Consider the following 72,089-nt stretch of genomic DNA (forward strand, 5'->3'; position numbering starts at 1 on the left):
AGGACCTTAGACCCCTTTGAACTCTGAGGTCCTGCTTACAAGAGCACTTGAGCATTTGCAGGAGCTAGGCTCCAGTTCCTCCTATTTTTATTTCATCTGTAAAGCCAGTAATTACAAACAAAAAGCCTCAGATTCAAAAAGGCCACCTGACCATAAAATCACACTACTAGAAACCCATTTCCAAACCAGCAACAAAGTAAAAGCTTCTTTTAATTTTTTTTTTTTTTTTTTTAATGTAGGCCTTTAATGCCCCATGTATTGACCTAGCCATATTGCTTTTTTAATGTTGCTTTTTCATCTGCCTCCATGTTGAGGGTGTAAATCATTAAACTGTGTCCCAGGGACACATTCCCAGCTGGGTTAATGGCATATGAACCCCATGACCAGTAAAACTCTGGTAATTTACATCAGCAGATGCTCTGGCCCTTGCCACATCCTCTGTTTTTCCAGTGAAAAAGGAAAATTAGCGGCTCCTTTTGCCACACTGAACAGTGATTTAATTTTGTTTATTCTCAGCCTTCCTCACAGGGCTCTGTCTTTGAAAAGAGGTGTCCCAGAGAAGTGGATTTTCCAAGGCTCACTGCATTTGTTTCAGTGCCTCCTGAACCTGCCCTCCTTCTCCTTAAAGCCATTCCTCCTTCTCCTGTCCCTCCATGCCCTTGAGGAAAGTCCCTTCCCAGCCCTTCCTTTAAGGGAAACCTGAATTTTTTATTTTTTTTTTTTTAATTACAAATCTTAAAAATCTGAAATGTAATTCTGTAACATAAAAAAAAATGTAATGTAATTATGTAATGTAAAAATGTAATGTAATTCAGTACAAATTATTCCCTGCTTTGGCATGAAGGTCACAGTGTCTTTAAAATTGAAAAAATAATAAAGGCCCGCTTGGAAAGGCAGTTGGGAAAACTGCAGCAGCTGAGATATCCATCAGCAAATAAAAGAACAGTTCAGTAATGTCTATTAATCTAAATGTTGGATGGGCTCAGGCCCATCAGTGTGGAGGAAGGTGTCCAAAATAACACACAGGGAACAGATCCCACTGAGCATTTAGAGCTTGGTCCCAAGGGTTTGAGGGTTTCCATCAGGTTTTTGAAGAGAACTTGGTTTCCTAAGGAGTTGCACCAATGGCACTGATAAATTGAGGTGTGTTGTGATCGCACAGTGTGACCGTATTCACAGGGGTCTGATGATGGGCGAAGAGATGAGGATCTGAATCCATGTTTCAGAAGGGTTGATTTATTATTTTATGATATATATTATATTAAAACTATACTAAAAGAATAGAAGAAAGGATTTCATCAGAAGGCTGGCTAAGCTAAGAATAGAATAGCAAAGAATGGTAACAAAGGTTTGTGCTCAGCTCTCTGTCCGAGCCAGCTGACTGTGATTGGCCATTAATTAGAAACAACCACACGAGCCCAATCACAGATGCACCTGTTGCATTCCACAGCAGCAGATAACCATTGTTTTTCTTTTCCTCTGAGGCCTCTCAGCTTCTCAGGAGAAAAAAAATCTTAGCAAATGTATTTTTCATAAAATGTGTCTGTGACAAAGCCCCACTTTGGGCAGGGTCACACAGGTGGTGGTTCCTCTTTCAGGTGGAAGAACAGATTGTTCCTCATGTGAGCAAAATTTGCATTATGATCACAGGAGACTTGCAGGGATGGGAGGACAACGTGACAGTGTCCTTTACACTGCTCTGGACCAGCTGATGTGACTCACACCCCCATTTTTACTCTCTTTTTCACAAGGCTAGACCACGGTGAGGTGATCTGGGGGGCACCTGGGTTATTTTGAGCAGGGGCTTTGAGAAAAACATCCTTCTTTCCTCACTGCATCACTTACACCTGGCAAGTCACCATGGAGACTCCATTTATTACCAGAGTGACTGCTTCAGAGGTGATCTTCAGTACTGGGTCTGGGATGGAAGAGAAGAAAGCAGATCCAAGGTTTTTAATTTGCTAACACAAATCAGGGAGCCGTGCAGAAAACAGGCACCATGGAAACCGGCCGCTGCATGACAGCGTAAAAAAGTCTAAAAAGCAGGCGAGTTAATTTTCAGCCTCTCAGGTTATTTTCAGGCATCAAATGGATTGTTTTCAGTCTGCTCAGGCTCAGGTTTGGACAGAGAGCGGGCAAGCAGGCACTCGAAACGCAGGGCCTCCACTCAGGAGCACAGTAAATTACCCTCTTGGACAGAATATTTCTTTCCACACCCACTGCAGTAAGACCTGTTCAATTTGGGTTTGCCAGGACCCTTTTAGCACGCTGAAATGAGCCCAGCCTGTGCCATTAGAAGGGATTCAGGACTGAGAAACTCGTGCTGCTTTCTACCCCTCAGTTTTCTCTCAGATTAAAAGGTGCTGATGGTGATGCTGATGGTATATGTACATGATCTATTGATTTTTGGGGAACAGAAAGAAGTACAAACAACATCTGTTAATTTACTGAACTTCCTAGGGGAAAGGGGGTTAAAATTATCTAAAAGGAAATTACAATTTGTTGTACCACAAGTAAAGTGTCTAGGCCATATAATTGGGAAAGGATGTAAGAGATTAGATGCTGTCCGAATTCAGGGAATACTATCATTGCCAGAACCAAAAACAAAAACAGATGTGAGAAAATTACTAGGATTAATTGGGTATTGTAAATTATGGATAGATGGACACACTATATGATAAGTTAGTTGAAAATGAGCCCATAAGTTGGGATGAAAATGGTGAAAAAAAGTTAGAAGACCTAAAAGTTGGCAAATGCTCCAGTACTAAGTTTACCAGATTTAAATAGACTGCTCGAACTATTTGTCAATGTAGAAGAGGGAATAGCTTCTGGAGTTATTGTACAAGAATGGTGTGGGGGTTCTTTGAAGTGAAACAGAGTTTTGGGTACCTCCCTTGGTGCTGTCCCATTCCAGAATGGAAATTCCTCCTCCCACCCCCAACTTGCTCTTAAAAGTCCAGAGGAATCCTCAGAGAAGCTTCCATGTGGAGGTTCCTTTTCACATTGCCATTTATCAGTGAAAAAAGCGCTTTAGTGGCATGGAGAAAGCAGCTCTGCCTTGAAAGATCGGGGGATATTTCAGCAAGCATGTCCCAAGAAGCTAAATGCAATATTTTCATGGTAGCTGTGCTGGTTTGACCTTCTGGCTCCTAAAAGTCTTGATAAACATGACTGATTTACACCTTGCGGTGTGACAGACTGGTTCAGGATAGTGAGATCCTCATCTGCCTTTTCAGACAGCTGGAATAAGCAAGTTATAAAGCATAAAATCCCCACAAGATGCAACAGAGTCACTGCACGTTTTTTTAGTGGCACAAGACTAATTTTGTTGCAAAATTTTCAGTCCCAGCTGTTAAAAGTAGTGGGAGAGATTTCCACCTCTTGCTACCTTCCAGCCAAAGATGAAACTTCATAAAAAAGAAAATTAGTTCTGTTTAGAAATGCCAGGGTGCTACTTCCCTCTGAATCACCAGGTGTTAATAGCTGAACCCAACAAATTTATCCCAATAAAGTAAATCCTACAGATCCATCACAGCTGTCCCAGAGTGGAAGGAAAGAGCAGAGAGCAGGAAACCATCCCCAAGCAGAAGGCAGGAAGAGAAAGCAAGGATGGATTTGTGCGTCTGCTTTATTCCACACTCACCAGAATGGCTGGGAAAGCCCAACAAACCCTGAAAAATGAGATTTCCCCGCTTCTCCCAGCAGGATGATTTCAGCAGACGATTTTCAGGTGCTCCCTGAGCTCACTGGGAAGTTTTTCTCACCCAAGGAACTCCACAGGTTTTCTCTTCAAGGCAAGCCTGGGAGTCCAGGTCACTGAAATCTGTTTGGTATTTGAAATATATTGAAATCTGTTTGGTATTTTTGATTTATTCTACTCACTTCTTCCCAGCCCTGGAAGGTTGATCCCTGAGCTGTATGAAAAATAAGAGCTTTCCAGTCACATTTTCTATTCACTTTTAAAAACTGGGCAATATTTAAACAAAAAAAGCCATGCAATTAAAGGTTTTTTTGGAGGGGAATTTTGCCTCTTGAAAAATTCTCACAAGTACTAATAGATGCTTTTAGCTGGAGGAGGTGAGGTGGGGAAGTGAGCCCACTGTGGAAGCAATGTTTTTGAAATAAACAAATGGGCAGCTGCTTCCACAACAATAAAGGACGTCAGAAAATTTCACAGTAAATAATCCAGGGCATCTATTTTACATGCCAGCTCAGAAAATCGTTCTGTCCAATTCATCATTGGAAAAGTCACCTAACTCTTTCTGATTCTGCAAATTCTTTTCTTTCCCTATCAGAATCTAAGAAAGAAATAAATTTAGGTCTAATTTAATTTGTCATGACAGCGCTGATGGATTTTTAAAGAAGTAACAACATCAGACAAGCTTGGTTTGTTAATTTCTATAGGTCTGCTTAAAAAATGAAGAGAAGGTGGCAGAATTCAGTATTCAAATGGTGTTTAGGCAGCTTCCACACTTCAAAAAAAGTAAAAAAAAAAAAACCAAAAAGAAAGGGCAGGATATGGAAATTGAGGCTAAGCTTTCACAGAAGATAAATCCCCACTGGAATGGTAAGGCTGCATGACAAAAATAATTAATTTTGAGGACCTGAATCAGCCAGAGACCTCTGGAGATCTTAATTCCCGCTGGGTGAGCCACAGGATTAAATCAGAGCACTCAGGGCTTCAGCCAGGCTGGACCTGGAATCCTCCAAAGGTGGGGACAGCACAACCTGCTCCAATATGTGACTCAAATCTTATTCCATTCTATTAATAACAATCTCAGAAAAGCTGAGACACCACTGAAACCTGGAAAAAAAAATTCTTTGTGAGAACAGTGCATTCCCCTGCCAAGCTGACCATGAAGTTGAGAAAGAAAAAAATCAGATTTAATCAGGTTCCGCCCTTTTGTGGTTCACAGATGATGGTCAGAGCCACACAGCCTCTGCACTGCAGCTAATAGCTCTGGCAGGATTTTGTCCTTCAGGCAGAAGAGAGACAGACAGGGTGACACAAACCCTGTCAGGAGCCCTCGCAGGCACTTTCTGTCAGCAGAGGACGTGGTGCTCCATTTTCTGAGGATCTGTTTCCACATGAGGGTTCAATGTGCCACAGCCTGGTGATTCACACCCTGTGATCTGCACAGGCAGCACCACGAGGTGGGACAAACTGAATTAGGTCATCCCCCAAAAAAAAAAAAAAAAAAAAAAAAAAAAAATTAGCATCAGCCAAAAGTGAGGAAAAAAATGAAATTATTGACAATGACATTGATGGAGAGCCAAAGTTTTACAAATTTGTAAATGGAACACAACAGAGTTTCAGCTGCCTTTATTTTGACTCCAAGTGCCTCAAAAACTGCCTTTTTGACCAAAGCCTGATGCAATATCTGCTCCCCTCCTTCCCAGTGGTCCAACCTCCAAGCCTACAGATTCCACAGGCTCTAAGCTGTCACAGCAGTCAAGAACCAGCAGCTCTCCATGCCTACAATAAACCTGAGCATGAACAGCAAAACCAGGATATCCAGAACAGTTCAGATAAATGTTTGTGCACAAGGGATACAGCCGAGACTTTCAGACTTTCAGCATCACAGAAACTCTGCCTGGGCACTTGGCACTGGAAACCAAAGAGAGAAAAAAATAAATATCAACCCTCATAATTTTTCATCTTCCTGGCCCCATGAACAAATGTGGGGGGAAACAGCAACCATATTCAATAACATTGAGATACCCAGTGCCTCTGCTCAGTGAAAGAAAACTGAAATTTCAAAAAGTAATGTATTCTCCTTGCCTCCCATTCTATTTTCCCCAAAACATTAAAATTGGTTATTGACTGAACATTAAAAACAACCAATCAAGGCCTCCCCCAACCTCCCCCCCCAAAAAAAAACCCAAGGAAAAAAAAACCAAAAAAAAAAAAAAAACAAAAAACCCAACAACCCACAACCACCAAAAAAAAAAAAAAACAAACCAAACCAAAAAACCACCCAAATACCTCCAAACCAAAACAAAACCACAGGCAGACACCAAACATGGGAAGTTTTCTTCCAGCTCCTTTAAAGCTGCAAAGTTAGAACAGATCAGAAAATCTTAGAATACAGGATGTAAATAAGGTTGTGTTTAGTTCAGCAAAATATTAGAATGGGAAATATTTCCAAAACCTTCATCCTACCACCTTCACAATCTCTGTGACTTTTTCCAGGTGAAATTACTGCTCCTTAGCACTGTTTAAGCTGTTCATATCTGATGAACAGACCAGTGATTAAGCACAGATGTCACTGACATATTTTATGAAAAATCCCTTGGCCAAGATTTTTTCTCCTGAGAAGCTGGGAAGCTTCAGCTTCTCCATGTTGTGCTTCTCTGGAATGTGATTTGGAGAATTGTTTACCCAGCATGTGAATTGGTTTTTATTAATGGCCAATCACATCACAGCCAGCTGTGTCAATCACTCTGGTCAGTCACAAATTTTATTATTCATTCCTTTCTTTGCTCGCCCTCTGATGTCTCCTTTCTCGTTCTTTAGTATAGTATAATAATAATAATAATAATAATAATAATAATAATAATAATAATAATAATAATAATAATAATAATAATAATAATAATAATAATGGAATGCTAATATAATATTTTATTATATTAATATTATAGTATATTGTTAGTATAGTTATATATTATTATATATTATTATATTATATTATATTATATTATATTATATTTATAATATAATATAATAAATATAAAATATAATATTAATATATAGTGTATAATATAATATAATATAATATAATATAATATAATATAATATAATATAATATAATTTATATAGTATATAATAAAATATCTAATATCTACTATATCATCATTAATAAAATAAAATATATATTTTATTTTAATATAATATATACCATTATTACATATTTATTTTAATAAATGTATTTATTATATATTTATTATTATATATACCATTTTCTTTTAATATAATATATACCATTATATATATGGTGTATATACACAATATATACCATAAAATAATAAATCAGCCTTCTGAAACATGGAGTCAAGATTCTGATATCTTCCCTTGTCCTAGGGACCCTCAAACATCGCCACACACAGGTCCAAACTCACAGGGCTGCCTTTCCCAGTCCTGCACCAGCTCTCTGAGGTATTTCTTGCCCTCAGATTTGCATATTCAGATTTGGGCTAGCAATCTCCATCGAGATTGTGGCACACTCAAAGTCTGCCTGGCAGGAGTGACACAGCTTTGAGTCAAAATTGCTAAAGCCCAACCCTAATATTGTCAGCTACACATATTTTTGGTATATTTATAAACCCCTCAGGGTTTCTTCAGGCATCTCCCTTGTCCAGGCACCTCACTGGTGTGTTGCTCTCAAACCTGGGGTTTCAGCACTACAGCCTCCACAGAAGCCCCCAGATTGCCAAGCATTTCCCCTTCTCTTTCCCCAAATGCAGAATTAACCACTTTCCCCCCTTTTTCCCCTCTTTTTTTTTCCCAGTTTCCTTGCCAGCCCACCATGCAAGGTGCCTGGTCAGCTCCGTGTGGCCTCTGCCTACATTTCTCTAAATGCTAATTTAATTTGACGACTGAGCTGCTCATTCTCCATCTCCCCAGCGTGGCTCAACTCCTGATTACAAAACCTGAGTGTTGAACAGGAGGACAACCAACACTGTGGCTGGGGTCAGAGGTGAAGGGAGAGCAGGGTTAAAAATAATAAACCTGTATTTCCACCTGTGTAAAATGGTGACCCTGCTTCTGTTCCCAGCAAACAAAAAAATCCCAGAGCACAGGGGTGCCCACAAACACACAGAGAGCTGGGAATTAGCAGAATCCAGGGAAAACTGAGTGTACACAAAACTTAAAAAGTGTACAAAAAACTTAAATTTGTCTCAGTGTTCTAATTGGCTTTTGTTTTCCTCACTTCCAGAGCTCAGCTCCAGTCAGCAACTTGCTCACTCCCCTGAGCAGGGGAATGGGGGACTGAATCAGAAGGGTAAGAAGCTGCAAAATTCCTGGGTTGGGATAAAAACTGCCTCAGAGGGGCAGCAAAATCCATGCACACAAACAAAACAAATCAAGGAATTCCTTCACCACCTCCCATGGGCAGGCAGGTGTTCAGGCATTCCCAGGAAAGCTGGGCTCCATCACTTGGAAAGACAAAACCCTTGAATGTGAGTCTCCCTTGCCCTTCCTTTGTGTCCTCACCACCTCCTAAGCTGGCCATGATGTCACACAGTCTGGAATGCCCCTCAGATCCATTGGGATCAGCTGTCCTGGCTGTGTCCCCTCCCAAATCCTTGAGCACCCTCAGCCCCTCACTGCCAGGGTGGTGAGAGGAGCAGAGAAAGGACTCGTTGTGCAGACACTGCTCAGCAATTAAAAAAAAAAAAAAAAAAAAAAAAAAAATCCCTGTATTATCAACACTGCTTACAGCACAAATCTAAGCTACATCTTCCCACTGTCATCTCTGTCCCAGACAAAACCAGCACACTCACCATAAAGCAAAAAAACAGGGAGAAGGGACAGAATTCCAGTCCCTTGCAAAATAACACTAATTGCTCCATGCAAGCTATGACGATGATGATGTGACAGCCACACAGAGCAAGTTTTTTTTTTTTTCAGCTGGAACAAGTAATTTGATGACAGGCTTGCAGCTTCTCCACCTACAGACCACAATCATGCAAATAACATCTTACCACTGAGGCACCTATTTGTGTAAGCACAGGCCTAATCACTCACATCCAAGGCATTCAGAAGGTATTATTAAGGCATGATAAGGCTTATTAGGGAATAACACGGCGTTCTAAAGGCACCACAACCTTCAGCTGTGCAGCAAGGAAACAGAACTGCAGTATCAGTTGCTTCACTTTCAAAGTCCAAATATAAAAACGGCAGAATTCTGCATTAGAAGCAGCCACAGCAGACAAACCTATTTTTCTTGCCACCCTACCTTCCAACAGGGTGTTTGTCTCCTCTAAAAACACCAGTTTGTATCTGACACCTGGTAGCATGAACACCACCATGGCTTCAACTCCCAGCCTCATTAGGCATCATAATGGTTAAATAACAGGTTAAATAACAGGTGCTGATTTTGTTCTTAAATTCATTATCCAGCACCCCATGTTCTATCTGGTGTTGGGTGAATTTTGTGATAAGGGTGCTTAGATAAAGCGCATTCCAATATTTAAATATTTACAAATAAGATTAATAGATTAGCAACCAGCTTTAACCATTTTTTTTTAGTATGGGAAGATTATCAACCCTATTTTTTCTTTATGCTATGGAATTTTGTATCAGTGTTGTTAGTAAAGACACTTTACATGTTCCTGTCCTCTTGGGAAGAAAGATACATGCTTAGAAGGAAAGCAATTTGTAGTCTATGAATTTTTGTTTTATATGGACACCATTTTCTTAGTTCCACTTCTTGGATGGAAATAAATGCCTTAACCACAAGTTTCATTTATTTTTATTGCACCCAGTGCAATGTGACTTTTGATATAATAAAGACATTTGGTAAATATCTAAATCATGCCAGGGGTTTAGAAAATACTTGGCCTAATAGAAGAAAGAATCAAGACACAATGATGGCCTGAAATGATTGCCAGAATTATTTTTAGTTTTTGTGACTCTTCCCAAGAAATGCTTTACACCTTCATCAGGGATCCTGCACTCTCAGCTCCCAGCTACCTTCCCCTTTGAGCAGGGACTCTCAAGTGACAAAGGCCACACTTTGGTAAGTCTGGAAAGCAACAGGTCATTTCCAAAAAATCCTGGAGCAAAGGGAATTCTGACTGGGATCACAAAGCTCCCCCCTCTTGCCAAGAGCAGTGGGTGAATTTACAAGCCTCTCCCACAGCAAAGAGTTAAATTCAGCAGTGACAGCTCTCTATCCTGCTGCCACTGCCTGGGAGCAAAATCTCCCTTGTTCATGGCAAAATTGAGTGCTTTAGGAATGACCCTTTGCCACAGGTTTTGAGGGAAACACAGGCACCCTTCAACTAGATTTAGAAAATGGCTTTTTGTGTATTCTGCCTCCTTTGTTTGTGTACCAGAGAGCCACTTACAGCAAATTCTGTGAAATGTGAAAAATACAGCTATGTACATATTTAGAAACAATTTCTTACTGCAGCTGAAAAAGAAATTGCAGCTTTCTTGACTTACAGTCATGTTTAATATATTCCAGTAGCTTCTCATTTTAACCCTGCTGCTCTTCCAAGAATGAGTGTTCCCAGGTTTTTTTCAGCTTTCCACAGGTCACAGCTCAGATTTTAGGACACTCATGGATCACAAATTACATTCATGCTCAAAAGGCACAATCCCATCACGAACAGTTGTCCAAATGGACTCTGCAGCTTTGCTCCAACAGTGTCCTGCACAGTCCTGCCCTTTGCCAAAGGGAAATTTGATATTTTAACATGGAGACAGGGGAAGCAAGCAGCATGTTTGTTAATATGAAATGCATGCTTTTAGGCAGATCATTTCTAACACTTCATTTCTATCACTTCAAGCAACACAGAGACTCATAGAAACAAAATTTATTTAAATTACTTTTTTTCTCCTCTCCACCTTTAAGCAGGAGGACCTCAGTGCAGTACCCAAGAGTACTGTATCACATCTGTGAGGTAAATTACCAAGGTACACACTGGTTTGTTTCTTTTTGCTGCCCTTGTTGTTTTATAACCTCATCATCTCCCTCAGAACTGGTTTTAGAACCAAAGCACTACACAAAAAGCTACTGGATAAGCTACAAGAAACAAGTAATTTCTTTGTCTTGGAAGTGTCCCTATAGATGAACATCAGTTCTGCTCCCAAATGATCCATCCATCTCTTATTTATACATCCAGAGTCCCACCAAAGGTTTGCTCATTCTGACTCCCCATTTGCCCCTGTCACACCACTTTGTTCTTTTGTCACACTTGTAACTCCCCCAGGCATTTCCTTTCACACACACTGCCAATTCCAGCCCCAGAGTCCTCACCTCAACCTCCCTACGGAGATCTCTATCCCAGATGTTCAGCACTTTTATTGTCCTGGTTCATATCCCACCCTGAAGACTATTTCCTGCCCCTTTTCCTATTCTGAAATACTATTCTTCCATCCTCCAACAGAAGCTGGTAGTGCTCCCTTTGGAGCTGGCATGCTTTCTCCAATAATGAAAAGTGAAAAAGAAAAAAGAAAAAGGAGATTTAGAGTAAAGACAAGGCAGTGGGGGTGGGAAGAAACAAGCTTAACTGAAATATATAATTAAAAACACGTGTCTGACTTTGACAAGACTTTGAACAATTCTACAGATACAGCCACAGAGACATGTGGGAGACATTGCCTTTTTTTTTTTTTTTAATCTTTGGCTGCTGCACATTTAAAGTCAAATGCTTCACATTACAAGGACAGCAACCAACCCTTCCCCTGGGATGGCAAACAGCTGCCTGCTGGTGTATCTGGTTACTCCTCTGTCTATCACATCTAAAATCTCTTATCCCAGACAACAAGAATTCCAAGGATGCTGCTCCTTGCCTTCAGCCCCACAGAGTACTCACATTTATGTGTGGAGCTGTATAAAAATAGAGGGGACACCTATTTAGAAAGACACTTTGCACTCCAGGTCTCTGAGGCATAACTGCGTGGAGCACACACAACACAAAACCTTAAGGACTGTTTTTAGTGCCAGACTTCAGCAAGTGGAGGGAGGCACACAGCAGATAATGCTTTGTAACAGCTCACCAATTTTCCATTTGGAAAATGCCAAAGCAAAGGGATGACGTGGAAGGAAGACCTTCAGACTCTACAACTGTTAAGTTATTCCAGTCTACTGCCATTATTGAAGAGCAGGTATTTGTCTTTATTAGTTTCACTGCAGTTTGGACAGGAAATGCCAGAGATGCTGGTATCTTCAAGAAAATGTCCTTTGATTACAACTGGAGTTAAATTATATGTGTTTAACATTTATTTCTCTTGCACAGAAGGAAATAAATTGATTCCTGATAAAAACCCAGGAAGTTTCATGACCTTTTTTTCCTCCCCCTCACAGGTCCTATATTCCATGAAGAAATATATCAATACAAAACTGGCACTTGACAATTACAATCAGCAACATCAGCTGCAGTCTGCAGATACAAGCACCAGCAGCAGTCATGCATTCAGTGGTAATGCAATACTTAAATGTTTCCTATACATCACCTAATCACCACTTAAAGCAGGTGGAATAAGCCTGCTTTTCTGGATGGTTTAGTGAAGATACAAAATTTTGTAAATTGTGGCTTCATAACTACAATAGTGGTGGTTGTAGCTGTGTCAAAATAATGTTTTCAAAGGATGGTGTGCTGAACACTGCTAGCATCCCAAACCAGGCACGGAAAAACTAAAAAGGTTAGTGACAAAGCTGTTCTCCCCACTCCCACCTTATTTTTTCCATTGAACTAGAGAGTATTTTCAAATTCTAGGTTAGTTTTGTGCACAGAGCTGGATTTAAGAGAAATCAGAAAAAAAAGAAAGATGTGGCTACCTCCAAAACTCTATAAAACCAAATTAAATATCCAATGACACCACAGGTGACAAATCTGCATGCAGTATTTGAGGACTTGGCTTTGTGTCTCTGCTTGATTCATTCATGCATGTTCTTGAAGTGAAGCTCAACCCAGCACTCCAAAATCAGTCACAATCTGGCTTCAGGAGTGATTATCTCACATTCCTAAAAAGTTCTGTTAGTGTGGGGTAAGAACAGGGCATTTAATCAGTAAAATTGCTCGGGTTTTAGCTGGATTCATCAGGCAGCTCTGGACGAGGTAAATAAACCACAGCATCAAAATGCAGCTGTAGAGAGGACTTAAGAACAGACAACTACAGAATTAATATGACTTCAGAGTAACTTTTTAATCCCAATTAAAAGTGCATCATAAATAGCTTTCGTCTAAGCAGATATTCAGAAGTTTTACAACAAATGTAAGGACTACAGTACCAAAACTTAGGAAGAAATACTTTTATTTTCTCAGCTACTGTTCAGAAAGCCCTGAGGAAACTGATCCCCAAATCCCTAAGAGATCTGCAGCAGAGAAGCTGAGCAGCACTCTGTGCAGACAACTCCCGGTAGTACTTGGTAGAAAACGAGGCACAACATACCTAGGCAGCTTGCTCAGGTCACACCTCCTCAACACCACATGAATTCCATGTATTCTTCCCTTTTGGCAGCTACTACAAAGAGAGACATGATTCTCCCCTGGCAAGTATCCCGCTATTGGACAGGTAACAGTTTTTGCTAGCATGTAAGGTCAGACACCTGTTGTTCATCAGAAGTCACAAAAACACTGTTTCACTGCTGGAGAAAAACGGGAACAGCATGACTAGTAAGGCTTCAAACACAGCAGCCATAAATCCCTCAGTCACTCAGCATACAAAGTTACAAATGAACAAAGCTACTAGCTCTTTTTTTTTTTTTTTGCCTTTTTTTTTTACAAAGAACAAGCTCAACAGACTTTAATTCAAATACATTTATAATAAGTAAACATTTCAAAATCAAAATTGGAGGGAGTGGACTGAAACACCCAGACATTCTTGCTTTACTCTCCACCCTCCTAGAGAAGGAATGGTTATTTCTCAGAGCAGTTTGATCAGTACAGAAGACTCCCACAAACTAAAAGCTTTTGTCTTAGTTAGCTATCAGCTATGTAGTAAAAGTACATTCAAGAAGTCCTTGTATCAATTTGGTGTTTTTCAAGTACCTGGCAGCTGGTCCTTTTACAGATAACAAACAGCCCCTTTTGGCATGCAGTGTTAAACCAAAATCCATCTCTCTCAGTTCACAGACAAACTGAGAATCCTATTTATATGGTGTTTACTAGCTGACTCAGGTAATTAATGTTAACGTCTCTAAAATGAAAACATTATGAAAGACTTATTTCCTATTTAGCAGTATCACATCTCCTATTGATAGATTTGGGTTGTGCTACTGATCACTTAGACGACATTCACCTAAGAAATTTTAAAAGAATAAAATCTGAATAATTAAAATACACACTATCTGGAAAAATATCACAGATGTATAAGAATAGAAAAAAAAAAAGTAAAAGGCTTTAATACATTTCATTGTTTTGTGCAGATATTTTTACAGACTATGGCCAATCAATGAAGAAATGAAATACAAATGTTTCAGTCTTTTTAGCTCATTTTTCAAGACACTTGACTTGTACTTTGAGCTTAAGTAGTAGCTAAGTAGTTAATCCACTGATAAACAAACTCAGCAGAAAATAATTTTTTAGTTGTACCACTAAATCATTAAAATCATTAATATGACTAGTAGTACAGGAATTCAGTGCTGTACCACTAATAATATTTTTTCCTGGTTACTGTAGAGGTAAATTTGTAATCCAGGTAATTGGACTACAACAGTAGAAAAAAAATCAAACTATCCCCATGTTGTGTTCAGGTAACGTTGCACAGAACAGCTTTAGATTAAATTTACATTTGTTTTTATTCATAGTATTGCAATGATGGGCGAAATTACCTCTAAAAGTAAACATGTATTAAAAAAAACGATTGTTAACATTTTATGATGACTAAACAAAATAAATGATAAGTAGGTACGAAGAAGTAAGATTCAAAACTCTGTAACCAGAGTTTATTTTCAATATAAAGTTTCGAGTGTCAATTCTTTTTACATTGGAATAAATTCATAGTTTGCTTGATATCTCAAGTTTTGAACTTCTCATCCTTATAAAGTGAATAAATCCCCAAAAGTCCTTACTTAACAGAAATAGCTTGAACACTACAATCTACTCAAGAGCAACAGAACACTTACAGCTGTACTATAAAAGCTGGTTCAACAAAGTTGGGAAGGTGAAATTTGATTTGATAAATTCTCATTGCAGCAGACAAAAATGAAGCTTGCATTTTGTTTGCTGGCAGAAAAAGAATATTCAACTCACTAGAGTGCATATAACAAAACCAAACATGCAATCTATTGCTTTTAAAACTTTTACTGCAAGATAACATTAAAAGGACATTAAAAGAAGTAATTAGGTATCTATATTTTTTTTTCCCAAAGATAAAATATGTAAACAGGATAATAATTTTTTTCTGTATGTATATAGTTTCTCAGATCATTTCACGGGGACAAAGGAGGGGGTGGTGTTTCTCAATAATCAGGACACTTTTAACTGTAATGGGTTTTCATTGCAAAAAAAAAAGAAAAAAGCCAACACTGCTCTAATTCAGCATTAGACAAAAATACTGTGTCTCTTGCACTACTTTAACACAGCTGAAGAAAAAAAACCCGAATAGCCCTATTTTGGCATTCAGGATTACATTTGCTCAGATCTTTTAGATTTCACAAAGCTGCTATCCAGTGTTGCCATGAAATACAGACTGTTAAAATCTACGTAGCACAGGCTACTTCCAATGTCAATACTAAGTGGAAAGGAACATGAAGCAGTGCATTACACTACATTTCTGGAACTAGTACAGTAAGAGTGAAAACCTAGAAAAAGTTAACCTACAGTTTACAGAAGGAACTAATTATCTGCAGAAGCTGATTTTTTGGTTGAATATATATTTTTTGTTTTTTACACTGTGCGATTTTCTGCATCTGCTAATTTAAAAGAGACATTAAAAACTTGTTGCTTTCTTTGCTTTGTTTCCTATGTTCTCCCTTCCACCCACTCCCTATATTCCATACACCAAGCATTATGAATGTAAGCCCAAATATCCTAGACAATCCAGTGAACAGAGTTAGTGTAATGCACTGGTGTGAGGTGTGAAATAGGAAAAAAAAAAAGAATTCTCTCAGTCTTCATCGAAGTTCTGCTGTAGAAGAAAGTTGGCAGCCAGGTTTTCATTCTTCTCGCATGCGAAATACGCCTGTATCACAAGTCCTTCAGGGAATCCTAATGCCTTTAACTGAAGAAAAGAAACATATTTAGGAAGTGCATTTTGCATGTTAGGCTTCTTTGTATGTCTTTGTGTCTTGAGATGTCGCTTAAGCAATTACTGCCTTCTTGAAAATGACACTGCTGCCTAGCTCAATGCAGATTTTAGCGAGTGAAAAATAAGGTGCTGCTTCTGCCTTTAGCAAAGAGCATCCTCACTTGAAAAGGTGATTGGATTAAGTCTAATGAACCACCATAAAAACTTGTCACTTCTTTAGTGACACAGTAAGCCTAAAACAGACCTGGGTCACAGTATTGTCATGAAGTAATGTCACATTGCACTGCTGCAGAAAAAAAAAACCAAACAACTTCAAACAATGCTCATTTTAAGCAATTATACAAAGCTCCAAAGGACTTTTAACAAAAAATTGCCTGGAACAAAAGCTCCCAGCCTGTGATCTTTAGTAGGCTGTCCAGCACATCACATTAGGCCATATTTTCAATTGTTTATCTTAAAAAAATTAACTACACACTGCAGCCAAGACAAGTAAGCTGAGAGCAATCTGGTTTTCAGAAGTCAAGGAATTAATTAATGTCTGGAACCCTGCAACAACAGGGCATGAGAACATCAGAGGAGAACTTATTACTGTGCCAAGGGTTTAGCCAGCACTTAGGGGCACTCAGCAAATGAATTCTTGTTTTAGCCAAAGGCAAGTACACTCCACTATCTGGAGATTTTCTTAAAATCCTCAGCACCTGCAAGGCATTTCATGTATGGGGCAGATCAAATAACTATGAGAAAAACTGTGTCCTATTATCCCTCACAAGCCATTCTTAGATTTTATTTCTAGCACACAGACAGCATGAAGGCATCAGCTGCAATACTAAGAAATTAAATTTTGAGGTTTGTCTTTCATGGAAAGAGAAAGAAGGATCTTTGCTGGGTTTCAAAACAGGCAGTAGAGGTAATAAAATTCTGCAGCATAAAATTACTTTAAAAGAAAATGCAACAGACTAAAGATGATGACCTGTGATGAAGTACATGGTCAAATAGTTTTATTAGACTAATTTTATAATTTGCCAATTTCCTCAAGATCTAGAGAACTAACACCTAGTTAGTTCTTCAAATTCAAATAGGTATCTTCTAATGGTCCTTACTTAAGATTCAAATAGGTATCTTCTAATGGTCCTTACTTAAACTTTGGTTTTGCCAGATGAAAAAACATTGTCTTTGGGGTACCAAACCACTACCACAGTATGACAAAACTCTTGTAATCTGTCCTAAGAAAAATCTCTGAGGCATTGCCATCTATGCAAAACCACATTTGGTCAGTAACGCAGCATTTATGAATGCAATGTACCACCTCAGAGTATATTTTCATGCTTAGCAGTACTTTTAGAAAATGATAATTAACTAATTGTCATGGACAGACAACTGGGCAAAGTTTTGACTTCAACTGATTTACTTAACTATGAGTGTTCTTACTTTTTAAGTACTTTGCAAACAGTGCTCAAGCAGCCAGGCCTTTGTACCTGGAGACCTGTCATGGTATGATCTAGAACAGCACTGGCAGAGGCTTTAGCAAGCGGGATTACTTCCTGAATAATTCCTGAATAAAATGGGAGATCCATTTCCATTGTTAATTATCACAGGATGGTCTCTGATCACTTAAAATGCTCTGCCTCTCCTCAGTAAGACCGATTTAAGATATTTTAGACTCAACTGCTATAAAGCAAGAGAAGATATGACTTGAAACAAGGCTACAACAGCTGTGAAATGCCAACTATGAAAACACCAAATATGATATAAGAACTACTGAGCCAAACAAAGTTTAAGTTAGGTAGGTCTTAAGCATGCACTGGAGTCAACACCCAACAGCCACAAGAATTTCAAAGAAGAAAGGCTCACCCTTTCTATAGCTTCTTTTTCCTGAGGTGTTACTTGAATGTAGTTCATATGAGCATTCCCAGCATCTCCTATTCCTCCAGTGCTGGCACCATCATCACTGCCACTTAAACCTTGGCGAGACTCTAGAACTGGCTCATTCAACATGTGAATAAAATGTTCCTGGTGCTGGCTTATTTGCTGTGATGCACAGAACAGTAAAAGAAACACGTATATTTAATAATTGGAGTTTAAGTGTGCCAAGAGACAAGTAAAAATATTTATTTTCAGAGAATTAAGAAGTCAAAGGGACGTGCAAGAAGCGCACAGAAAAATATTGTTATATCTAACAATAAAAAATGCAATTTTAATGTTTCAATTCAACTGCAGTGATCCCTCCCCCTTCCTCACCCCCTCCTCTGCACCTCTTATGAAGTCTCAAATTTGTATCCAATGTCACAGAAAATACATTCTGTACAGCAACAACTGCTGAAAAGCCAGCAATAGAATGTTGTAACTGCTAGTAACATATTATCCGAGACAACATCAACATATGATGCTCTTGCAAAAGCTAAATCAGAATTAGTAAGCATTGTTTTCTAGTTTTAAGATCCACCTGCAGTAGTTGGGGGTTTTCCCTTCCAATTTGCTGTAGCAATGCTGGCAACAGAGAAGGATTTTGCTGGATAATTTGTCTCATCTGCTGGAACTGAGGCTGATTTCGTAAAAACTCAAGTGGATGTCCTGAAAAAAAGATCAGTGAAATAACATGTTTTTTTAAAAAGTTATGAGAATCCTTATAAAATGCATACCTACACTGCAATTTTAGACAGAAACAGGACATGAAACGGACAACACACCATTCACTGAAGAATAAAATAATTTGCTTCCTCACTTTAGCTTTAAGGAAAATGTCTTTATTCTAAGATTAAACAATGCATTTCCTTTTTACCCAGTTGTCTTTTAAGATCCAACAGCCTTGTCCTTATCTCCAACACTTTCCTCTGGATGTCTCATCTCTGGTTCATCTCAACCAGACACATCTACCCAATCCACTGTCTTGTCTCTTCTATCTTGAGCACCATTTCCAGACAGACCTTTCCTACCCTTTCATTAGGCTCCTTTCATGTATTTATCCACCTCCCTTTAAGAGGGAGATAAATTCTTGATAAATACCCTTCTCTTCAGCAGGCACCAGCCACTGTCAAAGTGCTGCACTGCTGAGTGAGGAGTCCTAGGTCAGTTATAGGTCTCTCCAGTGCTACACTTCATTGCTAAATTTCGGGTTTCTCCCTTGATATCCCAGCTTCTGTGTGGGAAATATATTAATATAGTCAAAGTGGACAGTCCCCAATCAGTTATAGAGTAGAAAATCAGAGTTTAAGTGAGAGAAAACACAATCTCTGTTTTCTCATCTGTGGTCTTGCACTTCAGAATCCAGAATACCGAATTAAAGAAATTGTGCAAGTTCACTGCATTTTTTGAAAACTTTGCACATGACATACAACAAGCCACTTGTCCCAAGAAAATACCACACCTGGAATTACCATGTTAACAGCTCTTTATCCAATTCCCTCTGAAGAGCTCACAAGCACCTGGAACTTAAAATTGATTTAAAAATAGATTGGTTAAGGGCACATTGTTTATCACATCTTCTCCAATACAGCCTTTCTTACCTCCTAGTGAACTAGTAGTCGTGGGTATGGTTGCTACTGCTGCTGCCACTGCTGAAGACTGAGATGCACCAGTGCTTGGTGGTTGAGGGGGGTCAGCCACAGCCTGATTATCTCCAGGTATCCCCTAAAGCCACAGTTCACATCAGAATTACCCACAGAATGCTGACAGACATGTTTCAACTGCATGCAGTATTTGGGTTTCAGAATGAAGGGGGAAAAATAAAAACCTTAATGCTTTCACTGCAAATACAAGGTAAGAACCTGTGAGTTATGCATTTGTAACTGACAGAGAGCACTGTGAAAAGATTAATTTTACTTTTTGGCAGGAAAAATGTGTGATTTGTATAAAAAGGCAGTAAAGCATGCCCTGCATCACTTTAAAACACACTTTGCCTGATAAAAAACACTTGCTTTGAATCCTGTTTAAAAATATTTGAAGTGAATGAAAAAATGAAACTAAATACACTGTTACACTATGTTATATTGTTGTGCAAAAGTGACATTACAGCAACAAACTGCAGTACAAAATGCTAACTAAGATTAACAATTCCATACAACTGGCAAGGAACTGAGAAGAGATACAAGAACACAGCCCTTGGGACCTGTTTCCTTAAATGAAAAGGTGTCATTCACAATATCTTAAAGGTGAAAAGGTCTGTATGTCACATAGCTTTAGCAAGTTTTAAAAAAATAGTTAACTTTTGCTTTTTGTTTATTTTTTATGTGCAAGCAACTTTATATAGGAACTGACTGCTCAGAGGCCTGAAATGGACAAAGCTAAAACACAAAATTACAATAAACTAGAACTCTGGTTATACAACAATGATACCTCACTCAGCTACTTTTCTCCTGCATAGAATTCCTTCCTACCCTAACCCTGCCTTCCTCACTGGCACTGAACTCCTGCACCAAGTCTGTCCTTTTAATCTACCTTTCTGAAGCCTGGAAACTTACTTATGGGAGAGACACAAAGAATATTATAACAAACTCTGTTGGAATAGGCCAGAGAAGTTACCCAAACAAGGGCCACCCACTTGTGTTGGGGAATCACAAAATGTAAGGAACTGAGTGGGTGAAAATATTACAGAGCTACAGGGTAACCAGACAATGAAGAGGTTTGTCAAGCCTACCATAAAAATCACTGGTAGGTAATGTAGATTAAAAGTCCTGCTGTAACATGATCTTCACATGGTATGTTCATCATTACACCTGAACAAAAAGGACAAATATGCAGCTAATATAGAGGGCACATCTAGAAAGGGAGAGTTGGACAGTGCTCTGAGCAATGCTCTTTGCCTTACCTGTTAATTAAGACACACATCAAGGTATAAATAACCTGATCATCAACTGCACATTTAAGCCACTCAGGGGAATAAAAGCAAGATTTCCCTGTCACACACTTCATTACCTTCACATGGCTCAGTGAGCTCAGTACACATCCCTCCCTCTGCTGAGGGGGAGGAGGATTCCATTCATGGTATAATTCTGATGTAACTCTCCCTTATCAGTGGTTTACAGAGCACTGATTAAATACCTTTCCCATCAAATCAGTCATTTCTGGCAATCCAAGTATAATGTAACAATTTGGGTTAATCTTATGAAATTACTAGTTGATTTCACCTATTCACAGGCACACGTCATCACTGCAATCTGTGTCCAGATCAAACAACATGTGCTTGTTTAAACTCCTAAGTTTGCTCTTGAATGGAAGGACTGTGTAAACCAGTTCAAACAAATTTACTTAGAAATTATTTGTCATCTTGAACATCATCTTAACTCTTGAACACAAGCTTGAAGTACCCCTCTCCAAATAACAGAGACTGTGTACAGTTGCAATCAGACAATGCCAGTGAGGCGTATGGACCTTGCTCACACAGCCACACAACAGAATAAAGCATGGTATTAAACCACACACAAGCCACTCTGAATGCAAACACTGCTTGGACAGCAAAAAAAGGCCACTGTTGCCTTATGGAGGATGAAACAATTGTTTACTGTTTAACGGAGCAGTACAGTGGTTTTTAGCTGATACTGCTCTCTGCAGGGCAGTAATCACATCAGGTCCACCTTCTGCACAGAACAGAGAACAAAATAGTTCCAGCTGGGAGGTACTTAAAATGATCATCTAGTCCCACTGACTGACCAATTCGTGGCTGACCAAAAGTTAAAGCCTGTAAAGGGCATTGTCCAAATGCCTCTGAAACACTGACAGGCAGAGGACGTTGACCACCTCTCTAGGAATTATGTTCAGTATTTTACTATACTCTCACTAAAGAAATGTTCCCTAAAAATATCCAGACAAAGAGGTTGGCTACAGCAGAGAAGACAAAACTCCTTCTTAACTAGAGGTTAGGAAATCCTTGGCTGAAAGAGAGATTTGAATGGAAATACCTCCAAAGATGAGCCTGGTGCATAGAAAAATAAAGATCATCTTTTGCAACTCCTTCCACAACAACAGGATTACATCTATAATCCTCAATGATCATGCCATGAAAACTGAAGGACTTGCCATCTGAACCATTGACAACAAGTGGACTCTTGAGGGCTCATCTGGGGAACAGCTGTGCTTTAATTACAGTTTAAGTCCTTCCCAACACCTTACCCTTGCTGTACTCAGGTTCTTTAAACCTGGACAGTGTTGTTACACTTAATAAATCTCTAATGTCTTGTCTTAATCTGCAGATTATATAAAAGATAGTGCTGATGATAGTTTGGATACAAGTATATGTAGAGAGAGGGTCAAAGAACAGTGTCCTCAACAGATCAGATCAATAGTAGCTAAAAAAAACCTTTTTAATATGCAGCAGGAAAGTAAGGAACACTTCAGACCCCAGCAGATCCAGAACAGTTACAAAGACCATTTACAGCAAAAGGATTCTTCTAGTAGGACAGCAAAAAGTCTGCTATCTAATATGGTATCCAAGAGCAAGACCATTCCTCCCTACTCCCTTTTCCAGCAGGAGGAAGAAAAAAGAAAATGTATTTTCCAGGGAAGGATAACACAAACACATAAAGGGACATCTTATATAACAGAAGGACCCACTTTAGATACAGGACCTACTGAATGACTAAAAATTAAGGATTTAATTATAAGGATATTCTAATAAAGATAAAAATGCAAGGACAGCTCATAGCAATCAATGCATTTTGCAGATGTGCCATGTAGCTCCATCATGGGGATACTCTCTCGCCACACACACAGCAGGCCAAACACTTAGGGGAGGCACTGAATTCATGGTCTATTTACAGACCAGATGAACAGTAAACCCAACATTTCTACAACATGAAAAACAAATGTTTGAACTTGAGGACTTATGACAGAGAGTTGAGAGCTATTGCATTCACCCTTGCTTGGCCTAATGCTAGTTCGGAATTAAACTTTTCATATCTTAAACTCAAAACATTTGTTGTCAATTTAAAATCAGAAGATTACAGTCTTGGGAACATTAATGTAAGTAGGAAGCATGCCAGGGACTTGAAGTTGTAACTACTGAAGGAAAACTTCATTAACAAAATTGACGTTTTGTAATTGGAGGGTAAAGATGCCAGATTTCTTATCAATCAATCAGAAATTCAATCCACATGTATTTTGCAAGGATTAGGTCAAGATATCTAGTTGCCAGATTTTAATAAAGTTCAGATCTGCTAAAAGGAAAAACCTCATCAGGGGAAAAATGGTGTGCCAGAGCAAAAATTAAATGTACCGGAAATACTGATTAAGCAACAAAATCAGACAGATTCTACTCGGTTATAATTCACCTGTCAGATTAAGGTGTTCAACAAGAAAAAATCCAAAAAGCCCAGCGTTTTCATTGAAGTGAAACTACATTTCTATTTCCTCTCATGCCAATGAAGTTCATTTAACTCTTCAAGCTTTATTTTAACAAATGAAAATGGTTTCTTTTCTAAAACAGTGCTGAAATGAAAACACCAGTTAAATTAAGCAGAGTTAAAAAAAAAAACCCTCTCAAACCTTTCTGCTTGTGAAGTATATTAAGAACACTGCATTGTTAGCAAAATCAGTGAATGGGAGCCTAAGGAAGGGTGATGATATGGATACAAAAGTATGACTAATCAATTAATGGTGTCACTAAGAGGTGACACAAAACCATTGGCAGTTAAAGCTATCACTGTAACTGGACATACTTTACAGACATATCCATATAAATTAACAAAAAATGAAAGCAAAGTGGAAGAGGTGGTTAGGGATTACTTCAGTGTTTTCTATAACACACCATGTCTGTCAAAATTTCAATCTCATCTTTCCAGATGGCAAATGTCACTCTCAGCAACTGAGTAATGTTCAAAATAACACCAAAATCAAAGTGAGAGGTATTAAGTGGAAAACAAAGGTTCAGGCAAGGTAAGTGCTCACCATCAGAAGGTATTCCACTGCTCTGTCAGGGTTGTTGAAGCTGGCCCTCAGTGCTGCAATCACCTGCTCCCGCTCGTAGCCCATGGACATGATCTCAGTCACCATGTTCTCATAGGACTGCCCGGTCACTACAAGTCACAGGACCATCATTTTAGGGGAATAAGATGAAAATAATCAAACACACACACAAAAAAAAAGTTTCAATAGGTAAGTGTAATTTCCACCTGAATTCCAGTCGTTCATTGAAAAGAGTACTTCATATTAAACATGCCGTGGTTCTGTGGCTTTAATTCCAAATATATTCAGTGGTTTCATTATGAATTTGATTGGAAATAGTGAAGGGTAATGAAGATAATGTAAACTTCTACTGACAAAAGCAGTACTTGTGATACTTCTGTACTTGTAATTGAAATAATGTTCTCTCTTCAAGTTTACATTTAAGGTCAAGGGCATCCTCACAGCTAATATTCAATTCCTCATGTAATCAAGAGAAGTCTCCTGCAGCTTACATTTGGAAATGTATTAATTTGAAATCTGCCTGTCAAATTATTAGCCATTGAGGATTTTCCAAATAAAGACATTCTGCTATGCTGTTGTTAGATAGATGACAATTAGTGATTAGATATTGCTATATATTGCTACATTCTGGTGATGATGGTCAAAGTAATTTAATCAACTTAATATGGACAAACTCAAATCATGCAGAAGACTTAAAAGTTGTATCTAGGAAACTCACTCAGGACTTCAGTGGGGGTTCAGGAAACCAAGCCATCTCATTTAATTTTTAATTTTTATCCCACTCAATTTAACATTTGACTAGACATCCATCACATGAAATCCCCCACCCCTTACAGCAAAAATAGATGAAAACTATCCCACACCTGCAGCAATCAAGACAAAAGGCACACACACATATATGGAACTATTTGAGGGCAACTGTTCACTACACTAATGTTACTGTAAGGACAATTATTATCTCTTTTCATAATCCACTTAATATTCCTGCCTTGAACGCAGACAGCAAGTAGTACAATTACAAAAAAAAAGTAGCTGTTCTACCATACATTGTAATTGGGCAAATCTTCAAGGTTATCTTCCTGGCAGGAAAAAACACCACTAACAAACAAACCTAGGCATTAAAATACCATCTCCTTCCTTGGATAAAGGTATTCCTGATCTCAGTGAAATCCTACTACTGACTGACTGCAAACTAGCAAGTTAGTGACAGGACAGCCAAACAATGAACAGCCATCATAAGAAACAACTAATTAATAATAATATTTTAAAAACCCAGAGGAAACAAATACAAGAGCTACTCTGTTAAGGCAAGTAAGTTGTAAATAAAAGAATCAAAGAAAACATGATGTTTTATTCCCTTAGGGAGAAGGTGTTTAACTCAAGCCAACATTAAAACAGCCCCACTGCCTCTTTCCTAACATGTGCTTCTAAACAATCAGTGGGTGTATGACTTAGGGCAGTATGCTCAAGAACAAACAATAAAACAGCCCTAGCCCAAGGGTACTTGTGCATTATCCATAAATAAAGGGTTTTAAAGCCTTGACTAATTTGAGTATTTATTATTTGGACTTCAAAGTAATAGTGCCAACCTGAATTTAAGGATTGGTAAGTTCTTCATGTCTTCATACAGAACTACATGATCATTAATTTCACATCTACCCGCATTTTTTCAAACGTGAAATAAAAAAGTCACCTGAACTTTGCTCTGAAGATATATACATCTATACTTCTATCTTCAGGGAAGCAAAAAAGCCAAGCCAATAATTGTCCCAACACAATGATTTTGCTACTTCTGCTCACATTCTTCCTTACATAGCACTAGTTTACCCCTACTACTGCTAAGAAACTAACCAAGCAGTCAGAACACCTGTTGATGTAATTACTTACTACTTGAACACTTCTGTATTGCTTTTTCAATATAAGTAAGGTAGAGACTAGAAGATTTAATACAGGAAAAAGATGCAAAAAGGCTGGGTAACTTCTGCAGCACAGGCTGCTACATAAGGCATAATTAAACGCCAAAGGAGGAAAACAGAATTACTGAAAACATAGGTGCATGTACTCCATACAATCTACTTCCTAAGTTGTGCAAAAGTGAGACCAAGAATAATAATTCAGAAGTTGCACACCAGCAATGTCATGATACACAGCTGGGCCTTTCTGTCCCTGGTGCTAGTGGAAATGTTTGAGGTCAATGCTGAATTGATTCTGCTCTGTGCTTTTATCTTTCAAGCAACATTTTAAAGCTGGATTAACACTGAAATCCAGTTCATCATACTCCCCACAATAATTCTTGTCCTATGCCCTAAAGAAATCTTAGGCTGCTCCTGTGAAAGATGTGGTTGCACAAGGACTGCAAGACGTGCAGATTTTCACGCAGCATAAAAAGCCACATCACTTTTCAGCAATTTAACTGAAAACAACAGCAAATCATAGAAAACAATCCCTGTTTTTAAAGCAAAGTAAATTCATTTCAGACAATGTAATTGAGAAGCCACAGTTAGAATATGTGTCGGATCCAACTTAGGATGTGAAAACATACTCCATCAATTTGTGCAAGCAAATTCCCTTCAGGACGGTTTTTAAAGAAAACGAACCACTGAGTTCATGCCTATTGCCCTTGAATATTTATTGGCTGACAACACTTAGAGTATGCTTACCCAGAAAATCACACTCAATACCTCTTATTTCCAAACATGTTAGGGACACATGGGTTTACCCCACCAGACACCAACCAAAGAACTCCCATACAACATGGATCGTGAGGTGATGCTCTCGAAATATTTTGGGTTTTTTTACCCAATTTTGAAGAGATTTTAATCAAGACCACCAGCTTCATTTAACTTGCTGATCAACACTGTTAACATGAGTGTTGGTGATGACATCATCTTTGACCACTAAGATAATATGAATGGTTAAAGAACCACCTTTGGTAACAGCAATAATTTCAGCCCGTTTAGTTTTAGTGTTACATTTTTGTCTCCTGCTATCAGTCTCTATCAGCTATTTTGGATTATACAATTTAAAACAGTTTGTCACATTAAGATCTAAGCTGCAGCTGGACAGACTACATCTATTAGCTACCACAAAGTCATGTAAAATATTACTGCTGCTTCTAAATCACTCTGAGCTGCTTAATTACAGCACCTGCCTCCAATATATCCACATGAAAATGTAAGTGAAACTATTTACTTGGTTTTACTCTTTGTACCAAATTGGAGCTTCATATTTAAAGACAAAAGACAGAATAAAAACCCCACCTCCTCCTTATTGCTATACCTGAATTTGTTACACTCCAAAACAACCCAAAAATTTCAGTAGGAGTAAGGAGTTGTGGGTTTGCCTAATAATTTCCTAGCCACCCAAATCAGCATAGATGATGGGCAGAGCTTCCTGTTGTCTTTATTCTGTCTATTTCACTGAGAAACAAAGATTATTTAAACTGTCAAAATAAGAGTAAGTTGACTGTAAATACATGGAGGCATTCATTTCTCAGCAGCAGATCTGGTGAATTTATCTAATCTTAATGTGTCAAAAAGCAAAGTACTTTCAAAGCTGGAACAAGTGCATAATAAAGACATCCATTTTACCAGCCCTGCACTCTGGGGTGCAAAAGTGAAAAGCACACACATATTTACATCTAGTCTTCTATTCAAGCTACTTCAAAGTGAATAGTTAGAAGAGAAATTAAAGCAAATGGGGAAAAAAGGCAGGAGTGCAAGGATCTTCCTTTCACACAATAAAAATATATAAAGGGAAATATTCTTCAGTAAGGAAGAATATTGAAGCTGGTTCCAAGATATCAACTTCAGGTCTTAGAGAGGAGCACTTTAATTATAACTTTAACAATGACAGATACAGAAGAAAATGTCAACATCTGCTAATCCGTCATTTTTCTGCTGCACCAAAATAATGTCTACATTAAAAAAAAAAACTCTCCACTTACCAAGTGCACTTATAGCATCCTCAAAAAGATTTGATCGAGATGTATCACCTGTTGTACTGTAAGATGAAGACAAGTGCAATGGTAATTACAAAACTTTGGAAAACTTCCTGTTTTTCAAAAAAAAAAAAAAAAAAGAAAAAGAAAAAAAAAAAGCAGCAGCAGCTGTAACTCTAATAGCCCCTTTTGTTTCTAAAAAACCAACAAAGCTTTCAAAAGAGCTCTCTTTTGGTCCTATAGTGAGAATAGATTTTACAAACTTTTAAATTTTTAAAACAAGGCCAACCTTCCCCCGCTACCCCCCAGAAGTTTGGCTCTTGCCCATCTGCTCAGGGATTAGCCATCTGCTTGCTTGAATGCTTTAAAGGGTGGGAGAACAAGGTGGATTTTCAAAAGCACACAGCAGTCTCACTAACTGCTTCCCCACAGCCACCAGCTTGACCTCAATGAGGACCCAAGGAGGCTGGTGGCAAGCACTTATTAAAGTCTCAGTATACTGCTTTCCCAGGAATACAAACTGCTAACATCTGCAATTACTCCATCTCAAGTTATCAAAGTTGTTAAATTACAGGATTAAAGGTTCACCTCCATGAACAGCAAGGAACACAGAGGCACAACAGAACAGAGGAATACCAGTTTTAATCAGCCACAGCCAAGGCTGCCCAGTTCCCAGGGCTGCAAAATTAAAGCATCAGCCCCCTGCGCTCAGGGTGACACCCAGGGTGGGTCAGCAGGACTCCTTCAAGGGCATTACAGCCCACAGGGCATTGAGCCCAACTCACTGTGGGGTGCCAGGAAAAAGTGCTGGGGTAAGAAATCCAGAGGAAGAAACAAAGGCAGGGAAAGGAAAGCTTAAGGCACCATGCAGAAGAAGAGCATGGGTCAAGAGTGCAAAAAGAGGAGAAAAAGGGCCAATCATACTCAAGAAACACTCGCCTGGCTGTGCTCTGCACCTCATCACCCAATCCATCCTGTCTTTTTATTAAATTCTACTTCTAAAAATGTTTCATAATGTGGGGGGGTGTGTGTCTCTACTCTACACACATGTATTTGGAATTCCAAGTGTTCACAGGGACAGGGAATTGAGAGACAGGGGGATCCAGACACCTGTGGAGCCAGCAACTGCTGAGACCAGTGTGGAAGTGGGAAAGCCAAGGACTGCAGCCAGTTCCTGGGCGAGCCCTCCATGTGTGTGTATGTGCAATGGGAATCTGAGTATCAGGGTCTGGAGCGGGCTGGCAGGGCTCAGGCAGTCCCCATGCCCTGGTACCAAGAACTTGGCAAACTCTAAGGGGCCAGCTATCAAAAGAGAAATTCATATTTTTCTTTTGTGTTTTGTCCATTTTCATTTTGCAGTAGTGGGCTTTGCTCTAAACAGCCAGAGGGGAAGTGGATGCGGCTGATCTATCTTGCATGAGTGCTGGGATTTTTCCCACCTGAGCTGACCTAAGCAGGCAGACACATATTTATAGGTATATCCATATTGTGTGTATATTTTGGGAATACACAGTCTTGATAACATGATAGACTTGAGTACATGGAGCTGTAGAAACCTCAAATTTATCAGGCTACCAGACTTGGCAACTCCTATCAGCAAGTGAAAGATCATCAGATTGATCTGAATGTTTTCAGAAGATGCCACAAAAAATCCAGCAAGGCACTTACAGAGATCTCTGTAAGATCTATGCAAGAAATAATTTGTTACATCAAGAATGTAAATCTTAACTACTGACAGATTCTAGTGAAACAATCAAGAAAAGATCAAAGACAAAGCAAGATGCCAGCTGGCCTGGCCTTGGGTCAATAAATCTTGCCTTAGTAATTTAGCTTGCAAAGCAAATCAGAAGCAAACAGCATTCACTGAAATCAAGGCAGGTGATGACTTTGATGTCTATGTTAAATTATTTTGTTTCTCCCTGTCAAGTGTGTACACTGAGGGTCCCTTAGTGCAGTTTTACAAAACTGCAATCTGTACATGAAAAACACTATTTCAGTATGACAGATTGATCTTTGAACTCACTGGACAAATTGAGCAGGGGAGAAAAGAAAAAGAAAATAACCCCACTTATTAGTATTTTTTAACAACTAAGTTAATTTGACTGATAAATGAAACTTCATTTGCATTCCATTTCTAAGAAATACTCATTTCTCAGAACAGCAAAATTAAAACATCAATTTGTGCATTTAGTGCAAGAAATTTGTAATGAGTTTTTCAAGACATTAGGCAATTGCAAGTTTTGCTTTGTTATCATCAAATCAGTATTCGACAGTGTTTAAATACAATCACTTAAAAAATACTGTCTTGTGCACCAGTATTCCCAGAAATAACACACAAATAATTTAAACCCAGAGCACAAAAATGAAGATTTGATGCTATGCAGCACTTCGGGGGTCATTAAATTCCTGTTAACAACATTTTAATCCCATGCAGTACTTCAGCAACTTAAGCAAAAAAAGGCAACAGCATACAACAGGGGTGAAACCTCTAACTTCCACTTGATTTTCTCAACTGTAGAAAATTGAGGTGAAAAGTTTTCCCAGGTTTCAGAATTAATTACCTGCAGATAGGTCAAAGAACACTCAGGGAAAAAAAAAAAACCAACCTTGTAGCTTTAATGCATTACATGATTAAAAGCAATACCACATCCTACATTTTGGAAGTAAAAGCTCTTTGCAAAAATTAAGAGACTCATACAGCAATAAGGAATTTATGGTTTGAATCTGACCAACATTATCAAAAGCACAATCAGAGGGTTATGAGCAGGACAGGACACATTCCTCTTCAGACTTCAAGAGCTTTGTCAGCAGTGGATCCCCACTGCAGGTGAATATTCTCAGTCTGAAAAGAAACTTGCAGGATAGCAACTCTGAAATGCCTAACAGGAGCTCAAATCTTGTGTCATTTAACTCTCCCCTCCACAGGTTTGTTCCCAAGATCACACTTCCCACAGGAGAAGGCATAAAAAAGGAGAGGTGCTTCTTACAATCAGTAATAACATACTTGAGTCTGAGACCGAAATTACAGTCAAGAAAGAAGAAAAATTAAATAGAATGGAGAGAGTGATTGGCGTAACACCGTAATAAAAACTTAAAATCAAAACCAGAAGCAACAGAAACAGGAACCCATTTTTGGAGGCTTATCCATACCTGTCAATTGATGATGGACTGACAGCAGCTGGTGCCTCAGGTGGTTTTTCTTCAGGCTTCTCCTCTTTCGGAGCACTCACAGGTGCTGGCTCACAAGCCACTGCATCTGGTGCTGGTGGTGGAGGGGCAGGAGCTGGCACAGGGGCAGGAACAGGGATTGGTGCAGCAACTGCTGTGGGAGCTGCAGTTGTTGAGCCAACAGTGGAAGTGGCATTTGATGGCTGAGTCGCTCCAGCTGCTGCTTTGGGCTACAGGAGGACAAAAGAGTTCAGGCATGGAACAAAGATCATAAATCCACGGCTCTCTGAGTTCTGTTAAGACCATTTGTGTTTGCTATCGCTGCCTCAACATCAAGCACAACATTAAAATGTTGCAAGACATTAGCTCTCTCTTGCCCTTCACTGTGTTTAAACAAGCAACTGAGAGCGTCACTGAGGTACTCACACACATGAGCGCTCACACTCTGAAGTGAAATTCAAAGATCTAAATATTTACAGACCACAATATTCTAAATATGAAAACAATCCTGAGTTTTACAAAAGCACATTTTCCAGAAGAAGCCAAGACAGTTGCCAAAAACTATCTGCAGAACAAGCATAAGCTTTTCTCACCACTCAGATGTGAAAAAAAGTGATAAAGACAGAAATCACATTTCATTACAAATGCTGTTTGCTGGAACACAAGATGAGAAAAAAAATTAAACTTCACCTGCAACATGTTTCAGTTATGCAATCTATGCATTCAGAGCACTAAAATAGCATCTCTTCAGTTCATGAAGTAAGCACCAAGGATAAAGCAAAATGAAGGACTACCAAACTTACAGCAGAATATATAGAGTGAATAATACTTATATGCAATTGTGAAATAATCTTCACATCTCTAATGGAAACCTGAATTTTTCTTGGATACAGTATTAATCCCATGATATAAAAATAGCCCCAAGGGCTGACAAAGCTGACCCCAATCTTTGCCTTTCCAAGAGAAATAGCTGAACTTCAGCAAAACTACTTATTCAAGGTGCTCCACTTTCAGACATTCCCTGCTTGAAAAAGAAAACATTTACTTCCTCCTTTTGTCTGCAAGGAGAGGTAAAGCTTAAGAATGAATAGCTTCCAACATGATGGGAACAGCAAATAACATTTTAATAAGCACTCAGAGAAGAATACTGACACAGTAGGAATGCAGGGGGGGTTATTTTCTGCTGGATTCCTAAACCCTTAATGCAACAACGTCTGAGCATCAGACAAAGTTAGCAATCTGTGTCTACATGACTGGGCATGTCTTACCCACAATAGAATCAGGAAAGGGCAATTGAGCTCCAAGAGTAGCAAAAAGATTGTAAGACTGAAGAAATGTCCAAAGTACAGGTCCTTTATTATCAGAATATACTGAATTTAGCTGTTCTTCACAGAGATCTGCCTTCAGAATCATAGAATTGTTGAGAAGACCTCTAAAATGATTGAATCTAACCCAGCACTGCCACACACACCACTAAACAGTGTCCCTAAGTACCACAGCCACACAATTCTTGAACATTTCCAGGAGTGGCAGTTGCACAACTTCTCTGGAGCCTTCTGCCATCAACAAAATGAAAAACTGGACTCTGACATCTCATCTGCACCTGTTTTCTTGTACTGATAAATGGCCCTGTGGCAAACCACAGACTAGCAAGCTGTTCATTCAGGAAGAGAGCAACAGCAGTTATCTTTAACAAGCCCACTGGTTTAATTATGTTTACTATTACCAGAGATAAATAAGGGGCATCAGAATATATGTTTTCTTTGTCAGGAGGAGGAACTCGAGCTTCAAAATTAATTTAATATTGAAAACACAGATGAAGCCAGTTTGATTCAGATCGCCTGGAATGCCTGGAAAATCAGTGGCTTGATTCCTGGAAGCAGCCTGACAAGTGGTTCAGAGAAGAAATACTTCAAACACGTGTCACAGTCATTCCCTATAAATTGCACTTGCAGGCTTTCAAAACCCACAGGTTTGTTTACTGCCAGATGTATCCTGTCTCTACTGGTTTATGCTGTTGAGTTTGACAGGAGAAAAAGCCATGAACTATGAAAAGCAACATGGCAAGGCTGGAAGAGATCCATACAGAGAATTTAACCACAAACTACCTAGGTAGCCTTCTTCCTTTTAATAGTAAAAGGGAAAAAATAACAGAGAGACATGAAAGAGTAAACAGTAAAATCAGCCATTAGCAATTTTTTTTCTTTAATACATATATTCAGCACAGAGCAAAAGCAAAAATCAGCCCAGGCAAACCAAGACTATGAAGCAATATTTTGTATCTATTCACACAAGCTTTTTACTGTTGATCTGAATTTGCTTATGATGAAATTCCACTGGTTTTAAGAATGGATATATACACCTACTAATCACAAGAAGAAATAGAATTAAATTAATGAAGCTTCCTACTCAAAAGAAACGATTACTCACCTTTGTCACCATAACCACCACAAAGTTCTTCTCATCTATCTTGTATTCTTTAAGAGCAGTTTCATCATTAAGGATTTTACCTGGGAAATTAAACAGGCAGAAATTAAAAAGCTGTTTAACAAATCAAGAAATGATCTTGGGATTTCCTCAAGAAAACATGTTTTATGCAGATTATAAATAAATGTTAATTCAAAAAAAGCAGTTTGGCCATTAAGCTTTGGCAGCAGAGCTACACTTTTCCTCATGCGATGTACAGAGTAGTGGATAGCTTGAGGGCCGCTGCCCTAAGTGTTGCAGATGCTTTAAAACCATTTAAAATAAAAGCATAAAATCTGGAAAGAGTCCCTGGAATCTGGAAAGATCCTTAACAAAGATACATGTAATACAGAGGAAAGGCATTAACAGACAAAAAGCTTAACCAAGTAACTTATGTCTGCTTACACAGTAAGGGAAATTCCTTTCTACTTATCTTCCATTTGTTCTTCAGATAAGAGCATTGCCTGCAATAACAAGTGTGTGACCTTGCAACTTTAACAATTTGCAAGGCTAAAACATTAAAAAAAGCTAGAACTATTCCATAATTTCCCACCTTGACAGAAGGATGAAAAAGCTATCAGACAAACCCAGAAACATCTGTTATACTACAAATTTCGATGTTTCACAAGTAGAGGTGGTACTGTGACAAAACAGATTTGCATCACTTCTACAAGAACTTAGGAACACAGTAAATCACATACTCTTTGCCTTTTCTTAGAATAAGCTGACTTGGAGGTAGCACCACAAATCAGAAAAACAAGTCTGTATTCCAGTGAGTTTTACAGCACTGATTTCCACTACAGAATTTTCAGGGAATATTTTGCAATTAAAACTGATTCATTTTCTGAAGATGTGCCACAGACTACTTCCATTTCATAACATCTCCAGTGGACTGCAACAAGAAGGACACATCCTTACCCTGATGATTGCAAGGAAATCAAGCAACACATGCACTGTGTGGCACTCAGAACACAAATGACTGGTTCCACCAGTCTTGCAGGTCAAACATTCAAGGAAGTATTACATGTAGTGCAGTAACAGCAATACCTGTAGCATCTGACTCAGAACCTTCAAGGGTTTACTCACAATTTTTTATAGGCACTTCGGGGAAGGATTTAATGAATGTGTTTGCAATATAATATATATACTTTTTGAAAGTATACATACAGACATCCTGTCTTCTCAGAACCCACCAGTCTCAGGGCTTCTAGAGCTTACCCAAATTCAGATGTCAACACAATGGACAATCAGAGCCTCTCTAATCAAAGTCAGCTGGGGGTGTCACTTTGCTTTACCAAACTATGAAAATTCCACAGTTTAATAATTTTAATAATAATTCATTTTAATAAAAGTAAAAACGTCACCAATATACCCTCATATCTCTTGTCCAAGAAAAAAAAAAGATAATCTGTCTTTGTACAATATTATATTATCAATCTTATTTCCTACATTTCCTACTGCTTGTGAGGGTTATTCAATATTGCAGATACATTCTGACTTCACAAAACACTCCAGTCATGTCACAGAATCTTATGCGATCTTTGATTTTTGCAATCACAGTAACACAATATTAAGAGTGCCATGCACTCTTAATACACACATTGCACAAAACCTTATGCCTGGTTCACATTTCTTGGTTGTGTAAGAGACTTCCACCTTCATGTTCTTGACGTGCACTCCCCCCAGTGAAGTACCAGGGACATAAAACTTGCTATGGGATGTTGTCCAGAGGAGCTGTACAAACACAGAGACTCACAGCTTCTCTCCCATCAGCATCTCTCCACTGTTAACAGTGGCTTTGGCTTATCACAAGTGAAAGCTTTGTACTTGTTACAAAGCAGTACATGACAAAAGTGAAAAGTCCACCAAAGTTTCTTTCAGACCCAGTTTTAGAGAAAATAAAACACTAGAGGGAGTACTGGAATAGCACCAAAGTTCTGAGATGAAGTGAAAACAAAAAAATGGATTTCTGTATTAGCACCAGAATGAACAAGGCAAGTAAAATAAAGCTCAAATAAGTTAATTTCATGTTTTTAACTGACATTAGCCTGCTTTTTGCTAGTGCATAATGCACAAGCTCTGACAGAGCTTAAAAGTATTGAAAGTACCTTTGTACAGCAAGGATTTGGTGGTGAGTTTCTTTTGTCAATCCAAAAGAAATAATCTAGCTTTTAATTCTCTGTGGTATATACAGCAGTGCTTCAGCTATACACAGCATAAATTGAAAAAGAAAATAATTAAGCCAGAGCAGCAGCTTTGACCTGCTTAAATCCTGAATTCTTGTAAAAAAAAGCTATTTCTTCTTCACCCAGCATATTCTTAAGATATCATGTCACAAGAGAAAAGATGTCAGACACACATGCATTAAAACCTAAAAAATTCTAATTAAAAATTAAGAGTTCCCTTTGACATTGAGTTAATTTTTGTGTTTGTGGAGGTTTTTATCCTGTCTCTACTTCAGTACTCAGAATTCTTAGAAGACTTAACATTCACATCCAAGTCAAACAACAACATAAAAGAAAGCATGTTCAGATAAGTTATCTTCAGAATATCCATTACCTGCATAAATTAGTTTTTGGCCAGCTACTGGAAAGGCATCTTTCCCCCTTTCTGATTCAATCTTCTCTTTCAGAGCCTTCACCTGAAGCACAAAAACAGTCTTAATGAAAACAAAGTTCACAGTACAAACCTAATTAAGTATACTTCAAGTTTTAAATACTGACGAGTAGTTTCAATCATGCCTTGATTATGTCAAGTTTATCAGTCTTCAGAATATGTCACTGTAACCACTTTGCAGAGCAACATGCCCCTTTCCCTTTCTGTGCTGAATCAAATCAGGTAATTAATTCTTCCATGAGAAGTTATTTGTATGAGTGCACAACACAGTGAAAAAGTAAATTAAGAAATGTGGGGAGCAAAAATGTTTTCATCTCTTGACCCATTTGCCCTGTTCTTTCCCTGAATGCAGAGGGCACAGCTGCTATAAACAGAGAGGAAGGTTTCCATCATCATAACCACTTTTCAGGGAATTCCTGTTTTTTTTTTTTTTGGCAAGATCACCATGACATCCAGCCTTGAAGTCCCCACGTGCAAAGACTTGTGCAAAATGTTCAGATGCTTATCTTACATAAATTGTTTTCAACTCCTCCCTCTCCACCACAATTTCTGGAGCTCCACACAGCAATTCTAAGCCTATACATTTACTGGCTTGCACTGATGCATCACCCACACTTTCACGGCACCAATAGCTCAAGTGGCACCGCTGGCTGCTGTCATGTATGAGAATGCTCTCAGTTCTCCAGGAAACCTCTGTAATGCCACCCTGAGGAGGGAAAGGAAGCTCCTGTAAAAGCATTCCTGCACTGACACAGCTGCAGTCATGTTATAAGACAAACTGCCTGCACACACAGTCAATTCTTCTTGCTTTTTTGCAGACAATCCCAGTGTAGGGAAACCAAAGACAACCAATCTGCTATGAGCTTATCACTACAAGCTAACATCACCCTCTAAAGGTTGGTGGTTTTTTTCCTGAATATTCAAAAAATCTATTTCATAAAGCTCTGCAAGGATACCGAACACAACATATTGCTTCCCTCTATGGAACTAAACAAAAATAGGGAGCCAGCTCTTTTTCCCCAGCAGATGAAGAAAGGATGCTTTTGGTATTTTGTATCATACATGCCATCCCAGCACCTGCCAAATGCTTTGGAATTAGTCTCCAACCAGGCAGCTCCTCTCCCACAGTAAAACTAAGAGCAGCTCACAGCCACCCATAAGTCCTGAGGATAATCAAATTTGACAGTAGTTTGCTGAAAGCATCATCATTCTCAGGCACTTACTTTACAGCAGTCTGTCCTATACTTGGATTTACATTTATTTTTAAAGCATATTTTCTTGAAAATTAAAAATATGAACTTGTTAATTCCTCCCCAGTTTTAAGGATGGAAGTGACTCATGTTGCTGCTGAACAATCTCCTTCACCACAGATAAGCCATCAAGGATTTTTTTCCTAAATTTTAATAATAATACTGTCTAATACTTCACACAACTTCAGTTAAAGTCCTGCATGCACTAGGGCAAATCCCTTGAATCACATTAAGAGCGTGTTATGTTTGCAAATGTCTACTTTTTAACACCTTCCTTATATATTCTTATGCTCTTGTACCAATCACTCAAAGATAATGACTCCAGACTACTTCTTTTGTACCCAGGTACCATGTTTGTCATAGATTTGTAAGAAATATTGCAATCTGACTAATGTGCACAATCTATTTTCAGGGAGAAAATTAAAGTTTGTTTCATGTCCACTGCATAAATCAAGGTACTGGCTTCAAATGTCAACTTAGTCTCCCTTATTTTCTATTGTTTTATTCCAGACAACAGTCTTTTTCCCACAGGGAACAAAACCAAGATGTGTTCTTTCAAACATAAATGTTTGAACAGCTAACAGTCCAGGTCAGGACACACTGAACACACATGTTGATTTACTGCACAATAACTGGATCCATGAGAAGGAGTTAAGATATTTACTGCAGGAGGATCCAACAATTCATTTGCCTTTGCTGACCACCTGTGTGTAGCATTTCCCCTTGTTATTACTGTGCCGTGATTGATGTACTGCAAGTGACCTGAGGCACTGCTGCCTTCCAAAACCTCCCAAAATAAGTCTGCAAACCCCCCTCCATAAGCCTGCAACAAACAGGACTACGCTTTCATCCCTTTGGCAGGTGGCATTCATCTCCAGACATAGGCAAACTTCCATTTACACCATGGAGCCAAAGGAAATGGGAAAAATTTTTTTTCTGGGAATCTGTTCCACTGTGTTTCACCACCCTCACTGCACAAAATCCCTTCCTTACATCTATTCTTAACAGGCCTGCTAAGAGTAGATGTATCTTATATACATTTTTCTTATAAAGAACCTTCTGTTTGGCACTGGAAGGTTCTCCAAGATCTCCCCAGAGCCTTCTCTTCTCCAGCCTGGACAAGCCCAGCTCTCTCAGCCAGTCTCCATAGGAGTGTCCCACCCTCTGAACATCTTCACGGCCTCCTCTGGACCAGCTCCAAACAGTCCACATCCTTCATGCGCTGAGCACCACCAAGAGCACACAGTCCCACAATATCCCACAGGATTACACCTAGGAAAACTAACTCAGCACCCACAGGCAGTTTCAGCCTTGTTGGACATTCAGGTGGCTGTGCTTCAGCTGTACAGGCGCCTTCCACAATCCAAAACCCCTCTCTGCATGCTAATAACTGACATAATTTTTATTATTGTGGTGGTTTAGGCCAGGACAGACTAAAGACATGTACTAATTACTATGCAGTAACTGGATCCACCTGAAGCAGTTTGGTATTTATTGCCTCAGTGAAATGGTTATCAATGCAAATAGCACATGAGGTTACAGAACCATGTGGTCTTCTGAACATAAAAACAAACTACAGGTTTTCTCCTAGAGAACAGAGATAATCTTTGGCTAAAGCTTGCCAGTACAGGGGCCACCATTAACTTCTTAATTCTTGAAAAGACTGGAAATCCTGAGGAGAAAAGGCCGTTACAGTTTTCAGTGCTGGTCTTTATTCTCTGCCTGTATTCTCGCCACATACATCAATCAGTTTAAGAACAGATTATATACTAAACTGGAACACAAATTACTTCTGTTCTCTGGCTGACAGCTTACAAAAATCTAAAAGGAATTTAAGCTTAACATAACTGTGCCAATTTACAGTATTTTGCTACCTATGCCCAGGGACACTGCCATTTGCAAAGGGGAAGATCATTTACATGGGTCTCTCATTTAATTGGACATTCACTCTACTGTGAACTTTTGCCATCCAAAGATACTCAATCTTATGGTGACTGACAGTAATCCACCATGGACTCCTAATCACAAATTAAAAATTTAAAATTCTGTCATGTCATTCAAGTTGCTCCTTTAAAACTGAAAATACATCAAATAGTCGAGTAATTTCAAGATTACATTCAAAAACATTTCAGAGCATTGCTTAACTGCTTTATAAAGAATAGTGATTTAGATAAGGGAATCTGTCCTATCTCAAATGGATACAATGAACCGACTGGATCACACCTCTTCAAAGGAACAAACAAAAGGACTTAAACCAACTCTTAACTAGTAGAGCTTGAACCTGCAAGAAAATACAGTCAGCTGCAGACCTCATCACTCTCCTATCAGAGACAGAAGTTCAAGAAAACACTCGGGCTAAAATAAAAAGTGCTTTCCTATCTTCTGGCTTTCATCACTGCCTAGTCTAGGAGGCCAGAAACACATCATTTGCAGAGGATACAATACTAATTCTCAGGGAAAAAAAGGAATAGATAAGATCAGATACATCGATTTCCTCTTGTAGTTCTCACTGGAGTGACTGAAGGCATAGTAAGAAATAACTGTGCCATTAATTCTGTGTAAGAGGGGAAAATGCAAAACAACCGGTATGTCAGACAGCAGAACGATCCACTTTCATTTATATTTAAACCATAGATGTTCCATTTTCAAGGAGGAACTAAAAAAATAGAGAGAAAGATAAATATATATATATATAGAGAGAGAGAGAGAGAGAGGCTCTCTCAATGCTTTTCAGAAAATACAACTGCATCTTCCAGCTGCTGGTGCAGTGAAAGGCTGAAAAAAGCAACATCCTAAACTTTGCCTCCAGCAAATTAGTTGGCTGAGAATCTGACTCCAGCACCACCATTGGTTATTAAGTGAAAATTAATTTTGGGGAAGCACACCCAGCACATTGATCCATCAAACCGAGAAATCATTCACAGATTATGATTTATTTTACTCATAAATACAGATCCATAAACTAAACCTTCAGGCTTCCTAGCTTTATTCAACCTAATTAGGGTTCAAAATGTATTTCAGACCTCACCAAATCCCATTTTTCCTCTACCCTTATAAAATTTCACAGCACAGTAAACAGAGCCTGTACTTTATGGCAATAACTTTAGGACTGAGCATCAATTCATCTACAAACACTTTACCCTAAAGATTCAGAAACAGCACACTAACAAGCCAAGATGACTTTCTTCTGTCCCCTATGAACTCAGATATGAAACTCTCCCTACTACTCTGAAACTAAATGCAATGTCCTCGAGAATATATTATGCCATGCAGTCCGTTTAATAAAGAGCTAGAGCTGACTGACTCCTAACTGAAAAACGGAGGTCTTCCAAAGAAATACCAGTCATCAACTGCATCCCAGACAGGCATCTAAAAATGGGTTTCATGAAATCACCAATGCTGAGTTTCCCAGTTGCTCTTTGCAGTCACTTTTTGCCAGCTAAGCGAGCAGGGCATGCTGGGTTCCATCCAGGCAAGCAGTTCCCATTGATCACACACCCTCCTCCCTTTCCCTTCACACACCAATTTTCATTTCTCCCACCTCATATAAATGCTAACACAGAAGAGGCAAGAATCATCAGTTTATTCAGAGACTCATTTCATAAATCCCAATGAAAAGGTGAATAGTGTACTTTCATCGATTTTAATGTATAATTACACAGGCAAGACAAATTGCTGAACTTCTTGAGATGCTGGGAGAAACTGAACACAAAGCTGGAAAGGATCTCTTCTGACATCAAGCCACAAACTCATCTTCCACACCATGATCTCCATCAGGAATCTGATGCACCCACAGACAAGGTTCTTTGCTACGTCTACCACGAGGCTGCTACAAAGTTTACTCTGATATTGGAAGTCTTTTCCTAGATTACACCCCAAGTTAATTCACAGACTATTAATACTGATTTGTTCTTGTGCTGATGTTATCATTCAAGCATGAGTAGCCTTCCCACATCCACCGGTGCTTGCCAGTGTAAAACATGTACATAATTTCACCAAAACTTTGAGCTAAACCAAGCAGGTCTCTTTAGTTTTCTTTCATGTCAGTCACAGTTTCCCACAGGCTCCAGGCACCTCTTTCCAAAGGCAGAAATTCATTGTCCTTGGGAACAACTGGCCAGCACACTTAAAGCAGAAGAGCATCACTACTCTCCCTGGTTGTTTCAGGATCGATGATCTTCAGGGCTTCACCTGTTAATGAACCCAATTCCAATTAATCCATGCTGCTCATTTGAGAGCTGTTTACCAAAGTCTGACCCTCAATTAGGCAGACAGGTACTAATATTAAGCCTTGTATTTTTCAATGACATCATGCTTCTGGGTTGATTTGTAATTAGAATCTTATCAAATGAATTAAGGGACTCTGAAGAGATGGATCCCAAGACCAACTCTGAAAGACTCTCACTACCAACCTAGCTCTGCTGAAGTGCTTCTCTTGGAGGATAAATGTTGCACAGAGGGGTTTTTTTAAATTTACATTATAATTCTGTACCACTCTTCATCTTTTTCTGTAGTAAGCTAACGTGTTTCTCCCAGACTTTGAGAAAAGTCATAGTTAGGCAAGCACAAAAGATTTTACTCCAACTGGCTTTGCTCTTTTCCTCCTCCCTGGGGGGAGGGCATCATACTCTGAAAAATTGTTTAGAATTTAGGCTTAATATTCCTGAGTTTTCTCCTCCTACTGCCCTTGTAAATATATTTACCACATGTTGTACTGCTACACAGCTACTGCTCAAAGTCAGGCGAGGACAATGCAGCTGTATCAGACAATAAACCTGCTAATGAAGCAACAAAATGACCAGTGCAACAGGTTTTACTACCCTTAATCAAACTCCATGATCAGCAACTGATTAATGACAAATACTGTGCCCACTACTGAAAACATGCAGAGGATAAGAAATTACTAAGCTCGTAAGTCAATGCTTTACAGTTCTTTTACTGGTAAGAATCTATTTGGTTCCAGCTACTTCTTTCTACAAATCATAAAAGCAGATTTTTCTGGCACAAAACTCCATTTACAGTGTTCTCTTATATTTTCTTTCTAAACAGGACAGTCATATTTAGTCAGAAGGCAATAATAATGGTGGTTACATGAACAGATCACTGCCCTACTTCAGGCCTCAAAGGCATAACAGATACAGTAATTGGGAAGAACCACAGGAGAGGAAGAGCCTTGTGAATCCAGGCAGGCTTACGAGCTTAGTAAGTGCCTGGGAAAAAAACCAAAACAGTTGTACTCCAATAAACAAGGCATCTAGAATTACTCCAGCATTTAAAAACAGACAGGATAAAGCATTCATAAGCTCCTCTATTTACTTGCTGTATTTACTGCTGCTGAATTTTGCATACAAAGAAAGAAGCAGCATCCTCTGAAGAAAAATAATCAGGAATTGTCAAGGTAAAAATCTAAATTCAGCCCCGACATTTACTTTCTCTGCAATTACCTCTACCTTTCTACTTTCCTCTATAAAATGCATCTCATCTACACACAAGTGAAATTTATAAGTCTAGTGATCATTGTGCACTGACCAGAGATCAAGAGAAATAATTTCTGATCTCAAAGCTGGCCTCCAGGCCTCCACACACTTCTGCCCTGCATTTCAAAATTGATGTATGCCCTGTCTGAAAGAGGAGACACCGGGGCCAGTTCTCTGATGCAAAAAGGTGACTAAAAGCAGCTTTGTACTAACAGAGGAACACCAATGTCAACCTAAAGCAGAGCTTTCAGCTATCTGCAGCTTGAAGAAAACCAGCAAGACGGACAGTCCTGCCTCTGAAGCCACAAAGGCTTGTTTCAGTAAGAAAGCTTACATTCTGAGTGGTGACTCTTGCAATGGTCTTGTTAATTAGCACAAAAAATCCTCCTGTAGATTTGGGCAGACAGTTTTTACACTGGGCATATTCCCCACAAAGTGATTTACAAGTATAAAAGTGACACGGTTGAGTATGAAGAAAACCGGCAAGACATTTCAATCAATGTTAAAAAAACCCTTTTCCAACACTGCATGCCTCTGACACAAAAACACAGGGAAAGACAAGGAGAGGGAGAACCAGAGTCGGTGTGCAGACAACTCTCCGTGTGCTCACAGCCACGGCGAGCCCTTCCCTCTCCTTTTCCCGCTCCTTGGGTGCTCCCTGCAGGGCAGCACGCAGAGGACAGCCATCCTCACAGGCTCCAGGTGAGACATGCTGCACATCCCCACGGCCTGAGAAATAAGGAGAGGTTTGTTTCACTGAGCCCACTCCACCCACGGGAGCGAGCCTTGACCAAAGACACAAACCGCGGTGGGAGAAAACACTGCCAGCCCTACCCCTCAGTGCTGTAAATTTACACCCCCCTACCTCACACCTACAGATAACCTTTCCTGTGTTTCAGGAATTCAAAGAAAATGCTTTCAAAAGGTTTGTCAGTAAATACCCACATTTACACACAAGAGCAGCAATGGGACACCAGACAGCGGCAGGATCATCTGCTCGTATTAATTATTTTTAATTAAAATGTACTCTCCTTTTTCACCAATTTTCAAAGGGAACACCTTACAGCCTGCTGTTATCCATATCAAGGACATGCTTTCCAGTCATAAATGCAAAACAGACCTTAAATATGTGTACAGAACCTTCTTTAAGTGTGTACAATCTCTATATTTATTCGGTGTACTGGCCACCTTGGGAAGTTTAGATTTTGATAAATACAGTACATAACACTGCCAAATCATTAAAAGTACAAAGCTAACTGTTCTTACCTAGTTTAGCTGTCAGCAAAGAAAATTCTCAATAAATTAGTTGAAAAATTATGGACAGAGCCACAGAATTTTAAAAATGGGCAACATGTAAAAATATATTCCAATACGGATAAAATAATTTTAGTTGTATGAAGTAATTTATGCTACCCTATCCTTTCCTTCATTAAATTAAAAAAAAAAAATGTGTCATCCAGCCTTAAGTTCTTTGGAAATGATATTTAAAACACTCACTAGAATTTCAGGAAAATATTCCTGAACTTGTGAAAGCCTAGCCTTCTTCAGCCAAGAATCAGGACAACCTCCTTGCTTGAAAATCCTAACTCTAATCAGGAAAAAGAAAAGGACTATCCACCAAAGAACAGCAGTAGCAAAAAGCCCCTAGAGAGTTAATTAAACAAATATAAATTTTAGCAGACCAAAATTCCAAAATGCTACAGGCTGTGAAGAAAAATGAAAACAATGGGTGGAAAATTGATCTATTTTTATTCTAGTGGTCGCCGAAGTTACAATTTTGCAGAGTCATGTATCAAACCACAAGCAGCAAGTACAAGCCCTTCAAATTCACACCTCCTCTGCCTGTGCAAGCACACACATACACAATAATAAAATCCTAAAGGGAGGCAAGAACAACAAAACAATCCTCCAGAAGAGGAGAAAGAGATCTACTGTACAACCCAAAGAGTAATTAAAAAAAAAATACCAAGGTCTGAAAAACATCTTTAACTTAGAAGGATACTTCTGGATTTTGAACTGAGCACTTTTGCTCTAACCATAAAATGATAAAACTCCCAGGGAAATACTAAAACAATCCCCTTACCCGCAACTGCTTTAGGATTAACTGAAACACATGTAGGAAGGAGGTTTTTAAGGGTATTTTCACACTCATTCACAAGTCCAGGAGTCAGCTTTCACCATTTCATTCAACAGCAGTTCCTGATTTTTTTTTCCAGAACTGCTACAAAGTTAATTCTTCTGACACAGTAACGCTAGCATCCCGAAACCTCCACACAAAGCGCACACACTAAGGACACACCAGAACACGGCAGAAACCCAGACTTGCACAGCTGAGTGCTCTGCTGACACGGTGTTAAACAAGCTGGCTTTGCCTGGGTGCGCAAGGGCTGTGGTGGAACAGCGAAATGTGAAAGCCCAGATTATGTGACACACAGACTGCAGCCAAAGGACTGCTGACATCCTGAACATTCCTTGCACTTCTCTCTGCATTCTGACAATCAGGTTTTTAGGTTAACGGCGCACGGGGGGGGAGCTGAAAACGAAACGGGACAGACTTAACTTTTGCCTGGTGTTTCGCTTTCCAAGTTAAGAATGTTTGCTGGAGATTTTTAAAACCCTGCTTCGTGTCTACACAGCGATAACCACAAGAGAAGTGCCACATTTAAAAGCCTACAGTGTCACCTCACACAAGAAATGTGGCCACCAGAGTCAGACAGCACTTATTATTTGCCCCTAAAACAATGTTTAACATGTTTACTTTCTCACAGAGAGCCAACAAAAAGAAGCAGCAGCTTGTGCAGATGGATACGTGCTTTCATTTACTTGGTTAAATCTAAATTCTCAAGCCCCACTTGGAACACCAGAGAGGCCACAATGGGTAAATCCACCCCTGTGCTGAGCTTGATGGGCCCACCATAAAACTTAAAGAAAAAACAGCCAGGTTTGCAAAAATTTAATTTGATAACAGGCCTTCCACAATAACAGGGCCTGAGGCTAAATATTTTCATCTTCTTTAGTCAGTCAGGGTACCTGAGAGTATCTTTGTCAAGCAAGGTAATAGCTTCAAGTAGAGTTTTCACTCACCCAAAATACTCAGTTGGCCAATGTTTTAAAACACAGCCAAACCAAAACTAGTCACTCTGTTGAAGGCAAGTTTAAAATCCAACTGTGTGATTTAATAGGGAAAAAAGAAAAAAAGACCATTTGCTTGTGCACAGAGCTAATTAGCAAGGCTAATTAGTTATTGGGAAGTATGCTGCTTCAAATTATTACTGGAGGTTGGTTGAAATATTCCTATCAACGACAGCTCTCAGTTACAAGCATTAAACCTTGCTGCCTTGCACAGTAACATCAAGTCTCTCCAGATTAACTGGGTATTGAGAGTAAGGGAATACAAAAAGGAACACAAAAGCAATTTTACAGAACCAGAGCCCAGCTTGGGAGCAACGGGTTCCCCGTGCCTATCGCAACCACATGAATTTTGGCCTTGTCACAGCACAGGGCAGAAATCCAAGTAAACAAGCCTACCTCTGAGAAACACACACATGGTCCAAAGACTAAAAGTAATGTTTCCCAAACTCCACGAAACACATTTCAAGGTCTCAGGAAATTAATCTAAGAAAGCAGCAAACTTTCAGCTAAAATCTGTGTATTCCAAAAAAAAACCTGACCGAGAACTTCAAAGCACACACTTGTGAGGCACTTGCTCAACATAGCATATTTCAAAGTGTTTTCTGATTTTAAGACTCAGTTTGTAACTGAAGGCTCAAAGCTGTACTTCTCTTTACTAATTCTATGATTTTTAGTATTTCCAAAAGTAATTTCTTAGTAATTTTCTAAAAAGTGTGCCACGGAAATTTAAACACATTTTTCACTTCTACAGCTAATAAGATCAAGTTTCTATCCTGCTCTTTTTAAAACAAAGTTCCCCCCAAATTCTACCAGATTTCCTCTGTCTTACCACCCATTCCTGGCCAAATCCTGAAATTATGCTCATGAGGAGCATTTTTATTTTGAGCTACTGTAGCAGCTACATTTATAAACAGAGGGTGCAGTCTCATTTTCCCACAATCCAACTTCCAGTCATTGCATTCTGCTGTCTCATAAACTGGTGAGGGCTTTGACTGGCAACATTCCTTCAGTCCTCTCCTTGAATTTACTTCCCAGGACCTTACTGAATGCAGAGAGCAAGAGGGGGAAAAAAAAGAAAGAAAAATAAAAAAAGAGAGTTTTCTCAGTAACAGCAAAGACTTATGTTATAAATATTTGAAGGTTTCTGACCCCTGCTTCTCCTAGGGCATTTGCCATGATCCTCAGTCACAATGGTAACCCAAATGAGGTCTTAGTCCAACTTTGAGCTGTCATCCTTTATTTTTCTTAAGATGGAAGAGAGTGAACCAGCAGCCTTTATAAAGGCAGATACAATGCCCCATGGTTTCTAGAGCTTCACTGCCCACCTGTCACAGGAAAGGTGGCTGGAAAGGAAAGCTGCCAGCCTCCCCAGATGTTTCAAACCAAGGCCACGAGAGTGTCTGGACTTGGCTACCAAAACAACCAGGCAAGTGACAAGGCAACTTCCAACCCTGCCAACTCACTTAGGGCCCTTCCTACTGCATTTCCCTGAGGATTTTCCAGCAGGTTCCTGTGTGCCAGAAGAAAACATTCACCTGGAAGCAAAACATGTCTCCTCCTCGCTCACAGCATCCAGAGGCGCCGGGAAGGGGGAAGGAGGTTGCTGTGAACCCCATCACACACACCCCAGCACCGAGGTCAGCAGAGTCTCTGCTGCACTCCCTCCCCTCCAAGTGCAGACTGATTAATCACTGCAGCTCGCCCCGTGAGGCCAAACCATAAATAAACCCTCGCAGCTCCACACACCTGCCGGGGCACACAGCGATGCACCTGGCAGCAAACCCCAGAATCACGCTCCTGCCCTGGCAGAAAAGCCCCACAACCCTCCCAGCCTCCCCATGGAAGGATGGGAAGGACCACCACGTTTTCCTTCTGCTGGACCCCCCCCCAGCCCCACCCGGGAGAGGGATGCTGCCGCAATATCCCCTCTCCCAGTGCTCCCATTACAAACCTGCGCCCCACTGGCTGCTAACCCACGGCACCCCGCTTCCCGAAAGGAAAAACTTTCCTTTCCTACAGAGCTCCTCTCCTCCCCAGAACTACGTGAGATATTTATTCCCCCTCCCACCTCCCCGGCTGTTTCCCCTTTCCACCTCCTGGGCTATTCCCCATTCCACCTCAGAGCTATTCCCTTTTCCACCTCAGAGCTATTCCCCTCTTCCATCTCCCGAGCTATTCCCCCTCCCACCTCCGGGGCGTTCTCCTCAAAAACAAGGGGGGAAAAAAGTCCTTCCGCCGGAGGTTTGGCCACGGCAGCCCCTTTCCTTCGAAGATGGGAAGTCACTCCTACCCACCAGCATCCCGAGGAAAAGGGGATCCCTCATCACCCCCGCCTGAGCTCACCCCGCTCCCCGCGGCCCTAAATCCCCCAAAATCATCCCGGGCGGACACCGCACCACCCCCGCGGCCCTAACCCCTCAATGAATCTCCAGACACCTCCACAGGAGGAGCCCGTCCCTCTCTTTTCCCGAGGGCACAGATCCCCGCATCCCTGCCCACGGCCGCGTCCCGGGAATGGTGGCTGGGGGGGGGGGGGGGTGGGGGGGGGCGGTGTGGGGGAGGGAAATGGCGGGGTCGGGGAGGGAGCCCGGGAATGGCCGCACCGTCTCCTCGGGGTCGATGTCGATGCGGAAGGTTTGCTGCTGCAGCGTCTTCAGCGTGATCTGCATGGCGGCGGGTACGTGCCGCGCTCCTGCCGCCCTCGTCCCTTCCCCGGGAAGAGGTGGCGGGGAAGAGGCCGGGAAAGGGAGGAGGAGGGGGGGAGGCGGCGCCGGGCTCGGCGGGAGGGCGGGACGCGCATGCGCCGCCTCAGGCGCCCCGCACGGCGCAGGCGCGGGCGCGCCTGAGGGCGGGGAGAGCGGGAGGAGGGGCGCGGGCAGAGAGGCAGAAATACAAAAATATATATTTATATATAGATAGAGAGAGAAGGAACGGAGCGATTGCGGGCGGAAAAGGTCTGCCAGTCCGGCCTGTGAGCGGACAGCAGCGTGTCAGCCCGGCCCTGGCGCTGAGTGACGCGTTCAGTCGTTGCTTGAGCACCTCCGGGGCAGTGACTCTGCAGTCTCCCTGGGCATCCCGTTCAATGCCCAGTCACGCTTTCTGTGAAGAAATTTTTCCTCATATCCAGCTAAATCTCCCCTAGACCGGCCAGGGGAGATTACTCCATCACCTCCCCGGGCAGCCTGTTCCAATGCTTTTCACCATTTCTGTGAAAATATTCTTCCTAATATCCAAATTAACCCCCCTCTGCCCCAGCCTGAGGCCTCTGGTGAGAAGCTTTCTGAGGCTTTTCTTCTCCTCAGAATGTGGAATTTCTGGTGGTGTGGTGGGAATGTTAAAGGCTTGCCCAGACTGAGAAGGTGAATTATGTTGCTGAAATACAAATCTTCCAAATTGCATCTTTCAGTGCACACAGCAGCTGGGAGAAATCCTTGTCTTTCTAACTTCTTTATATTTAATTGCAATTCCTGGGGTATCAAGGACTCAGCAACTAGAAGTCACTAGTTTCAGGAGTTTTTAGGAATTCATGAGAAATTTCAGGGAATCATGGAATCATTTAGGTTGGAAAAGACCTTTGAGATCAGTGAGTCCAACCATTAACCCAGCACTAAACCATGTCCCCAGGAGCCACATCTACACATCTTTTAAATCCCTCAAAGGATGGTGACTCCACCACCCCCCTGGACAGCCTGTTCCAATGCTTTTCACCGTTTTTGTGAAAAAATTCTTCCTAATATCCAAATTAACCCCCCTTCTGCCCCAGCCTGAGTCTGTTCCCTCTGCTCCTGTCCTTCCCAGCCCCTTCCCAGCTCCCTCAGCCTCTCCTGGGGCTCCATGCCCTTCCCAGCTCCATTCCCTTCCCTGGACACACTCCAGCTTCTCAATGTCCTTCTGGAAATGAGTGGCACAAGACACACCACTTGTAAGTTGTTACACAAGTTTATTAATACACACTTGCTGGTTTATAGCACCTCAGTTCTACCAGTTCTGGTTTTGTAGAATATTAAAGACCATCTACTCCCAACCCCTGTGCCATGGGCAGGGACACCTCCCACTAAACCAGATCACTCCAGGTTGCTTTATCCAACCTGTCATTGAACATCAATCACCAAGTGTTGAGGCATCCACAACTTCCCCAGGTAACCTGTTCCAGTGTCTGACCATCCTCACAGTAAGGAATATCTTCCCTATATCCAACATAAATTTGGAATAAATAGGGGTGATTCCCCTAAAAAGAGGAGATTCCCCAAATCTCCCCCCTTTCAGTTTGTACCTATCCCTCCGTGTCCTATCACTACAGTTCCCAACAGTGTCCCTCTCTGGCTTCCCTGCAGGCTCCTTCAGATACTGGAAACTTCTCCAGGATGAACAGCCCCAACTTTCTCAACCTGACTTCACAGGGAAGGTTCTCCTGATGAACTTGGTGGCCTCCTCTGGGCTAGCTCCAGCATTTCCATGTCCTTCTAACACTGAGGCCCAAGAGCTGGATGCAGCACTGCAGGTGAGGGTCTCACAGGAGGAGGAGAGAGGCAGAATTGCCTCCTTTGACCTGCTGCCCACGCTGCTTTGGATGCAGCCCAGGATTCATTTGGCTTTCTGGGCTCTGAGTGCACGCTGCTGGCTCATGGTGAGTTCAGTAGTTTGCAGTTCAGTGTTTGAGTGGTTGATGCATGCCTTTGATGGGTTATTAACCTGTGTTTGCCCTGGTGCTCCTTAGGTAATACAGGAGGAGAGCTGCCACAAATAAACTTTAAAGTTGAGCCAGCTGTGTTGGTAAAAGAGACCCTTTCCCCTGCGCCTTGTAACCTCTTCCATCTGCAGGTGTGGGATTTCCCGTGGCATTTTCTTTGTATACAGGCTGTCTTTCTGCAGAAGGGGATACTTATGTCAGGCTGACTTCATGGCAGTTAAACTCCAAATTTCCTAGCATTGTGTAATGGCCAGAGAATTTCTAGCCTGCCACATTGTCAGCTTGATGTTTGTAATAAGAACCATCTTCTAACTCATTTTGTTTTACAGTAGTCTTGGCTTCCTCACTGTTTCCTCCCAGCAGCACGGCCAGCAGACAGCATTGCCGGGCAGAGGGAAAGAGGGAGACCCCTTTCCCGGCAGGAATGAGGGAATGGGGACGTGCTACACGTACACACAGGGCTGGAGGTGCTGCTTCTGCCAGCGTCCTGCTCATCATGCTCTGACACACAGACAGCCAGAGCCTCCTGCAGCTTTCGCAACTAGAAAGAAACCGCTGACTGTTGCTAGTAGGAATCCAGCATTCTTGACAGCACGGCGTAACTTGCTTGCTCTGCGTGGAGAGCCATTAAAAGAAAAAAAAAAGAGAGAGAGAGAGAAAAAAAAAATATCACTTGCTATTTTTTGCTTAGGTGGTTAAAACTTAAAATATGCTGCTTGTTCAGTTTCACTCCTGCCTGATACCTAAGTCTATACTTTGAAGATAAAAGGGATTTTTTTTGTTTTTAAACTTTTCGTTCAGCAGTCCAGATATATGTAAGTGCTGAGCTTCACATGCAAACTGCAGTGCCTCATGCTGAGGGGTTGTGTCAGTTTCACTACTCTTTTCTGCTCAGATTGTGTTAAACTACTCATTCTGACTTCTGTATTTGCTGGTTAGTTTGAGAAGCAGTTCTGCCTAGGGCTAAGGGCTCATTTGCACAGTGGCTGTTTTGCTCTGCTTGTAAAAGCCCCAGAATAACTGGGAAACAACTCCAGAGGCTGTGAATGGCTAAGGATGAAGGGTTTCTCCTTCTCCATTTATTTGAATTTTGAAATAGAATTAGGGAAAAAAAAAAAGAAGCTGTGATTTTTCTTTTCCTCTGAGTGGTTCAAGAACTTATGACAACTCACTATATGAGGAATATAATAAATAAACAGATTCTTGGTATTTCCTCTAGCTCAGCCCATTCAGCTCCATAAAATCTGGCAGGGCTTGGCTCTCCAGTTCTTTCTTGCAGTTGCAAGAATTGAGGGTTGGAATTTCTTCCCCAGAGCACTCTCATCATTTAGTTTCATAGTGCTTCTCCTTGACAGCCAGTGCTTGGTGATTTTTTTTTTCTTCATTCTGTGTCTGAATTATTTTGGGTAATTGCCCTGTGTACAGACTGAAACATCACAGTTAGCTAACTTCATTTACAACAGTTTATATGCTGACTCAGTCAGCATACAAACCTCTCCTATGCAAAGGGAAAAAAACTTGAATTGATTTGAGAGAGATGTGAAATGAAGCCAAAGACTTAGAAAGAGGTTTTGGTGGCAAATGCGTATGATGATTACTTTTCGATTCTTGTTTGCAAGTAACTTGATTTCCATGGTGCACTCACTCCAGCTGTGTGCTGCCATGGCTTTGCCCCTCTCAGCTCTTTTTGGTTGTCCATGATTTCCCAGGAACTGCTCTCTGTTCACACTCCTGGGTTCAAGGACCCCGATTGTTACAGAACCTGTTGTAACAGTATCAGTACACTGTGTTGTCACCTCAGGTTGTGTGTGTCACCTCTCCAGCCACAAAAGAAGTCCCTGTGACATGATACTCAGGTTTGCTTATCTTGGGAAGAGTTTCTGTGGTTTTCATGGCAAGGACTGAGGCAAAGACTCAAGTCAGTGCTCTTGGTAAGTCAATTCAACCTCTGTACTAACATGCAGTGAGTACACACATCCTCCTTGTTACCTGGGTCATCCCACTGTCTTAGAAATCCATGTGCAATTCAGGCTGCCTTATCCTTGCCATAATTTTTACAAGTCCTACCCAGGTTCTATGACTGATGGCAGATAAAGGATGTGAAAGTGAATCTCACCCCAAAGAACTGTTTAGGGAAGCAAGGGGTGAAATTGTGCTTGCAAGAAAGCAGCACATTCTGTTTCAGACCTTTTGAGGTAGGTGCAAGCTTTTCAAAAACAAGAGAGCACTGACAGAAATGGCCTGAACAAGGCCCTGAAGGTGTAAAAAGCAACTTTTTTAGTCTGTGTTGAACTGGGAGGAGGCATGCAGAGGGCAGTACTCCAGGCAGATGCTTGTCAGTCTGGATAACAGAGGTGATGGAAGGGAGAGGCAAGCTTTTGAGCTGCTGGTAGGGGTTAGGAAGAGTTGTTACACGGGTAGCAGAGCTCCAGAAGGGCAGCACAGCCTGGAGGGGCTTGGGATCAAATAGAGCACATGCAAGTAATGGAGAGGTGAGGGAAGTTAGCACCTTGACTGACAAGGCAGTAACATGACCTTACCTTTAATGAAAGGCAGCATTTCACACTGATTTCACAATAAGTGACCTATCCCCGAAAAATGCTTCAAAAGCAGTCTTTTCCCACTGGTTATGGACATGAAATACAAATTAATTAATGGGAGGTGTCCTAGGCCGTAATGTTTATTTGCCATTAGGGTAAGATTTTCCTTTGAATTGACTTCTCCATGCAGATCTCCCACTTGCTTTCCCTGTATTAGAAATTAATTGAGAACACCAGTGCATCTTTTGTGAAGGCTGAACCAACTGCAGGCACGTCTCTGGAGCAGATGAACCTCTACTTAGATTCCAGTTTGCTGTAACTCATTAATTCACCCTCAATCTTATTCCACAGGCATTCTGGAGCTTTATCTGCCTGTTGGCAGCATTGTTTCTTCTGGTACAAAAATAATTAGGGGGTTTACTTGTGCTGTGAAACTGCTACCAGGCTTCCTCATTGTGCAGGACTAACACTGAAGCAGGTTCACACTGTTTGTCATTATGGTAAAGAGCAGCTGTGCAGGTTAATCAGCTGCTAATTAGACAGTGAGATATCAGGCAGTGAGCATGGAGGCAGTGGTTACTTGCAGCAAGGTGATTGTAACCTCTTCAGCCCCTACCAGCTGCAGGAAGAGGGTCTGGATCTTGCTTTTCTTTGGATTTATCTGTAATCTCTCATGTCTGCACACCTCGTGGTCTGAAAAAAAAGGTCAGCAAAAGGAGCTGGATCCTTCAGATTTGGAGACATCTCACTTTGAAGCAGTGGTACTGCCTTGGATGAGGGAAATAATTTTCAGCAGCACTCAGAAGTGTGGAAATACCATTGGAGTTCCTATCAGCCCTTGGACACTGTGGATGTTAGCACTGGAGTCTGCAGAGAAGAACCTACAGTTCAATTTTGTTGCACACAGTGATGGAAAGTTATTATGACATCAAAATGAAACCCAGTGGTTACTGATAAAAGGGACTAGAATTTCTTTTATGCAGGGTTCATACTTGAGAGCAATTTTTTTTTTTTTATTTTGAGAGCAATTGCTTTTCTGTTGCTAGTTTTTTAGCCTGATTGACACTCAAACAGCTGCCAAGAATACTTGGAATTCACTATAAAATAACACAGTGGCAAGTGCATTAGACTATCATCCTGACAGGCTTATATATATTTATTATGCTAATTATGTGGGTGTAGTAATTGTATTAGGAATATCTAGATATTTTCCATCACTAAAATCAGTACCAAGTATGGGGAAACCCACAAAAGATTTCTCAGCTGACTCTAATCTGCAAATTTTCCTTAAACATATAATAAAAGTTCTCATTCAGCTGCAAGGCCTTTTACTTTAATTTTTTTCCTCTATACAGAGATTTAGGAGCAGTAGCTACAGTAAGTATATTAACTTCTTAATTTGTAATAAGTATTAATTTATTTTATACCATTTATTTAAGGAAGTAAGGGACAAGGGGTGGGGAGGGGCATCTCAGTCCAGGGTGTGTCTGCAAGGCATGCTGCCTCCAGGAGCTATTCCTACAGCATAGTCCAGCTTCACAACAGCACTGGGCTTGCAGTTGGAATCTAACCCCTTTATGTATCTGTTTTATCTGTACTGTTTGGTTTTTTATATGCTCCCATTGCCATCAGGTCAGTGTCATTTTGCAGCTGCAGGAAATGAGGTCTGCCAAGAGAGATCAAATGGGACTTGAAGTTGAGTACCAGGCTGCATAGCACTTCTTGCCCCAAGCATTTCAGAGAAGAGGTCATCTTCCAGGGTTCTAGCAGCCATGGATCGTGACTCTGGAAGCTTATCCCAGCAGTGTCAGTGCTCTGACTGGCATTGGAATCAAACTCTTTAAATCTCTGTGTGCAGAAACAGCCTAGGAAAGGGAGGTATTGAATTCTGTATGCTTCAAGAGGGTTTATCTGGGAATAAAAAATTTTTTTTACCCATGTAAAGTTTCCTTATTTAATCACTGGTTTATTTGGAGTGCCAGACAGCTAAAAGGGAAGGGAATAAAAATGATTGGGATTTGACAAATGCCTCTGAAGACGGTTATCTGATGTCTGTGTCTGTTAGCAGGAAGGGCTGCTGGGGGGGGCTCTAGGGGGGGGTTACAGTGTTTCAGAATGCAGACTCTTTGCCAACTCTTCTAATATTTAGGCTTTGTTTGAGCTTCTGTCCTGTCTGTGTCCCTGCCTGTCCTGTAATAACAAGGACAAACGGGAGGCGGAAGCTGCACATTGTCCTCCTGTGGTTCTGCAGAGCTGCTGTGGAAAGGCCAGACATCTGAATATTCCAAAGCAAGGCCAATAATTGCATGAGCCATTAAAGTGGCAAATACTGCAGCCAGCCCATTTCTATTGACTGTTGTCACAGGGTGAGTCTTCCCAGCTTCAGGATGGGACCGAGCAGTTCCAGAGTGGATCGCTGAGTGCTCTATAAAAAGCTTCTAGGAAAATGACGTCAGGAATCGTCAGCAATTAATCTGGAACATCAATTCCAAGAATAATATTTATCTGAAAAATAGTGAATCAAATCCTGCAGGTCTAGCTGGGCCTACTACGAGTAAATTAGATCAGTTTGTTTTTGTATGAGTCATTAATCATATTGCAGTCATCACTGTGGTTATCTGAAAGTATTTTAATTTAATCAAAATGCAGTTAAAACTCATGTAAACAAACTTGGCCTAAGCTGAACAGCCACATACACAGACCAGTATTTTCCAGTGTGGTGTGAGGAATTAAACACCAAAACAGATCTTTCTACAGAGACCTTACTATGATTTTTACATTACTTGATTTTGAGCATGCACTTTCCAACACGTTTCTTTCTGCACTGACTGCCAGATAAAAGAGAACAATACACTATGCTCTGAAGCTTTTGTCACAGTGTTTGTAGCTTGTACAGGCCATCTGCTGTGGACTAATGTTGCTGCTACAGTACATTGCTTTCCTAGCATATGTGTAACCTGACAGCTGGGGAGTGTGAGCCCTCTGGATTCAACAGGAATTCACTTGGATGTGTAGTTATTCTGTCTACATAAAGCCTTGTGTAAAACAATACCAACTCCTAGGTCACAGACCAAAAAAGCATAGTAGTTGGCACAGATATGGGTAGCTTCTACCCCAGACTTTTACTTGGAGGAGAACAATGGATTCTGGAATGAGTTCAGATCCTGAAGCTCAGAGCTTTGTCCAGCCAGATTTTGAAAACTTCCAAACATCCCACAGCCTCCTCTGGCTCCTGCTGTAGTGCCTAATAATTCTCATTTTTTCCCCTTCTAACCATATGCTGAACTTCTGTAGGTTTTGCTGATGTCTCTGCCACGGAGTGTTCTTCACTGGCAAGACCCTGGCCCCATGCACTTGATCTCATCCCCACAGGCACCAGGAGCTGTGAGCCACCCCAAACTATTCTCTGTTCCGTGCTGAACCAGCCCCAGCCCCGCAGACCCTGCTCTCAGGGTGATTATTTCAGTCCCACAGTTCCAGTGGCCTCCCCTGAGCCCGTCTGTTCTGCCTGGGACCCCAAACAGGACAGAGTGCCCCAGTGAAGCCTGGTGGGTGCTGAGCATAGGAGATCACCCTGGCCCACCTCCCTGCACCATGGAGAAAGTACATGCAAGTCTGTGGGGATAGATCCCAGAATCCTGAGGGAATTGGCTGATGTTGCCAAGCCACTCTCCATCACATCTGAAAAGTCATGGCAGTCAAGGGAATTCCCTTGCCTGGAAAAAAAGGAAGCATCACTCCTGTTTTTAAAACCGGGAGAAAGGAAGGCACAGGGAGCTACAGAGCAGTAAGCCTCACCTCTGTGCCTGGGAAAATCATGGACCAGATCCTTTTGAAGCAATGTAAGGGCACCTCCTTGGAAGACAAGGAGGTGTTCTAAGATATCCAGCATGGCTTCACGAAGGGAAAATTGTCCCTGCCCATCTGGTGGCCCTCTGTGATGGAGTGACTGCAATGGTCAGCAAAGGAAGACTCACCAACATCATCCACCTGGATTTCTGTGAGGCCTTTGGAGAGACCTGGGTTTGAGGGGTGTAGGATTGAGTGGAGGAGGAGCTGGGTGGATGGACACAGCCAGGGAGTTGTGGTCAATGGTCAGTGATTCCATGTCCAGCTGGAGCCTGGTGATGAGTGGTCTCCCTCAGGGCTTTGTTCTGGGACTGGGGGTCTTCAATACCTTGCTGAGTGACACAGACAGGATGAGCAGCTGGCACCAAGCTGCAGGTACAGTGACACACCTGAAGGATGGGGCCAGCCAGGGGCACCTGGACAAGCTCAAGAATGGGGCCCAAAGAACCCAATAAGGTTCAGCAAGTCCAAGTGCCAGGTGCTGCACCTGAGGCAATCCCAGACACGAGCGCAGACTGGCTGAAGAACTCATTGAGAGAAGGACTTTGGAGTTCTTCTGGTGGAATATAAAAGTGAACGTGAGCCCAGAAGGCCAGCTACACCCTGGGCTGCACCAAAAGCTAGGGGGAAGACATGTCAAGGGAAGTGATTATTCCCCTCTGTCTTGCCCTCAGGAGACTCCACCTGGAGAGCTGTATCCAGCTCTGGATTCCTCAGAACAAGAAAGATGTGGACCTCTTAGAGCTGGTCCAGAGGAGGCCACAAAGAGGCTCAGAATGCTGGAGCACCTGTGCTAAGGAGAGACAGGCTGAGAGAGTTGAGGTTGTTCAGCCTGGAGAGGTGAAGGCAAACCTTAGAGCACTTTCCAGTACCTAAAAGGGCTACAAGAGACCTGGAGAGAGATTTTTTTACAAGAACATGTAGTGATAAAACAAGGGGGAATAGCTTTAAGCTGAAAGAGGGCAGATATTTGGAGGAAAATTCTAATTCAGGTGATAGTGAGGCCCTGACACAGACTTGACCAGAGAATCTGTGAGTGCTCTGTATGGAAGTGTTCAAGGCCAGGCCATATGGGGCCCAGAGCTACCTGATCCAGTGGATGGTATCCCTGCTCTTGGGGATGAAGGGGAAGGATGGAACCTAGGTTATCTTAGGGGTCTCTTCCAACCTAAACCTTTCCAAGATTCTATGAAAATCTCCTTGTGGGAGGAATCAGGGGAGCCCAGAGGGCTGGCCAGAAGTGCTGAGATGTGGGAAAAGCCTGTGGGACTTTGCCCTGCAGCCTCCCAGGGAGACAGGAGGTACTACTCAATGAACCTTCTTACCTCATGTGCCCAGAGTTCACTGCCCCAGACAGAGTGACCTGGTGGAGCCCTGGGTATCACAGGATCATTAGGTGCCTTCTAGGTACAGAAAAAATCATCAGGGACCTCTCCCAGGCTCAAAAATGGCCTGACAGTGGTCTCACACTGTCATCAGCCACCTCACTCAACCCCCTTCAGACAAATCCCACTGAGGTCAATGGAATTGTATAAGACGAGATTTTCTAGCAGACCCCTGAGCTGAATATCCTCTACTCCTGGAATTCCTCTGCTTCTTCACCCCTGCCTTTGGGCTAAAACTCCTGGTAACAGTGTCAGTGGAAACTGACAGGAAGAAGGCACCAAGTACCTCATTTTTGCCTGCATTTGCTGTCAATGTACTGCTGAACCCTTTTGTCATAATTTCTTTACCTGATTTACTTCTTACATAGCAGCAGAAGCACTTCTTGAACCCTGGCTTAACTTCAGTTCTTCTGATCACACCCCTGCACACCTCAGCAGAAATAATAATATAATCTCTGCCATAACCTCTCCTAATTCCTCCTGTGCTCATAATCTTTTTTTCTTGTTCTGCCATGAATTCTCTTTTTAGCCAAGCCAGCCTCCTAAAATATCTGTTGTGTTTTTTCCTTGAGCATCAGCAAGGACTTTTTTTTGAGCTTCTTTGCCCTTCAAACCCCACAAGAGCTGGCTCCCATTAGAGCTGCCTCACGCCCACCTCTTCCCTGAGTAAGCCACAGCTTTCTGTAGTGAGGGTCAGGGCTATTGGCCTTCCTGCTCCCCACCCTGGTCCAGGATCTTGAACTCCCCTGGGTCTGGATCATTGCAGTTGTGCCCTGACCAGTTCTTCCTTATTTTTAAGTAGCATTTTAAGTAACACATCCAGACCAGCATACCCAGTGGGTACATCTAACATCTGTGCTATCCCTGACATCCTCTAGGAATCTCCCTAATGGCCTCTCCCTTGCTGCAGGTGCCAGGGATGATGAATCCCTCCAGAAGAACCAATTCTAGGGGCCAGAAACTCGACCATGGCAGGAGCACTGTAGTTGTGTCTCCCACACTGTGCTCTATTTCAAATGTAGAATGCAGGAGTATGAGACAGGGCCAGCATATCAAACATGAGGCCCTGTTTCCTAGAAATATCTTAAAACATAATAAAATCAGGGATTTTGTTGTAGGCTTTGTGTTGTTGTTCTGTTCAGGGTATTTTACTCCATATGACTCTCCTAATTAATTATGATGAGTCAGAAATTGCTTCTCCTGTAACCAAATGTCTTCCTGTCTGCTGTATAATGTGTTTGTGATCAGTTTAAACCTGTTTAGTCTTGGGCCAGCACGACCACTTAGGTTTTCAGCATTCATTTGTATTCAGGTACAGTAATTGTACTGCTCTCCACTTGCATTTTGTGAGACTAAATATGCCAAACTTCCGTAGTTTTGCCTTCTTTCTCATGAATATTTTAGTTGTTATTCTCTGCAGTTGTTCTGAGTTGTTTCAATGTTTCTTGAACTTGAGCTGGAGCCTGTGCAGCATCTCACTGGCATGGTTTGTGCTTCTGGATCTTGCTTTGCACCTGCCCTGTGGAACTGCTTGAGTTTCTCACAGCTTTGTCTTCTTAGTGACATGTTGATACATTTAGGACACAGTTACACACACTTTCCTGTCTCTTTCAGCAGTTTTCAACCCCTGATCTCACAGAAATTTTTACTATTGTTGCCAAACAAGTGTCTGGAGTCTATGCTGCTTGCATTTATACACTTTCTTCCAGTTTTCAGAGGAACATCTTTTTCCACATGACAGTGTCTGTAAACTTTGAGCTAATACACCTCCTAAGTTTCAGCAAGGTGTTTCCACATTTTGCAGCCCTGTCATTAAAGGAAACTCACAGTTTCCCCAGAGAATTTCTCAAAGATCTTACTCCTGAAATAAAGTCCTCTCTCTGCACCTGCTTTTCCTACTCTTCCTGGAGTCAGCTCCTTACCTGTTGTACCTTGATCACCATTCATGCCAGTAATGCTAATTATTTCTCAGATGACCTTGAGTTAGGTGGATAATGTTTTGTCTGTGCAAAGGGCATCAGCAGAATATCCAGTATTTTTTGATGGCTCTTGGTACTCAAGGCTATTTTTATGTTTTGGATTGCTTCAGATGGCTTGGGCTGAATGATGCTGCTGTGCCTAGACACTCCTAACACCCAAGTGGACACAAACACATATATCCCTGTTCTGCACTTCCCTTTAACGTTGTCAATGTCATTTTTTTAGGAAGGCATCCACAGACATTTGCACACAACAGCCACAGCAAGTGCTTGAATGCAAATGGGGCAGCAGCAGGCTCACAGGGAACAGTGCCTTGCTTCATTAGGTGGCTGAGGAGCGTGCTGGGTGCTATCTTTAAGAGAGATCTGCACAGATTCTTAGTTGGCTGCAGTGCACATTCCAGTTGAGCCAAATTTCAAGGTTCAGCAAGCAATTGAGCTAGGGCAGACGGAATAATTACAGAGTTGTGAAAAGGCTGAAATGTAAAACAGATGAACAGATTGTTCCCTCTACCTGTCAACCTTGGTGGGGGGAAAAATGTTCAGCTTCTAGGTAGTGGCAGTCTCTTAGCTCAGAGGGGCTTTCCCTCTCTCCCGCAGCCCAGAATCATGCTTCAGACTGCATTGCACACAGCAGTCTCACATCTTTAGTTAGTGTGTTTTGTGTTCTGACACCAGCTTATCACCAGGACTCGTGTGCCCAGGTCCCTGCAATATACCATGCCCAAGGGTGCTGTTCCCAAGCAGAGTCTCTCAAGTCCACCTGGCCATTTCATATTTAGGGTTTGATTGTCACAGACATATTTTCATTAAAATCCTTTCATTAGGATTTTTCCTGCTGAAGCTGAGAAGTTTCAGCAACCAAATGTAAACAATGGTTATCTGCTGCTGTGGAATGCAACAGGTGCACCTGTGATTGGTCTCCTGTGGATGTTTGGATTTACTGACCACTCACGGCAGAGCTGGTCTCGCTCTCTGCCGAGACACACATCTTTGTTATCCTTCTTCTCTATTCTTAGCTTAGCTAGCCTTCTGAGAACTTTTCTTTCTATTCTTTTTAGTATATTTATAATGTAGTATATATATCATAAAATAATAAATCAAGCCTTCTGAACACGGAGTCAACATTTTCATCTCTCTCTCATCCTGAAAACCCCTGTGACCACGGTCACATTTGATCCCTACTGATCCAACCTTTTCTAGTGCTAGCTGAGCCACCCTTAGCTGATATGCCCTTCCCCATTGCAGCTCTTCTGTACTGTAGTGAGGGATTGCAGTACACAAGAGGGTACCAGGTTTGGCTCCAGTTTCCCATGGTTACCACTGAAATCAAATATGAATAAAACAGAGGGCTGATTTCCTTGGGATTTAGTAGCTTTTTTTTTTTTTTTTGCTCTCCTCTTTGCTCCCAGCTGGCTAAAATCTTTCCTTCTTTTCTTTTTCTGCAGTTTCCAACTGCAAGTTTAAGAAGTGGTTTAGAGGAGTGGGGAGGATGCCTGGCTGGGGGTAAAGAGGCCTGCCTGCTAATCCTGCCCAAAGTAAATGATCAGCTGATGGTTTTGATTTTAGCTGTATGTGGCTCAATCCTCTCCCATCGAGCACACTCTGCAAAATGCAACTACTTGAAAATTAGCTTCACAATTTTTTTTTAATTAAAATGAAGGAGGAAATTAAATTACTGCCAGTGAGAACAGAAGTAACAGTCATTCACTAATTGCTTGTCAGAAAACAGGTTCAGTGAAGGGGAAAATCAAACTTGATCGGTATTGCTGGGTTTGTCTTCATACTTTCTTGGCTAAATGGTGTTTTCTGAGATCAAGGAGAGAGCCAAACAACAGCAATCCTGTTTCAGGATTTATGCAGAGTTCGCTTGCATGTCAGGTTACAAATATTGGTAGTTACAGTGGCACTTAATTTCTGCTACAATTGTCACATACAAATAAGATTATTGGAAGTGCAAGAGGCATGAAAGGGATAATTTGCTTGAGGTAAGAACTTTAAAAAAGCTCAGCATAAAGTCATTCAAGTTGGGTTTAAAGGGCAAACATCAGATCAGGCAAAGCAGACAGACTTTAAACAAGCTTTAGCGAGACCCAGTGGAGACATCATGTTGTCCAAGTTAATTGGCACTGAGGAGAGAAATTAGAGTTATCAGGATTATAAATTTATCAGTTATACATTTTTATAAATCAGTTATAAATTTTTTCTTTCTCCAGAGCACTGCTGCTGCATGGTTGCTGTAAGAGAAAAGCCTGAAAGGACCCTGCTTCCACAGAAGTGCACACTTAAAAAAGGAGCAGAAGAGAAGTAATGGGGAAAACAGAAAGAACCTGGCATTGGAGCAACAATAGTACATGTTCAACAGCACTTCACATTGAGAGGCAAAAGACCCAAATAACAACAACCCTCAGCAGTGTGCTGCTTCTTATAAAGGATGGGGCTTTCACATTTCCAGCTGGAGCACAAGAGACAGGCAGCTCATGTGAATTACATGTTTATCCATGTACAAATGCCACCCAATGCCTTCAGGGTAGATTAAACCTCTTCTACCTGCTGAGAACAGGACAGAGGACATGTCCTGTGCATGGAAACGCCGGTGATATCAGCCCCAGCTGTTCAGCACAGCAGCCATGCACGATTGCTGCAGCTGGTTGCCATGGCTCAGGCCGTTCTGGGATCTCATCAGAGACTTCCAGCTTTGCAGAAGACACTCTCAGTGTCCTGCTGGAGACAAAAAAAGACAGGGAAAAGGACCCTCCAAAAGAGCAGAAAGCTCCACAGCCAAGACTGCAGTGGAGATTATTTGGCTTAGCATGAAGATTCAGGTCTGCATTACCCAAGGAAAACAATTATGTTGTTCACCCCTACAGTAAAAATTTAATTGCAGTATAAGTGCTGTTGTTTCCAATATGCACTGTATTAGGTTGTGAAAAATAGTTAGCTCATGCCTCATCAAGTGTCTGATTGCTGCTTCAGGTAGGAGATTCCCAAATCTTACTGCTCACTTACTGCACTGCCTCATTTTTCTCTGCCAAGTGATGTTGCCATTTGCTCTCTGAAATGGGAGTGCCACAGAAACCTTACTGCTTTGTGAATGTCACGGAATTTGTCAGTGTAACAGTCCAAACGTGCACAGCAGAAATCTGGAGTTGCGTAAAATAGACGAGAAATCTCACTTTTGTGGGCCTTCAAAGGACATAAAGTCCTTTGGAATCTTTTATCCCTGGAGTTTTATTTCTCAGTGTCCTGCCATTTACAACTAAGATGTAAATCTTAGACCATCTGTACTTGCAGGTTTGTTGTAGCTTCTTCTCATGTCTATCTTTGAAGTGTAAGCCTTGTTTAAAGATAAGACTCCTGTCCTAACTTTGGGACCCCAGCAGAGGGGTTACTGTCTTTAAAGGAATCTTGCTGGAGAAACTTTTTCAAAAGCTGTGAAGTTGGTGCCCAACTCCCTCTTTCTTGAAATGGGTATTCCCTCTTTGCATGGAATTGAGGTGTGTCAATTTACTGTTTTACATCCTTCTTTTATCCCTCTTATTTTTTTCCCCATTCCCTGGAGAGCTGCCCAGTCCCAAGAAGCTTTTGGGGGTGGTTTATTCCCAATTCTGCTGTCACTTTGTCGGGAATCGGCAGCTGTGGGGCCAGCCCGTGGTCAGTTTTCCATGCGGGAATGGAGAGGTGCTGTACGGATGCCGGGATCACTGCACTCTTTTTACCCGGACAGCAGATGGCACCGAAGCTCCAGAAACGCCACCGCTCTCCCGGACCACGACCAGGTTCTTTTTGGCTTCGACATCTTGCTGCAAACATTATTGCTTCAATAGGCTTCCATTTGGCCTGCTGATAACTTAAAAGAACCTTTTGACAGTAGTACATGTACACATTTTTAAAATTTGGTGATTTCTCCTGAAGCTTAACTTACTTTTCTCCTTTAGGGTACTTGGAGGAAATGGAAGAATTTATCTTATAGTGCTTTTAAGTGAGGATTCATTTTAAGTCTGATTGCTTGAGTTCATTTTTTAGACTAATATTTGTTCTCCAGAAGTTTGGTTATTATGAATGCTGACTTAGATGAAAGAGCAGATGTTAATCATGTGTATTAAAGTAATATTATTTCTAAATTGTATTGCTTCCTGATGTTAGACTTCACAGTTTATGTATAGCATTCAATAACCTATGAATACTCAGTGCAAAACTGCTGCTTACATGTCTTAACAAAACTAATACAAAAAGCCCATAGTGGATATATAAGATCTAATTAATTCAGTTGCAAAGTTGACTCTGATTTCTATACTTTGTCAGAAGAAAGGAATTTGTAACTATCACTTCAGTTCTTATGAAAAGTAAAGTATAACCCATTTGCTTTTTCATTTCCAGGATGGCAAGAGGCATCTGACTGTCTGTGTCCAATCCCACACACACCAGTCTTCATGGAAAGTGTCTTGTGCCAGCTTCTTTCCTAGGAAGCACTTTTCATAGGTGCAAACAGAACAAGAAAAAGTATTCAATTAGTAGGTTTTTTTCCTGCCGATCTTCTTTTTAACAAAACCATTTCAGCACTGCCAACAACAGGAATATTAAATTACACATGATGGGGGAATCCAAATAATTCTCTTAGCTCAACAGACTTATGTATGGTGGAATATTTTTTCTTCAGAAATGCAGAAAACAGTCCTCTAGGGGGGAAAAAGTGTTGAACCATTTATCTGCTTAAAATATTTATGGATGAAGTAATTGTAGCTCATCCCTCATAATTTGTGGTACTCAAATATCTTTCTGTGTCTCTCTGATATGAAAAATAAAACAGATAAGAGAAGTTTAAAAAGTGAAGTCCATTCAGCCTTAAATAAAAATAGGAGGCTAACCTTTTATGGCAATGGGATTTCTTCTGACTTTCAGAATCATGGATTGCTCAAGATGTATGTAGACATTGGATGAGTAATTTTTGCCTGTTCCCAGTTTATCCATTGTAGATTCAGTTACTGATGTTGGGAAAACAGCAACATCTGGATCAACAACTTTTTACATCCCTCAGTGGCATGGATTCTGTGATAAAGGTATTTGTTAAGGATTTCTTGAGTGTTACTTACGTTTTGGGTAGTAGATTTTTTAGGTTATACAGGACATTCAAGTGTCTTCCTCTGTGATTTTTTTCCATATCACTAAAACTTACAGCTCATATTAATTCTAATTCTATTGTTGTTGACTCTACTCTTAAAAACTATGCTAATTGTCTATTCTTAATTCTGTTTCTGAGGTTACCCATGCTGGTTAATGATAGTTGTTTTTCAGATATGTAATATGACATAATTTATCACATTCATAGTAAATAAATAATATGTTGGTTGTTAATAAGATTAATTTAATGCATATCTGTATGATTGCATACTTGCATAACATTCCCAATAAGACAAATAATATTCCTTCTTGAATGATGCTTCAAAATAGCTATTTTTATTTATTTAATCACTTAACAGACATAATAATTTAATTGCTACTACACCATTGCAGTAAACAAAAGTAACAACAGTAGAAAAGATGTGAAATTATGCTTGTTAAATATTGAATAAGTTCTGAGGACTGCCAGGTTAAGTGATCGCGTGGCTGACTCAGTATTCTGCTACCAGAAGCCAAAGTTTGCTCTCAGAACAAAATGCAGGTGTGAAAAAGAAGGAATGGCAGGTGGGGGGAAATCTGTCTCTACTGGGTTTTGATTCAGGTTGCTGGGCAAGGGCTCAGTGCTTGGATTCACTGCCAGTGGCACAGATGTAGGGAGAAAATTGGGAGAAAAGTGGGAGAAATAGGGAGAAAAGTGGCCAGTGGTCTGTGTGAGACCTTGGAGCTCCCAGTGCTGTGTGACCCTGGCTGGGCAGCCCCTGAGCTCTCTGCTTTTCCAGGACACAGCTGCTTTTCCAGCTTCCACCAGCTGGCAGTGGCCAGACAGCGTGGTGGTGTTCACAGGGGTCCCAGGACGAGGGAAGAGATGAGAATCTTGACTCCATGCTTCAGAAGGCTGATTTATTATTTTATGATATATATATTATATTAAAACTATACTAAAAGACTAGAAGAAAGGATTTCACCAGAAGGCTTGAAATGAAAGGAATGGAATGATAATCAAATCTTGTGACTGACCAGAGAGTCCGAGCCAGCTGACTGTGATTGGCCATTAATTAGAAACAACCACACGAGCCCAATCACAGATGCACCTGATGCATTCCACAGCAGCAGATAACCATTGTTTGCATTTTGTTTCTGAGGCCTCTCAGCTTCTCAGGAGGAAAAATCCTAAGGAAAGGATTTTCTATAAAATATGTCTGTTACAAGACAGCTTCATCCTGTTAGAACCCAGGGCACAGAGAATGTTTCTCTGCCTGTCCTGAGAAGTCCTGATCCCCAGGAGAACACTGCTTTTAACCTTAGTCCATGGAGAAAACTTCCAAGACTTTGGGATGAATTGGAATCTATGAGTGTATGAAATAGATATATGTAGTTTATCACAGGGTGAAAAGCTTAGAGTTTTGGGTTTTTAGTATGGAGGTAGATAGAGGACAAGATGGAGTATTTTGGGTGTTGTTTGACCTCCTTCTTGTTCTTCATCTACTCCATTTTCTGCAGTATTGAGAGCACAGAGTGATTGGTAAGGAAAAGCCACAATGCAAATGTTCCATGAACAGACAAATAAATAGTTATTGGTAGAAAGGTAGAAATAAAATACGTTCCCTAGACCCTAAATTCCAACACCATCTGAACCCCCAGTGCTGCTGCAGTATAAAACTGACAAAGAGTTGTCTATTGTTCCAGCAGAATTCCTGCTCAGATGAATCTCCACGGTGGTTCGATTTTTTTAGGAAATTGAGGGTGGTAATATCCAGACTGCCTGTTCTGCTGGCAGGAGAAAAAACTGGGTTTGTGAGCACATTTTGTCTGCAGGCTCTTTCTCTGCAATCATCAAAGTCAATGGAACAGTGGGGAGGGTCAAGCAGAGGTGAGGATCACTTGAACTGGTGTCCTCAGGTTCTTTCTTTGTGGTGGAGGCAGTGAGGAGAACTGTAACTGTGCTCAGGAGGCAAGATTCAGTCAGCTGTCATTGTCTCTATGCCCACTGCACACAGTCAATGAAATTAAAAGGCCTTCTCTGTTTCTTCAGCAGCTAGCTCAGGTTCTGTTAATTCTATCAGGTTCTAATAATTCTATTCCTCCCTAATGACCTGTGAAAAGGATCTTTTTCCTCTGCATGTTTTGAAGCCTCAGGTGCTCACCCACAGCCATAAATTCGCCTAATGCCCGTCTTACGTATGACCAGCTCTCAGAAGCACCTCTCTGATTCTTTGTTTCCTGGTCTCAACTTATTACAGAAAGGGTGTACAGGCTCACAGCAAATCCTGCACAGGCAGGACAGGCTCTCTTCTCATGCCTTTATGCAAGAAAACCACCCCTTTGTCAAAAGCAGCTTCATCTGATTATCAGCAGCTCACTCAAATGGCACATGCAAGCTGCTGTCCATCCTCCAGTTAATTCAGTATTTGCTGGGGAAACAAAACACCAACATTTCTGTGCCCCTTGGAGGGCAAAGGAGCTCAGGAGGACTGGAATATTTTGGGTTTCAAGGCATAAAATTGGCCTACACTCTTCATCAGAAAAAGGAACCATCATAACAGGAAAACATCCTGTAAACACTGAGTTACTGAAGGAGCTCCAATGCAAAAGAGAGATACGAGAGAGATGGAAAAGGTGAGAATACCACAAAGAAATATAGAAGCAGTGCTCCTGCATGCAGTGATGTAGTTAGCCAAAGAAAAACTCAGGCAGAGCTCAAATTGGCAGATGATGTCCAACACAGCAAATAAAAGGCTGTTATTGCTCAGTTCCAGAGTGGAAGCACGACAAAGCTGCAGGTGTGCTGCTGAATGAGGATGGAAGGTTAATTAAAAATGCCCACAGAAAAGACAGAAGTACTCAGTGCCCTCCTCACGTCAGTCATCATGGGTGAGATCAGCCCCCAGGTCTCTGTGCTGAGAAGCAATGACAAACAAATATATCAGAGAGTTCATTTAAGGACCATCTCCACAAATTGGACATCCATAGATACCTGCCCCAGCTTCAGGGGGAAAAGAATCACCATGAGAGTGATTAGCCATGGGAGTCAGGAAAGTGGTGGAGTTTTCTTGATGAAAATATTCAAGAGACAGTTTGACAGAGAATGAAGAACTTAATCTAAGGCACTGCTTTCCATGGACGTTTGAAGTGCTGTTCAAATCTGGACCTTTATGTTGTTTTTATAATCACTTCTGGTTTCTGCAGAAGAATTACAATGAATGAAAGAAGTAAGTAGTCAGATTACAAACCTATTGTACATTTCTAGTGGTGACTTTAATAAACACTTGTACATGGCTCATCCCTTCAGTTTAAACTTTATTTCTCTTTTTCTTGCATGTCTGGCAGTTCTGTCCCCCTGCACTAATATCACAGAAGCAGCTGCAGAGAGAGAGGTTTTATTCCCCAAAACACTGAACTTTTTATTCCGAATTATTAGCTCATAATGTTTGAGCTTTGGCTTCTGTCATTAGCTCTTAACTTCTGTTTAAGGGTCAGTGGAAAAGCACTTTTTCTAAATTACAAAATTTTGTTGTAATTTCTGGTATTTGCAGCTACTCACCAGGTTATGCCTTGCAGAGCAAGATGTGATAATTTCTTCACAGCTCCCACTTGAATAATTTCCACTTTGTTGCTCTGTTGCTTTGATACACCCCTTTTTGGAAAGCTTTTGCGCTACCACACAGAAAGAAAGAGGCACAATTTTGTACCTCCATTCCAGGAAATTCTGTCCTCAAAATTATCCCTCAAACATTTTGGCAGATCTGACTTTTGAGGTCTGTCTTGGTTTGGAAAGACAGGTGTCTGCTGAGGAAGGCAGGAGCCTCCCCTGAAAATGGAGAATGTAAACCCTCCCCACCCCTCCAAATTGCTATAAATTTTAAATTAAGGGAGCTCTCAGGCAAAAATATGGGAGCAGCAATAACAGTTCTTTAATAGGGAAAAGGAAAAAAAATAAAGGATAAAATGAACAATGCAGTGCACTAGAACAACACTGACAGAGTCAGAACCCAACCTGACACCCTGTGGGTCAGGCTGATGGTGGCAGTCCCATTGGAAATGTGGCTGCAGCCCTCCTGCAGTGTCAGGGGTGGTTCTGTTGGAGCAAGGGGGATCTGTAGAGAAGGATCCAGTGGAAGAAGAGACAGCTGCTGTTCCTCTGGGGAATCCAGTGGAGAACCCATGCTGGTATCTCAAAAGCCTCTGGATTATATCTGGGTAGCAATGCTTGGCTCCTCCCTCTGGATTATATCCAGGTAGGAATGCTTGGCCCCTCCCTCTGGGCTCACATCTCCCAATGGGATGTTACAGTTCTTATCAGCCACGCAGTGACATTCAATAGCTGTTATCAGCAGATGTCCCCTCCTGAGGGAGGTGTGAATGTGGTCACTCAGAGAGAGAGATAAGGCAAACTGCCCACTTGACAAAGGTAATCTGCCGTACAGATGGTAATAGAAAACATCTTGCATTACAATCTTCAACAAGGTCTTAGTGAGGAACATCTGAATTTCCACTCTGCACCAGAACAATATCCAGCTGACTACTGTGGTTTTTTCCAGGAGTGAATAATGTTTACTGCTCTGTGGTGTCCTGGAGCCTTTTAAGGCCTCACCAGACAGCAGTGGTGTGATTACCTCCTGAAGAGGAAGAGGCTGTGCTGTCACAAACCTGCAAATACTCACTCAAATATTGCCTTTTGAGTTCCACTGGGCTGAGTCAACCTTGCTGCGACTTGAGGCTCTGTCTCTTGGACACTCCACAGCCCTGGTAGCTGGGATTTCACAGGGCAGCCTCCCAGCCCTGGTGCTGACATCCAGAGTGCTCTGGCTAATTCCTTTCCCCAGGCTGCAGGTCCAAGAACTCTCTGAGCTTGCCACATGGTTTCCCCAGGACACGTATGATTGCCAGCAAGCCTAATTGCTTTTTGGCTGATGCAAGACATTCAGAGGGGAGAAAAAAATCATCAAAAAAAAAAAAAGAAAGGGCACATTGTACACATTAGCCTGCCTCTGTACCCCCGTGGCCATGCAACCTTAAGGTTTGGATTAAAGGCTTTAAAAGAGCCCACCCTTCTTTGTCTCCCCTTTTCCTTCTGAAAGTGGTCTTTTCCTCTCCTTCCAGCAGATGTTTTTCTGCTCTCAGTCTTCCCTCATTTCTTGGCATGACTGAAGAGAGAACACTTCCTGGGTTGTCATTAGTCTCCTTGTCAAGAGCCTCACAGATCAGACCTGTCAGATGTGCAAAATCTATCACCACCTCATCCACAGCTTACTTGTTACCCTGCCGAGTTTCAGATTGGAATAATTAGTTTGCCTTGAGCCATTGCCAATTATTTTGCTGCTGTATGATTAAATGGACTGTAACTGAATAGCTGGTCAGCAAGATTTAATGACTCTTCACTGTTATATCTAGCCAAGTTGAAGGGTTTTTTTTTTCCCCTTTCTGTCACCTCCCAGAGGACTTCAGCTGAATCTGAAGGCAAAAGGTCACAGGCATGCACAACAATGAGAGCAGAATTTGCAATGTAGAATAGAATAACACAGAGGGTCCCTAGTATCAGACAGAGTTTATGAGCAGGGTTGTTAACAGGTTGTTGTGCGTACACACAGAGACAGACACAAATAAGAAAAGTGAAAAATGGACTTACTTATAAGAGCTATATCTTTTTTCCTGATTAAGAAAACTATTTTCCTCATTAAGAAAAACACTCTTCTTTAATATGCAACCCAGCTGGATCAAAGCATACTTTTAAATAGAAAGTTATATGCTCAAGAAAATGAATTCTTCATCGATGACTAACATTCTTGCAATAAATTAATGTTTGTTTCCCCAAATTGATCTCATGGAAATTAGACATTTGTTCTCTAGTTGTAAATTGCCACCTCACTAGAAGAAAAACGCATAGCCTGTTTTTAACGTATCTATGCCAAGTTTTGATAACTATTATGTAACTCAGCTGTTGAAACTGTAAATCTATTAAAATGAAAGGGTTTTATTTGAGTCTTGGACTGAAACATTGTGGGCAATTTATCTACAGTCTGGACCAGCACATTTGAGCACATCAGCAAAAAGATGTTGATAGTTCTGTGTCTTGCTCAGAAGAGAAATCACAATGTCCCTGTAGTACAATCTGTTAAGCAAATGTGGGTTTGTGGGTGATCAGCAAAAGCACTGATGTGATTTTTGTAGTTGGATGTAGATGTGTAGATCTGATCTATAAATTCAATCACGTACATGCAAAGCGGTGCCTCCTACATCCCCTGGTGCTGCAAACAGCCAAGCAATGATTTATCAGGCCAACATCCTCTTTATGAGAAAACTGAATCATTGAAGGCTTTCTGTGCTCTCATCAATGACAAAAAAGACACTGCCATTCATTCACATTCTTCTGGCAACTGCAATATGCAGGTACTGCCCCAAACACAATAAGCTTTTCCTTGTCCTGGAATGTTTCTGCTGCTCAGCACCACCGCCACCACCACAGAGAGTGAGCTGGCAGCTCTGCATCCCCAGGAGACCTTTGGCTGCCTGAACCCCTCTTCTTGAACTCCTCTTTTCCAGCCAGGACAAAATGCTGAGTGCCTTTCTGACCTAGACAAGGCCAGCTGGCACGCTCTGGTGGCACACATTGGTTCAGTGGAGGGAAGAGGCCACTTATTCCTGTCTAGCCGTC

General features: G+C 41.0%; 1 protein-coding gene across 1 annotated transcript; it reads right to left on the reverse strand.

Moving 5' to 3' along the window:
- Positions 1-12,858: 12,858 nt before the first annotated feature.
- On the reverse strand, positions 12,859-48,629 carry RAD23B (RAD23 homolog B, nucleotide excision repair protein). The gene is made up of 10 exons (XM_059491753.1): positions 48,477-48,629; positions 35,958-36,039; positions 33,363-33,442; positions 30,915-31,162; positions 27,771-27,826; positions 23,807-23,934; positions 19,432-19,555; positions 18,372-18,499; positions 17,780-17,956; positions 12,859-15,901 (listed from the first exon to the last, which is right to left on the reverse strand). The coding sequence occupies exons 1-10, from the start codon at positions 48,540-48,542 to the stop codon at positions 15,788-15,790; spliced, it is 1,203 nt and encodes a 400-aa protein (XP_059347736.1). The 5' UTR covers positions 48,543-48,629; the 3' UTR covers positions 12,859-15,787.
- Between the last annotated feature and the right edge of the window lie 23,460 nt (positions 48,630-72,089).

The sequence above is a fragment of the Ammospiza nelsoni genome, chromosome Z (assembly GCF_027579445.1).
Source record: "Ammospiza nelsoni isolate bAmmNel1 chromosome Z, bAmmNel1.pri, whole genome shotgun sequence".
Lineage (NCBI taxonomy): Eukaryota > Metazoa > Chordata > Aves > Passeriformes > Passerellidae > Ammospiza > Ammospiza nelsoni.

Coding starts and splice junctions, on each gene's coding strand:
- RAD23B (XM_059491753.1), bottom strand. CDS start 48,542: ATGCAGATCACGCTGAAGACGCTGCAGCAGCAAACCTTCCGCATCGAC. Junction 31,163..33,362: donor TGGTGGTTATGGTGACAAAG/GTGAGTAATCGT, acceptor GTCCTCCTGTAG/CCCAAAGCAGCAGCTGGAGC. Junction 18,500..19,431: donor GACTACTAGTTCACTAGGAG/GTAAGAAAGGCT, acceptor TCTTTTTTTCAG/GACATCCACTTGAGTTTTTA.